This window comes from Cottoperca gobio, chromosome 11, assembly GCF_900634415.1.
Source record: "Cottoperca gobio chromosome 11, fCotGob3.1, whole genome shotgun sequence".
NCBI classification, from domain to species: Eukaryota; Metazoa; Chordata; class Actinopteri; order Perciformes; family Bovichtidae; genus Cottoperca; species Cottoperca gobio.
In genome coordinates, this window is record NC_041365.1 from 15,434,050 (window position 1) to 15,505,715 (window position 71,666).

The window sequence follows — 71,666 nt, forward strand, 5'->3', positions numbered from 1 at the left end:
AATTAGAGAGTGTTAGAGTGTTGGGTCAGGCACAGTGCAGGGTCCCCGGAGCTGTTTAGAAGTTAAGTGGCCATAATGTATTTAGTGTAAAGTGACTGGGATTGGGGGGCTTAGCCGCAGCTCTCCATTCTTAGAAAGTGCTCAGAGGTGCTAATATCAGCCGGATTTATTGCACTCATTCACAAACTGCTCGACTTCTGCAGCAAAGAGTCACTCTCAGTCTCTCAGTCTACCTCTCTGGCCCATTTCTCTCTGCTACTGTCTCCCTCTTCCTGTCGCTGGCATAATTCATGTCTGTCTCTTTCTTCATAACTCTCTTTACTGTCTGTCTCACGTCTACCTTTATCCAGTAAAGTCTCCCTTCACACTTTCATTTCCAGTCTCGTCCTAAAGCTTCTCTGAGACTTCAATCTGGGGTCTCTTTAATATCTCTCTCGACGGCGCCTTACAAAACCAGCCACCCCTCAAAGTTGCGTGCTCGCTGCACTCGCCCTACATTTCTGAATGCACACTTGTCTACGCTGAATGAGCAGTCAGTTTGAGGGAGACAGAGACTGCAGTGCTTCTCTATTAGGGGTGTGGAGGATGTCTGGAGATCCCACTCACTTACATGTGTCTGCGTGTGTTGGTGGTGCACTTTTCACAGATTCATACATGTTGCAGCCATGAAATGTGTAAAGTAAATCTATAAATGCTGAGTTTGTGTGTGTGGGGGTTGAGGGGTTGCCTGTGCATGAATGTCATAATAAACCAGTAATGCATTTTATGTGCAACAGTTCATGTCTGTATGTTTGCATGCTCAAAGAGACAGAGACAGTCTGCACAATACACACAAAAGTGGGCATATGTGTGGATGCACAGGGCTGGGCGCAGTGTGTGTGTGCGTGTGTGTGTGTGTGAGTGTGTGTGCTCCAAGACACGTATATCTTATGTAACACCCAGGCATGTTGTAATTCCACTGCGCCTGCTAGTCTATGTGTGTGTAGGTGCCTGCTTGTATGAGTGCACCCAGTGGTGTGTAACTGTGGCAAGTGTACCCGCTCGCCTGTGTGCGTGCCTGTGTGTGTGTGTGTGTGTATATGTGTGTGTGTGTGTGTGTGTGTGTGTGTCAGGCAGACTGCAATGCCGCAAACAGCCAGCTCTGTATCATCATTGACCAAACGCGCCATCTGTGCCTGTAAGCTATAGAAACAGCGAGTCGCACTGCTACACAACAATCCACACATCATTAGTGTCTTGTAAAGTCGCAGCAGGATGTCACAATGTTACTTGTGTGTGTGTGTGTGTGTGTGTGTGTGTATGTGTGTGTGTGTGTGTGTGTTTGTGTGCGTGCATTCGTGTTGCACAGGCACGTATCCATGTGTAAGTGTGTTTGCATGTATGCACTCATGCATGTTTAACTGTATTTTTCCCCCAAGCCTGTTTGCATGTTGTCTTGTATTCGTCAGTGTATTACAGCCAGTACCTGCTTGTACACATGCACACCTCCCTGCTTGCTGCATACTACTATGTGTGTGTGTGTGTGTGTGTGTGTGTGTGTGTGTGTGTGTGTGTGTGTGTGTGTGTGTGTGTGTGTGTGTGTGTGTGTCAGCCTGCAGGGAGGCCCACAATGTATATGGGTCACTCTCTTAGGAACCATAATCCCACGTTTGGACCAATTTACTCACTGGGGTTTCACTCTTCCTGTTTGGCCAAGCTGATGGCAACAAGCATAATGACCTCACCGCAGCATTCGGTCATTGGCCTGCAGACCCAGGGCCTCTAAGCCAATCACACGTTGCTCTGGTGACGTATACCCTCCAGCGACTGTCCTGATTGGCTTTGGAGGCGGGACTAAAGCATCCTGAGCTCCTCTGATTAGTTGGGAGGGACTGAGAGAGAGTTTGTGAGAGGGGATGGCGATAGAGAGGAAGCATGACAATTTGGGAGTTGGTGTTCTCTTGTGGGTCCTCTGAAACTACACTCAACCTGTGGCTCACATGGATCATAGTGGAGACACTGCATGGTACAGATAAATAAATATCTCACAGAGCGTTAACTATTCTTATTAATGCTGTTTCTATAAGTGTGAGTTGAAGTTTTAATATATGAGACAGCTTGGGACATAACATATTGATTTATATTAAATTTGATAGTCATGTCAGGGTTTTTTAGTCTGCTGAAATAAGTCGTTTCAAAAAGACAGACAACCCCCGCTCTGTCTACACCCGTTTTCACGTTTGCAGACAAATGAAGAGGGGATGAAAAGAAAAAGAAAGAAAGATTTCAACCCCGTCCTGCGTGTCTGTATAAAGTCACAGACATGCCCATAGAGGAGCCCCATTGGCCGCCGCATCCTCGCTCTCCCAACAGCTGTTCTGTGTTTTCCCACACTGTGATTGGCCGCGGCTCGCCGTCCGTCAAATTTACTTTGACGCATGGCTCCGCCCACGCAGCATCCTATTGGCTACTGTACGCGTTCGTGCTCTGCGATTGGCCGCACGGCCTGGTTGTCAAGGCTTTGGGGCTTCATTCACCATTTTGCGACTGTAGTGTAGAATGTACAGGGCAGTAGTTTTTCCTCCTTTTAAGTTGCTTTGCCGGAGAAACATGAACGGCCGCTAATTGGCAGCTGCGGACGACAGGCCACCCTGCCCTATTTTACCCGGCGGACTCAAGAGAAAATCACACTGGGGTACTATATTAGCTCTGGTGAGTATAAGCTGCCCACAAATCTTTCTCCTGCAGCACTGCAGTGGGGCTTGTTGTGCTTTTTGCCGAGCTGCTAACGTTGTTCATGTTTACTGTGGCCATAAACAGTATTAGCAGTTGAGCCGATGAGCATATTTTCCGATATCTGGGTGGCCTACGGAGAGGAATAGTAGAGGGCGGATTGGTATCTTCTGCGAGAAAAAAAAAGGGAGCGGTGCGGATAGTGAGCTCGAAACTTTTCCTCTAGAAATAAATTCAACGCCATAACTGCTGTTGTACTTCCTACAACAACTGTTATTTCTCCTGCGTTGTATCAAAACCTTGAAAACTCGCTTGTCATTCCTCCTCCTCTCTCTTAAATATTTTCTTCCTCTTTTTCATGAATCAACGTGGCTGTTAGAATTCATGTGTTTTTTGAGGGGGCTCGAGGGCCTTCTCCTTGGACTAGTTTGTGGCAACACACATTTACACTTTCTCCTTCTTGTATCTCGGTTGCAGTAATGCAAATGACGACGAGGGTCAATACAAAGTTATCCGGGCAGCTTTAGCTACATTTTCCGACGACTGTCACTTTCGGATGGGCCAAACACACCGACTTTGTCTGCTGTTTGTTTGCCGTTGTGCTGTGTGTGACTGTGGAGTGGATTGACAAAGTTAACGGGTTCATCTGTCTGGGACATTTCACACCGTCGTGCAGCACCGGGAACATGTGCCGTATTACATGGTATTACGGGTTAATATGCCCGCTAAACCGGTTATTTCCCGGTGACAGTGAGTTGAGGATTTCCAAGCGGCCTTGTGTGTAATTGAGGCCTGTGTCGCTGCACGCCACGGCCTGCTGTGTTGTGGAGTAAAACTGGTAGTAATCGCAGTACTACGAGGGCTTGACACATACACGGTACTATCCAGCTAAACCAGATGACGACATCACCTCCTGTAGTTTGCATTTTGTGCTTTGGACCTTGTGTAGATCATTTAGATGTTATCTACTCTGGATTTTGATTATGTATGTCAATATATTTATACACCCTGGTCAGTCGACAATAAAGCACCGTAGTAATTATGTTAGACACTTTGAAAGAGGTGCTCTGCAAATGACAAAACTTTTAAATATCGTGCAGTTTAGTAAGTGTAATAAATATGCCTTTAAAATGATTTCGCAACTATTCAAACATACGACAAGGGACTGGAAGTTATGTCAAAGTTAACCACTAGACACTGTATGCCCAGATGAATTACAGTGTATGTATGGCAAGGTTGATAAAATGTGGCCTATGCAGTTTTTTATGAATTAATTCTATATATTATAGCATAAACATTATGAAGTTAACTGACTGTATACTTGATATTATTATTAAATTGTTATTGTTTGTTGTAGCCCAGTTGCGGTTGAAAAAGTGCTTTAACCGTGACCTAAACCTGGACAATCACTTAGCCAAACTAAATTATGTATTCATAAAAGCAGCAGTTCATGTTTTTGTCACCGCCCATGACTTATATCAGCTGGATGTTGCCTACACACATGTCTAACATATAAATGCGTCAACCAGTTGTAGAAGGTAAAAGCTGTTCTGCAAATAAAATATGACTGAACTTGTTAACCTGCACGTTATGTATACCTAAAGAGCAGAAAGTGCTGTGCTTTGATCACTGAAGATGAAATAAAGGAAGCCTACTATAGCTCCCATATGGACTTCCTTGCTCCATATTTCACAGAGGGAAGCGTGAGTTGCGTCAGTTTGTCTTATAGCTGTCATCATTAGGTCCATGACTCTGACACCAGCTGTTGTACACAGTGCACTACTGAGTAAACACACGTAGCATACCTCTATCGTGACCAAGTAAGGCCGGCTGCCAAATAATTTTATGGCGGCTGCTCTACGGCTGTCTGTCCTAAATAGGGATTTACATAGAGAACATAAATGGTTATTAGCTCTCCAGCTCTCTGTGTGCACTATCAACTATCATCAAATAGAAAAAGATGTTTGCTGTGTGTGTGGCCTTGAGACAGGCGGCACTCATCTCTGAAAATGGATTTCTCTCTCGCCGATATGATGTGGCAGATATTAAAAGGACCTGAATGAATGCGGGCCCTCACAGACAAACAGGAAGTCCGCAGAAAGGAAAAGAGACAGGCAGACAGAGAGAAAGAGACTGGTGGGAGGATGGATGTAGAAACAGGGACAGACAGGCAGACATGGAAGTTAACAGACAGACAAACAGTCTGGATGATAGACATCAATCCAAAACATTTTGACAGTGAATATCACAGTTGGAGGGAGAAGTTTGTGTAAAAAAACTCACTCAGGTACAGAAAACATAGTAACATACATCTAGGTTTCCTGTTGGCTTCATGTATTCTTTTATTTATTGTGTTTTTTGTACCTGAGTGGGTCCCTGTGCCTATTTGTGTGTTCTTATGTTTTACCTGGCCGCAAGATGAATTTCCCCTCTGAAACAATAAAGTAGAGATTTCGTAAAGAAGTCAGAGCATATAGTCGGGTGTTTTGTTTCTCCCTCTTGTTGTCAACATCTTTCTGGCACTTGTAGCTCTGTGGAGACTCTTGTATTGGAAGAAATGAGGCAGAGCACACAGCAGCTAGGACCTGAGGCAAGTCCCGCGCGTATCAGCCACACAGCAAACAAACCAGTTAAATGACAACAGCCTCCCGTTCAACAAGTCAGCCAAATCAATCTGTTTTACTTTCTAAGCGGAGGCAGAACTGTGAATGAGTCCGGTGTGGAGATATTCTGAATGACTCTGGCATGGCTAAGAGCGATACCAAATGACTCTGGTGTGGAATAACAATTATTCGGAACAACTCTGCTTTTCTGGATGACTGCAGCACAAAATGAGGATAGAGACTAAGTGGAAGGAAAGGAGAGAAAACAATATAGATGAGAGGTAGAAATCAACATCAGAGAGAGAAAAGAGAAGGCAGGAAGGGGATAAGAATGAAAGTGTAATAGTAGCAAAGAGAGAAAGAGGGAGGAATAAAATAACGGGAAGTTAGGTAATGGTCTTCCACAGGAAATGGAGTTTGTAGGGGCGGATTGACTCTGCTTTGAAATACATAGATAAAGGTCGCCACAGAGAGAGAGAGAGAGAGAGAGAGAGAGAGAGAAGGGAGGGTTTCAGTATGCGAGCGAAGAAGGAATTCCCCCGCCTCTACTGCCCCGGCCAAGAAGTAGTGTGTGTGAGAGAGTGTGTGTGCATGCAAAAAGGCTTGTCTGGGCAAATAGCTAAGTGCTCCTCACTATTTCCATGCTGTGTTGTAAGCCTACATTGTGTTTACCCTACAATATGGCCTCCCGTTTTCAATATGTACCTGGTATGGATGCAGGCCGTGTGTAATGTGAGTAGAAACTGTTATGTAAGGAATTAATGTGTAATGAATTTGTAGATGAGTCATTTTCATTACTACTCTAGTATGATGGTGCATGATTTAGCAGGGAATACATTTTTTAGAATGAATGTTTAACTGTTTAATACTCCTATTTTTATGATGTCTGTGATCATAAAGTTCCTCTTGCTTGGCTTTTATTTTGAATTACCTTGATGTCACTTTAATGTTTTCATAGACGTTTGATTTTGATTCAATCAGTCGATTTTCCTCTCATAGCCATGCAGTTAGTAGCTATCTTTGGTGGTGAATGGGCTTTGTGCATGTCTAAATGTGTTTGCCACATGAGTAACCCACACTCCCTGTTGCCTTTCTTTCAGAGTCTCTGGAATAAGGTGGGCAAGTGCCGAAGTCGCACAACCAAGACAAGACAGGATGAGAGAGAGAGGCCCCGGCAGAGGAGAAAAATAGAGAGTAAAGAGAGGAGGGGGAAGAAGAAAAAGAGAGGGACGCCAAAGAGAATCTCTGGGATAAATAAATAAAAAGACTTGTTTGGAGGAAAGGCAAGCTAGATGAAAAGATGAAACCGATAAAAAAGCAGGGCCGACGCTCTCCTCCCTCTACCCGGGCCAAAGGGGGGAAGCGTCGCGGAGTGGGGGATGCCCCAGAAGGAGGGGAGAAGAGAGACTCGGATGAGAACAGAGACAGAAGCAGATCCCCACAAAACCGAACACCCTCCTCTTCGTTTTGTTCACATTCAGAGTTATCCCAGACGGATCCAATCAGAGCGCAGGGCACTTCAGAGAGGGAGGGTCTTCAAAGAGAAGGGCTGTCAGAAACGACAGTATCACTTGTGATGGATTCTGGGAAGTTTTTGACATCCTCGGATGATAGATCAGGGAGGTCAGTTGTGAGCGGCAACAGCCACAGTGACGGTGGTAGCAGTTGTAGTAACAGTAGTACACCAAGCGCCAACAACAGCCCAAACCCCGCCTCCAGCCGAAAAACTGCCACCTTCAAGGCCCGCGTTCCCAAGAAGAAGTACACCTCTGAACACTGCTTGTCTGCTACTGGTAACCATAGCAGTCCTTCCTCCAGCACGCCCCCTCCTCTTCCTCTTAGTGGTGGGGTCATCAACCACGGGTCAACAGGTTCAGGAAGTGACATCTGTGTCTCGCACCCTGATGGCAACAGTCATAGCCAGAGCCTGATGGATGACTTCCACAGCAGAACCACTGGCAGGGAGGGGCCTCAGGGTGGCTCCCCAGGACCCCCTACCCTGACACTTGGAGGGGACAGGGAAAGGCCTGGAGGAGGTGAAGAAGTGAGGGATGCAGAGCGAGTTTTGCCCAGCCCCTTGCCCCGCTGTTCCTCAACAGACACAGCCAGCGAGCACTCAGCTGACCTCGAGGTAGTCGGTGACTCACACACCCTCACACAGATGTCAACACATGCTCCACCCAGTCTCCCTGATGCTCTGTCTGATGCCCTTGCCAAAGGGCTGAAGAATCAGCGTGTCCTTGCCCGCCAGCTCAGGAGAAGAATAGACGAGGAGGAAGGAGGGGAAAGAAGGGATGAAGGGGGGATTTCAGACTTGGTGTTCCGGGCTGGAGTCGTCCGTAAGGTCAGCGGTGAATATGGAAGCCTAGAGGTGCAGCTGAATGGTGAGAAGACGCTGTGCCGTTATCCGTATCGACATGACAGCCCTCCAGGGGTGGTGGACATTATTCTAGATGCCCCGCCGCCTGGTGTCCATCCAATAGCTATTGGCATCCGTGTATGTGTGCCATTTGGCAATGAGGAGGGCAGCGAGGGCCAGTGGCAGTGGTACAGAGAAGGTGTTGTGACACAGGTGGACACTCATCCTGCAGTCGCCAACCGCTACCGTGTCCTGCTGTCTGAGGAAAGAACTGACTCTGTGGACCAGGAAGAGGGTGGCAGAGGGACAGCTAGTGGTACCCAGGCAGTGTGGGTGTCCCGACAAACACTTCGGCTCCTGGTGCCACCTTGGGACCTGGATCTGCCGCCTGGAGGAGGACGAGATGGAGAAGATGAGGTTAGAGACCAGGAAAGGGAGCGGGAGGACAGGGAGGAGATAGATGTGGAGCAGGAGGTGTGTCGTTTGAGCCGGGGGATGACACCCAGCGTGGGGTCAGTGTTGGGGAGAGGAATCCCCTACCCAGGCACAGTCCCTGTTTCCTCCACACCGGGCCACAACATTACCTCCCCAGTGACCCCGGCATCAGTCCTGAGCCTGGCTCCAGGCCGAGAGTGGGAAATTGAGAAAGACTTAGAGAGGGAGAGGGACCTCCAGAGAAAACAGGAAAGAGAGATGGAAAGAGAGCGAGAAAGAGAGAACAGTACAATGCAGCAGCACCAACAGCAGCAGCAACACCACCCATATATGCCACTCACCCCTGAAGAAGACATGGAGGTGTCCCACTTTAACATGCTCCCAATAGGGGCAATCATACCTGGGGCCAAACCAATGGCAATTCCCCAACACCGCCACATCGTCTCTAAGCCCCCGCCTGGCTACCTCAATCCCCACTTGTCTGTGGTGCGGGGTATCGGGATCCCCCCTGCTCACCTGACCTTGAATTCCCACCCCCCTCCTTCACCTGTCCTATTAGGCCTTGACCCAGCGACCGCAGCAGCTGCAGCAGCTGGTGCTATCATTACCACCCCTCAGCTCCCTCCTCTCCCTCCCATCTCATCTTCCACCCCATCCTCCAGAGTAGAGAAGGCCTCAGTAGGAGGTTCTTCCAGTGGAGGAGCAGGCGGTGGATCCGCATCAGGTTCAACCTCCTCCTCCTCACGTTCCCGCACCCCACTGACAGCTGCCCAGCAAAAGTACAAGAAGGGCGATGTTGTGTGCACGCCAACTGGCATCCGTAAGAAGTTCAATGGGAAGCAGTGGAGGAGGCTGTGCTCCAGGGAGGGCTGCTCTAAAGAGTCACAGCGCCGAGGATACTGCTCCAGACATCTTTCAATGAGGACTAAGGAGATGGAGGCCACTGGAGGCAGCCGGGAACGGGGTGGAGCCAGCAGCACAGGGACCCTGACGCCGTCTGACCTCAGAATGAGTGGTGGGAGAGCTAGCTCAGAGTTTGACTGGGATGAGACGTCACGCGAAAGCAGCGAGGCCAGCAGTCGTGGAGGAGACTCCCGCCCCCGCCTGGTCCTTCCCTCTCTGCTCCCCCAGGACCTCTCTCGTTTCGACTTTGACGAGTGTGAGGCAGCAACCATGCTAGTCTCCCTTGGGGGCTCCCGCTCAGGTACGCCCTCATACTCCCCTATCTCCAACCAGTCGCCCTTCTCCCCCACCCCATCACCCTCACCGTCGCCGCTCTTTGGCTTCCGGCCTGCCAATTTCAGCCCCATTACTGCTCCTGCCTCGCTTACTCCACGCCGCCACCGTCAGCTTAGCGGCACTAAAATGGGTACACCAGGTGTTGAGCGAGAGCGCCACCTGTCGGGGATTGTGCCCACTTTTCAGACCAATCTCACTTTCACAGTCCCCATGAGCCCCAGCAAGAGGAAGCTGGACACCCATCCGCCCCCTCCGCTGCCTGCAATCCAGGACTATCAGACCAAACCTGAGCAACAGCAGCTGGTGGGCATAGGGGGATTGGTGATGGGAGACCCAACCCTGGGCCACAGCCCTGCCGCCTTCAGAGTCCTCTCCCCCCAGAGTCAGCCAACAACCCCTTCCTCACTTTCCTTCCCCCGGCCTCGTAGCGCCACCAGCAGGCCACCATCCTCTGCTGCCTCCACGCCTCCACCTATGCTTGTCTCTCCCACTCCTCCCTCGCCGCTTCCCCAGGAACCCTCCCCACGCCGCATTGTGCCCCTCCGTGATTCCCCAGTCATTGTCCGCAACCCAGATGTCCCCCTGGCCAAGTTCTCTGATGGCCCGTTAGGGAGGAGAGAGAGGAGCAGGTCCAGAGAGCACAGCCAGCCCCAACACACAGGTCCCCCAGGCCTGCAGGTCCCCGTCCCCATCAACGGGGCCACCACCAACGGGGCAGTTCTCCTGCGCAACCCCACATCCACACTTGTCCTGGTTACCTCCAGCTCGGTAAGAAAGTCACTACGTTTTTTAAAATGATAATATAATTGTATGATATGTCATAACCACTTGATATAACAATGGTATAACAAGATAGTATTTTTATTAGCTCATGGTATATATTGTCATATCATCCAACCCTAATACAGTTTGTATTAACCCATTTGTGCTCTCAACGGAAATGATCAATTTGCTTTGCTGAAAAGTAATTTTTTCTTATCACACATGGCATATGGGACTGTTTTTCCTAAATATATAATTTGTTATATTTATTTATCAAGAGATAATACATTTCTGACATATTGTAGGAAAAAAACAATAGTCCCATGTGCATGTGTCCGTGTGTAAAAAAAATATGGTTTGTCAAGAAAATGGTTAGCGCTAGCATTTAAAAGAAATCCTGACTTTGAACGTTTGAAAATGTCTCCTAGTCTACATTTTTTAGTATCAAATACTAACTGTGGTAGATCTTAAAGGTTGAGATCAAGTTTTTTTTTAAATAGTTGCTTAAGAATTCAACATTAAAATATGCATTGATGCGGTGTGTGCAAAATTAATTACAATGTCTGTAGATCTGTAGTCAGAGACTTGAAGTTTCAATGTGTAAGATATGCCATAATTTAAACTTAAAACATTAAAACAATGAACTAACATTACCAACAGAATGTGAAGAGGTAACAGTATTGATGTTATGTCAAAGATGTCTATGTGTTGTGTTGCAGAGATATCTACTGAAAACAGTCTGACTAGCTGCGCTCCGTCCAGTCTTGTAATACCACGTGTTCCTCTAGAGGTGATAGTGAGTCACTGTAACTCCAGTCTGCCCTCAGTACAGAGGGAGAAGAAGCAGTTGTCTGACTCGCTTGTAAATATTATAGTCATGTTCTGTGTCGGTTTTATAGTTTGTTTATTGGATTACATTCAAAGTGGCATAAAATAAAAAAACACCTGCGCCACAGCTGCCAGGAGACTGTTTCTCAGAGTCGCGTAGCTTCAGTTAGCAGTTAGCTTGAGTTCAGCCACAGCGCCGGAGACCTGCAGACTCCCTGTTGCTGCCATTACACAGGCCCACCAGCCCGCTGTGACTGCCGGCGCTGGGGCTTGTTCTGGCTGAGCTCAAGTCTCTTCGGCCGCTCTGTTTGACAAGTGTCGGCTCTGCCGACCTCTCTCCTTCTCCGGCGGGCTGCTCTCCTGGCTGTGCCGCCACCGGGAAGAGGAAACAAATTTGCGGGTCGTTTTCTAGTTTCTGCCACTTTGGATTTAGTCCAATAATCAAACTGACGTAACGTTACACGGACTACAGCACCAGTTAACATTAGTGCCCAGTAAACACAGAGGAACAGCCCCACTTGAAGATTATATGACAGCAGAGTTTCCTGGCCGGCTCTCAGAGTTTGGTCGAATTTTGGTTTTCTTGCCCTGACTGGCATTACACAGGAGTAAATGTAATACATATTATAAAGAATGAATTAGAATACAATAAATATGCCAAACTGCTACAACTAACATATGAACTTTAGAGATTCTATGGACCCAGTTTAGAGGTGAAATACTACTTCCTCTTCTTTGGAGCAGGTGGCTCGGATTTACACATTGAACCTTTAACTTAGATTCAGAGCAGTCCAAGAAGGGACGCCACACACAAAATTGCCGGCAGAACCACGAAGCATAAACCTTCTATAAAATTTTCTTTTTTTCACCATAACACACCTAGAAAACTGGGTAATTACACAAATGCAAAGTCTTAGTAACTGCAAGATGTTTTCTTACTCTTCTCTTGGGTATTTTTACCCTGTTCTTAAAGAAGAAAACCAAACAATTATCACCTCCAAAATATTTTTAAATAAAAGTAATGAAGTTTGCAATCTTGTGAATTAGCTCCTTTACGATGTCTCCTCCCAGTCTCTGACTCCAGCCACAGTGGGACACGCTGCTCTGTCTAGCCCCTCTATGATGCCCACTTCATCGGGCACCATCCTGTCCTCTTCTGGCTCTGGAGGCAGGGAGCGGGAGAGGAAACCTGAGGGACACCAGGATGCTTCTGAATGGGGGCTTCCCCAGCCGGTAGCATGCCACCCCACGCCGACTGCCCTGCTGCCGCTCATACTGCCAGCTGAGTCGCCTCACCCTGCTCCACGCAAGCAAATCATCATGGGACGGCCAGGGACTGGTGAGTAAAGCTGGGCGAGGGAATGAGAGATTATCCACATGGCACTGTGGCTTTGACCTTTGTTCATGTCTGATTCAAAGTCTGATGAGCCACACTTTTGCCATAGTGTAAAGCAGGGGTCGGGAACCTTTTTGGCTGGGAGAGCCATAAAAGCCAAATATTTTTTTTATGTATTTCCTTGAGAGCCATATATAAAAATATATAAATTTGAATGCAACTTTATGCGTGCATTTTTTAAGAATAACACGTCTCCGAGTACTAATAGAGGTATCAGTGTTGCATTGAACAGGAGCTCTTTTATTAAATAAACTAAACGCTTACGTTATTTATCTCATTTATGTGCACGTTTCAGTGTCTACTGCACGGGTGTCAAACTCAAGGCAATTATATCCGGCCCGCGAGAAAATGTCATATGTCTGTCATAACTGGCCCGCCAGTTTTGGTAATTAAATCAATGCATGGCACAACTACGGGAAAAGACATTTGAGGAATAATCTAAATATGTGAATGAAATGAAAGTTTTTGGAAAGCAAAGAGAAACACACCACAGATCTCTGGGACGATGTGAGCTGGCCTGTTTGTGCGACATAACGAAGCATCGCACTGTTAAACCTGCAGCTTCAGGGCCGTGTGATGACCCCCCCTCCCCGGTCTACTGCTTGCTTTGCGCAGTCTCGCGACGGGCGGGGCTCCGCCCCCTACACACGCACACGCACACGCACACACACACACACAGCGGAGGAAAGGAGAGGGGAGAACTAAAAACAAATCCGCTGCTAAATGTTTTACTTTAAAATGGCACAGTATAATTATTTATTACTTGTTAAGTTAAAAAATGTCAGCTCAAAATTGTCTGCGAGCCATATCGCGTTATCGAAAGAGCCATATATGGCTCGCGAGCCATAGGTTCCCGACCCCTGGTGTAAAGGAAGGGATGTGCAGGCTGAAGCATATGTACTATAGCCCAGTTATTCTCGCTTTCATTATCTCTCTAGAGTTACAGGAGTGTCATCACAGTGCTATGGCTATGACTCATGTACACTTTGCTATTGTTTGAAAATAGAATAAATGTCAAAGTAAAAGTACATTTTCACTAAGATTTCTTTTAAACTATAACATTTCTTTCTAATTTCTTTTTTAAATCATACCATCAACTAACTCTCTAAAATACAAGGTCTACTGTAAACATCCTCCCTGTTGTTTAAGGGAGGATGAAAAGGGCGTAAAGTTACCCTCTTTAAAAGTATGGATTTGGGCAAACATCTGTTGTGAATATATTTTGTCAGCTTTGTGTGCTCTCTGTTGGATATAAGAAAATTGGCCACTGAGAAAATAGAGGTGTTTGGGTTAATTATATACTGTGTGCTTGTTTCCATGCCAACCATGCGATATTACAGCCCAAACTCAGAAATGTTACTTTGAATATAGGAATAAGGAAGATAGTGAAATGCACAGTTTCTTATCTTGTGTCATTTTAGCACTTTCTTAAATCTGAAAACTATTATATATGTACAGGAATTGGTCTGAGTTTAGGGAGATATTGGCAATTCGTAGCTTTCACAATTCATACGGACATTTGATAGAAACAAAAGGTTGTATTATAAGTCATACAGATGATAAAAAACACACACGCATTTTTCATGTACATTCAGGACACATGGCAGAAGATTTGTGTCAAAAGTAGCAAATTTGTAGAATGAGCATCTTTGAATTCTACATTTTAATATTTAGTATTTCCTAACCCTTTTCTGATTAAATTACAATTTCTTGGGGCAGTAAAGGAGACTTCAGAGTGAAGCCCTTTTCAGGCAGCCACCTTGTTGCTCATGGTGTGTAATTTGTGACTCAGTGTGTGTGTATCTTCAGAGTTATTGAGTGTGCATGTGCAGGGGGGTGTCACCCTTTTCATATCTACGTGTGTGCATGTGTGTGTGAGAGAGATTTAAGGGGTGTTTCACTGAAACCTTAAAAAGGGCGAGAATATTGATATGTCTAGACATGCAAGACTGAGAGCAGGAGTGCAGAGAGCAACAAGGACATTCAGACCTCCTCCTCCTTCCCACACACACACACACAGACACACACACACACACACACACACACACACACACACACACATTCATCTTGCTGCTCTAGACAATCAGCAACCTCAGACCGGGCATCAAGGGCAGGTCCATCGTGATGGGAATGTGTTGCATCACTCTCAGCAGAAAAAAAAGTAATCATTTTGCCGCCGTGTTGTCATGGATACACGGTTTCCACCAGTAGAATTAGCGCAGTAAAGCGCTGAGGCCTGAGCTGATTACCGGAGCACGCTTTTATTCTTCTCTCCCTCTCTCACATCGCTCGCACGTCTGCTTACAGCCACCTGCCTCCGTAGCGGTACATTTTCTCCGCCATACATTTTTAAAAACACCTAGAGCCACAGTGAGCCCAGAAACAAACACAGGCAGAAGGCAGAGGAGGCCCCACGGCTGCCGAGATCTCTCCTAAATATAGCCCAGCTCAAGTGCAGCTGCATTAGCATCACAAGTTTCATTACCACACTCTTTGAGTACATCTGCAGCCTTCAGTGAAGAAGAGATAAGTGCTCAGATGTAGAGGAGGTCCCATCTTATTACACAGCTCAGGAACTGTGTTATTGCTTTTGCACCCACAGGAGAAATGATTTGGGAAAGTGGTTGCAATGTATAGATATAGGACAGGTGGATATCTACAGTTGAGTAGTCTAAGACAGATGTTCACCCCGTCAGGTGTATTTTCTTTCTCACTGCTGTCTCTTGCTAGTCATCACGACTGTCAGCGCGTCAAGTAAACCAACAGAGACAGATGGTTATCTGCACAGTGTCTCTGATATTTTTCACAACTCACCACTGGCGGTGCTTCCCCAGGATATTCATGCCTCGCCTCTTCAGGGTGTCAGCAGGTCCTTTACAAGTTTAAAGAAACTCAAATGAGATTTGTTTGGCTCCTTAAAGGATATATTCTTTATTTTTCTCACAATCTTATGAAAAGTCCAAAACTAACAATGTCTCTCTTTCCGACTTCCCAAGTCTGTGGCCCATTGGTTCATTCTGAAATACACTTTTATAAAACGTTGTCACTAATGCGGTGTGCCGACATGTTTACATTTGACGATATATTTGTGCAGTTGGGTGTGTGGTGTTAAAGCTGGGAGATGAGTTTGAGCGGCGAGGTCGCTACGCTGTACAAGCTCTATTGATGTGAAAATATGACTGCTCTATAGGAGTGTTTCTCTATAGGTGTTTCCCGCTTTTTCTTTCTCTCTCTGCCCGCTGAGCAGCAGCTTTCAGTTTTTCTTCAGATGTGCAACATTTAATTAGCAAAAATCACCCAAAAAAATGGATTGATACATATACTCGTCTCCTTGTGAGTAATTACAGCAGAAGTGTGGTGTATGTAAGATGAATTTAAAGAAAACAGTGGCCATTGTTCATTGCAAGAATGTAAAATGTCGCCCAGTCCAACACTGTTCCTCACTGATGATTTTTAATGTTTTTTTGCCAACAATGGAGCCCTATGGAACTGGGGAATAAGGTAGATAATACTTATCTGTGATCAGTTTATTGTCAGTTGTGGTCTTTTCATGGAACTTGCTGACAATGACAAAACATACTGGAAAAATGTCACAGACTACAGGTTTATTTTTTATTGATTTCCTTTTCATTTCATCCAGTATACAGTGAGATTCGGCTGAGGCAGAGTTGGAAACTAAGGCAGATCAAATAGTAATTATGTATTTGACCACAGCTGTGGGTGGAAGCTGTGAAGAGTGTTAATTTCACACTTCCACTGCGTGACATTCTGACTCTCATGTATCTTCACTGTTACATTAACATGCTGCAGGTTAAATACAGTCTTGAACCTATAAACATTTCCTCTTAGTCCTAGAACCGTCATTTGCTACATTCAGTTGGTTAACTGTCGGTTTGTGACGGCATACTTTCTTTATTTTCATGATGAATTCGGTCTTAAATCCATTTCAGGAAAGCAATAAAATTCATTTTGGATTTGGACTTTGGATTTTTGATTTGCCGTAACCTGATTATTTTTATGATCCTTACTGTAAACTGTTTACTTTATGGCATGTGTTTATTTTTGAATTGCACCAACCAGTTTATATTTATGACCCTTATCAGTAACCGGTTTACATTTCACACATTTGTTCTTTGTACCTTATTGATAATCTTTGTTGTTTATATTTTGTTTTATTTGCACTCTTTCCTACTTTGTACTACAACTGTTGCACAACAATTTCCTTTGGGATAAATATAGTTCTATTTTATCTTATATCTTAAAATGTATTACACATGGCTTAAACCTGTCTATAACCTGCTATTGATTACTAAGTGGCCTAACAGGCCTAACTTTACATCAGTTTTTGTTTCTTGTAGTCTGGCATACTCTCCTGAGAACATTTAGGTTTAATGAGAAGGGAGACACTCGTTTGAACAAAGCATCAGTTCAGTCCCTAAAGTTGTCTGGTCACTGGTCAGAGCCAGAATGACAAATCGGCCAATATTAGCGGATAAATCAGTATCGCTCTATATATCAGCTTATAAGTAACAAGAAATTGCATTACAGAAATGCCAAACAGCATCCAAAGAGCACGGACAAGTTGATTTTTCAACTGCATAAAGTCTCACTTAGTATGTATATTGGTCACCAAAAAAAGAGTTTGTCAGCAGGATTACGGAATAATTACTGTCCCTGTGTGGATCCGAGTCACAGGGCGGATACACACATTAAAAAAACACACAGGTCTGTTCCCTTCGAGTGCCCTTCTAGTTTATGTTATGTGTTTGTGTAAAAAAAAAGAAAAGAATCGTCCAATATATTGTACAAAAACTCCTAAATATCAATATCATTTTATCGGCCTTAAAAATCCAGTATCACTTGGGCTACTGTACTGCTGATGTTCAAACAAGGAGGAAAGCTAATATATATATATACATATATATATATATATATATATATATATATATATATATACCATTTACTATGAAGTAGATCATCATTACTATTACTGGTCTTAAGAAAGCAACCTCTGGTGTGTAAAACATTTGACTAAGCCTCACTTCCTTCGCTGAAGTTCCCCATGCAAACAGCAACATAAACTGCCAGTTAAGTAGTAAGGAGTGCAAAGGTCAGAGCACAATGATAATAGTCATGTGATACCAGAATCTGCATTCAAGAGAGAACATCTTGAACAGTGCGAACAATACATCCAGGATATGTTTACATTTCCTTCGTTGTCTAGCTCACCAGTATCTGGATCTCCATTTTAGATAAGCCATAGCAGGCGAATGGTTAGCTATAAATAACCCTTTTTAATACTTAATAATACAATTATTAATGGAAACGGAAACTGGACATTGCTGCAGCAGAGTTCAAAGCTAGTTTATTTCCACCAGGCTGGACCTGAATGTGGAATAAGGGGAGGAGAAGAGGCTGAATAATATTTTATATATATATATTTACATATATAAATGTACATACACTTATGAACTGAATGAATGAACTGCTGCTGATAAAATCATGAACTATTCTACTGATTCCCAAAGTAGAAAGACATTAGTGATGGCATTAGCAGTAATAGTTATGGTTGTGGTGTTTGTTGAAGTTAGAGTAGTAGCAGTAGTACTGGTACTGGTTGTAGTATTATTAGTAGTAGCAGTAGTACTGGTACTGGTTGTAGTATTATTAGTAGTAGCAGTAGTACTGGTACTGGTTGTAGTATTATTAGTAGTAGCAGTAGTACTGGTACTGGTTGTAGTATTATTAGTAGTAGCAGTAGTACTGGTACTGGTTGTAGTATTATTATTAGTAGTAGTAGTAGTACTGGTTGTAGTATTATTAGTAGTAGCAGTAGTACTGGTACTGGTTGTAGTATTATTATTAGTAGTAGTAGTAGTAGTACTGGTACTGGTTGTAGTATAGTAGTGGCAGTAGTACTGGTACTGGTTGTAGTATTATTATTAGTAGTAGTAGTAGTACTGGTACTGGTTGTAGTATTAGTAGTGGCAGTAGTACTGGTACTGGTTGTAGTATTATTATTATTATTAGTAGTAGTGGCAGTAGTACTGGTTGTAGTATTATTATTATTATTAGTAGTAGTAGTAGTAGTAGTAGTAGTAGTACTGGTACTGGTTGTAGTATTAGTAGTAGTAGTAGTACTGGTACTGGTTGTAGTATTATTATTAGTAGTAGTAGTAGTACTGGTACTGGTTGTAGTATTATTATTAGTAGTAGTAGTAGTAGTAGTAGTAGTAGTAGTAGTAGTAGTAGTAGTAGTACTGGTACTGGTTGTAGTATTATTATTAGTAGTAGTAGTAGTGGTACTGGTACTGGTTGTATTATTATTATTAGTATTAGTAGTAGTAGTAGTAGTACTGGTACTGGTTGTAGTATTATTATTAGTAGTAGTAGTAGTAGTAGTAGTACTGGTACTGGTTGTATTATTATTATTATTATTAGTAGTAGTAGTAGTAGTAGTAGTAGTACTGGTACTGGTTGTAGTATTATTATTAGTAGTAGTAGTAGTACTGGTACTGGTTGTAGTATTATTATTATTAGTAGTAGTAGTAGTAGTAGTACTGGTACTGGTTGTAGTATTATTATTAGTAGTAGTAGTAGTAGTAGTAGTACTGGTACTGGTTGTAGTATTATTATTATTATTAGTAGTAGTAGTAGTACTGGTACTGGTTGTAGTATTAGTAGTGGCATTAGTATTAATAGTAGTAGTGATACTGTAGTAGTGTTAGTATTAGCAGTAGTAGAGCTTTCAGTGGTATACTGTATATGATATGAATATGTGTTGTAATCCAAATGAAGTATACTGAGGAAGTATTCATTCTAAACAAACAGCGTAAGTTACTGCAGGTCTTGTTTTACACATTGTTGCTTTTCTGTGAAATTCCATGTATCTCAAAAAAGTTTTCTGCTTTGTGACATTAAGGTTTTCAAGTAACCCAACAGGTGTTTTAGTGATTTATTTAGCTTGAGAAGATGGAGTATTTCCCTAACATTTAATCCTTCAGTATACCTGATTAAGGCTAAAGGCTTTACAGCCATGCTAGCAGCTCCAAGAGGCTAATATTTAGGCGCAGTGATGATTTTAGCTAAATGCTAAAATTGGCATTCTATCGTGCACACAAAGACCATGCTAACCTTCTGATGTTTAGTTGGTATCTTTGACCATATTCACCATCAAGTTTAGCATGCCAACATTTGCTAATTAGCAAAGTACAGCTGAGGATGATGGGAATGTTAGTACGCCTGCAGGTATTTAGTCATGAACCAAAATTAAAGTTTTGAACTGATGATGGCGCTAGATGAAACATTTAAGGGATTGCCAAAGTCATTAGGATTCATCCTCTAGGGATCCTGAATGTCTGTACAAAATGTCATGGCAGTCTATCCAACAGTGTTTGAGATATTTCAGTCTGGAACACTGTGGTTGACCAACTGCCCCAAGTTGCTCAAGCAAAAAGTGCTTTCCAGATTAAAAGATTTACAGTATAAAAGATAGTAATGTAGCCTCTCTACCACCATACAACATTTAGGAAGATGAGAGCACATATATCAAGCTAAGTCTACACAAAAACAGATGGTGGTGCAAGTACAAATATAAGAATAATAGCACAGCAATAGCAGAATAAAGCAGGTGAAATGTAAGTAAAGGAAGTCCCATATAAGGTGCAAATATAGGAGGTGATCTCATATAAGTGATTAAAAAAGAACAAACTTGTGAATTTAAAACACAGAAAAGTGCAAAATATATGGGAGTGTATATAAAAATGATGATAGTAAACAATTTGAATATATAATAATAATAAAAAAATACATTTGAATAAAATAGTAATGGTAATATAAAGAGGAAAGATGAAGTGACGCAGTAATGTAGAAAGAAAACATTAAGTGTGGGCCATCTTGTAAACATGAGTGTAATAGAGATTTGTGTGTGAATTAAAGTTGTATTGTATATTCGTTCTTGGCTTGAAACGGTCCTCGCTGCAGAGAGAGTTCAGAGTCTGACGCTCGGCAGCAGCGGTCTAGACAGCGAGTAGTCTGCAGTCTGGAATCTCTGTGGATAAAATAACAGGTTCCCTCATCACATCACACCACATGGCCCCTCAACTCTCATAATCCTGAGGGATGGTCTCTGTGTGTGTGTGTTGGAGAGGGGGCCAGAGTAGGTGGCTGAATACACAACTCCATTCATGGTCTTCAGTTTCTACAAAAGTGTAGTGTTTAGTAGCGCTTTAGCTCATCGCTGGCTGAAGATCACGTAGGATTTCACATGCTGCCAGAGGGCAGACCACTACCTTCTGCCTGCAGTCCATGATACTGAAATGATGACCTTTCACTTTCTCTCTCCCTCCCTCTCTCTCTCTCTCTCTCCCTTCGTGTTCCCACAGTTTGGACCAACGTGGAGCCTCGGTCGGTGCCAGTATTCCCTTGGCATTCGCTCGTCCCTTTCCTGGAGCCCAGCCAATCAGGAGCGGCTGCTCAACCTGCTGATGGCCAACAGCTTGTCAATCAGAGCAAAGGTAGAACATTATCCCGCTACTTTTCTATGAATCCAACTGATTGAACCCAAATATATATAACTACATCTTACAAACAAGAATTTTCTTCTATGTAATAATCATACCTTTAAATAGCACGCTGAGCCGTGTTTCTGCCAAAACACTCAAGTACAAACGTTGGTCGGACGTACCAGCAGCCAAGTCAGTGTTTCCCAAAACAGTTGCCACGGAATTGAAAATCAGCACAGTTGGTGTTCACACCAATATAGTTCCAGTAACATTGTTGTTAACACTATTTACTGACTGGAGTGCTAAAATGTATTCACAGACTCATTTTGACTGGTAATCTTCCACAGAGCTTCATTAGGCCTTATTTTAGGTCTTTAAGAGATCTTTCTTTAGCTCTCTTTTCTATCTGTTGTAGGGCTGCAACTATTGATTCATTGTGTAGTCTGGGATGTCAGCAAATACAGCGAATACAATTTCTCAGAGCCCAAGTTCCCATCATCAATCTTAAGTACAAAGATATTCAATTTCTACAATATATGACAAGGAAAAGCAGCAAGCCCTCACATTCCAGAGACCAGAACCAGCGAGTTGCTTACTGCTTGTAAAATGACATGAAAGGAATAATTGGTTATCAAAGTAGTTGGCGATTCATTTTCTGTCAATTGACTAATCATTTTAGCTCTAGACTGTTAAATAAACCAGCTAACTTTTGTTAAATTATAATACTTCATGAGACTTCGTTCATTATCAGTGTCAAAAGAAAGCAGAGAGTTTGCTATTTTATTTGGATAAATGAGCATAAAAGATACTTTATTTTGAGGGATTTTCAGAAATCAGCACACTGTATACAGTCTTCTAAGTATTTTTCCATCTAACTAAATGCTACAAAAATTCTTGGCTAAGTTATAATGGCCTCTAAAGTGGAGGCTCGTCTGTATAAACACAGTAACAGTGGGTAAGGGAGAGAGTGCCTTTGCAGTTGCAGCCTCAAAGCTTTGGATTAGCCTTCCACGTTCTATCAAATGTGTCCCCTACATTGACACTTTTAATACAAACCTCAAGACATACCTATCTTCATTGGCCTTCGTTGCTCTCGGTGGTTTTAAAATGTTAGCATTGTATAATCTTTAAACAAATTGTTTTCTTTCTGTTTTATATTTGTGCCCATGTTATAATATTGTGTTGGATTTTTCTATTGCGATCTTTTGTTGTTTTTGTTCCTTTTGTTGATGACGCTTTAACTTGTACTCCGGTTGTTTATTAAATGTGCTATATAAATAAACTTGACTTGAATGAAAGTAAGAAAGCTCACTGATGCTACAATAACCTTCATTAACAAGATAAATGCTGTTATTATATTTAATGACAAGATACTTCTGTAACATACAGATGTAGACACTAAACCCTTTATATGTTCCCAGTATAGATTATAACATTGACGTAGTCAGAGCTTCTCACCTCCCACAGCCGAAATAAAGCTACCCTTTAACGAGCGGCGTGCAGGGAGTCACTGCGTTTACACATGGCACTGTTACTTCTTACTTTCATGGAATATAAATGGCTTTTACTTTTCAGAGCCTCGTTGCGGTGTGGCCCTGGTGAGCGACGGGCGGACCGGCCCTCCAGACCTAGAGAGGGGATCGACGTCATGTCCTCCCCCGAGCAATGACAATCCTCCTACAGGGAGGGGCGGGGCTGACAGCGAGACAGAGAGCGATACAGATGACCCGTGAGTACAAAGACGCTGATTTTATCCACCTGCCTGGTGTTATCATGCTGTTTTGAATTGTAAAATGTCTGCATATGTGGGGTTTTTGGCACATAAGAGTAACGTTTTTAATGAACATAGCAGAATAAAACAGTGCAGTTGCTTTTTGTGGTGGTTGTCAAAGTCCAGCAACGGCGACAGATGGCAAATCAAGAGAAGAAGAGGAAGACAAACAAGAAAGAAGAGATTTAATTTAAATTCAGGTGTAGAGTAGAGTGGCACAGTGACCACATTGTGAAATGAGGCCAGTCCACCAGGAAACTGCCAGACAACCAGGGATCCAATTTAAGTCTTAAGTGCAGTACTTTAGATCTGTCTGTCATTCACACATAAACTCACTGACTTGATGAAGTGGGCTGTCAGTTTATTTTGTAGCATAGATACCGGTTCATTAAAATTATATTTAGGATTTTTTCCATGTGTAAATTGTCATTATCAAGCACTCCTGATCCGATCCCTACTTTAACTACTCCAATGATTTTTGGGGCCTCCTTGTAAAGTTAGAATGTTCATTTACAAAATTATATGTACCCATTTTTTAAAACAACAAAAAATAAAACTCTGTAGCTATATTTAATTATTTCTTAAACTTTAAATACGGAGAAACAAAAACAAACCTTTTGTCCTTTAAAAACTTTTTGGTGCTGCATTTAAATGTTGAAAACTCATCTTGAGCAAACACATGATACGTGTTTGACACGTGTTTCCTTTCTGCGACTCCGGGTGTGACTCACAGAGAAAACAGATAGTAACTGTACATTATATTATACGCATAGTAACTGTACATTATATTATACGCAGTTTGTCTGTGTAGTCTGACTCCCGGACTTTAAAAAGTCTCATGGACGCTACGCTCAGAACAGGTGCATTGAAATCCACCTCTGACAGCAAAATTCTAAAGAAACAAACAACAACAAACAACCTTTCTACCAGCTGCACCAGTGTGTGTGTGTGTGTGTGTGTGTGTGTGTGTGTGTGTGTGTGTGTGTGTGTGTGTGTGTGTGTGTGTGTGTGTGTGTGTGTGTGTGTGTCTGGCAAGAGTTGTACAGTCTGTGCCTGTTCATTCCACTTCCAGTCTCAGGCTGCGTCTCTGCGTCTGGCTGGGTTATTGCTCTTTCAGAGTGACTCAGACGGGCTGCGTGGCTGTCTGGCTGGTAGTGTGGTTTTGAATGTTTCAGGGTCGCTGTGCTCACAAAAGCCGCCATTACCAAAAGAAGTGCTTCAGAATGCCTCAACTTGTTATCTAGCTACATCTCAATGGAGAGACTAATGGCTTTAATAAAAAGCAAGGTTGACTCATTTAGATGTGAGCTCCATTTATTAGCTGTTTCACCCTGCTTGTACAGATACACCCCCACAATCCAATACAAGCATTATACACATTTATTTTAATTTTATTTGTTTGTTATCTACCACATCTTATCTGTCAGTTTTGGTCAATCTTTTGAGTTTGATCTGATTTGCTTCCATAACATTTCTTCTTTCAGACTAGTGGAAAGAAAACATGCAAAATACACATTTAGGTGTTTTTTTTTTTACTCACTTTGTGTATTTGTTGTAGATTTCTTCTAAATTCACCAAACGATAGCATTAGATAAGGCGTATATTATTTAGATTTATATAACATTTTATTCCCAAAAATGGGTTTCTTTTATGGCTCTAATATTAATGATATTATTACTGCACAAACACGCCCATAAGCTGAGTGCAATTTGCCCCTTTTTGGAGAGGGAAGAATTTATATAATAACCTTTATTTTTCATTAATTTTTTTCTCTTATTAAGTGACATGTAGGGGAGCTTTATTATTTTTTAATTAAGACACAATTGTCTCTGCATTCCAAACTAATGAACTCTCTGAAGCACTGATCTTTATGAATTGAACTGTTTTTACAATGAGGGTCATTTGCATAGAAAGGGCACAATTCTGTACGCATATAAAATTAATTTAAATATGTGCGTTTCGGGATTTGTGCTGGTTTAGCAGCCACAAAAGACGTGCAATCTGTTTATGAATTCACCCCTGTGTGTGTTACTCTGTTGCCCTTTAATCTTTGCTGCATTATGTAACTTGCTGTATATAATAAAAAAGATTTTGTAAAACTAGACAAGAAGGGGAAAAAAAGTGCCATATTCATGCAGTCAAGGATGACATCGAGTTCATTGTCTAACAGCTGAAAAGTTCAGACATTCTGTCTGCCGGTTTCAAAAGACTTTTCTAATAGTCTTAACTGCTGCGCTCACAATTTAAACCGTTTTCTTTCCAGTTGTGCCAAGAAAACATTAATCCAGGTTTATTCAACGTTGTTTCTTCAGCTAGTCTCTTGCTTTATCTCTAATAGTTTGGAAATCTGTGGTGTTTGTTTCATTTTTCACACATCTGTCTTGATTTATGTTTTATTACTCCTGTTCTATTTTGGGTTCTCTGCAAGTGTCATCAATAATATTAAATTATAATAAGAATTTGTTTACCAACTGAACTACAAACACAATAGAAATCCAAACCCAGTTTGTGACAGCATTTTTATTGCCTCTTTTTTTATATTTACTGTGTCTGCTCGCTTTTTCCTTGAAACAATCCAGTGGCTCGCAGGAAGACTGCAATGTATTGTAATTATCCAAATAAATATCCGTAGTTGGCATGCACAGTTAAAACAACCAAGGCTGAACAGATAAAGAAAAGTGCATAAAATGAAAGGGAAAGAAAGCCAGGAAGACAAATGGTTGGCTGACGTGTGGCCTCTGTGCATTAATAAACAAACAGGAGTCTTTGTGGTTTATACAACATAACAATCATACCGGTTAAGTGCTTACTCTACCTTAAATGCTACTTCCCCAACATTAAAAACATTTGATAAACAGATCATACAAGAGTAGCCTCCACACTCTTACACAAGCATCGTCATAAACGGGGACCTTTGTGTCTTGAATACCTCCCTTGCCAAGCCTTGTTGTTTTTCTGAAAGTCTCTCACAACGAGCAATTTCCCTTGTTTTCCCATCTTCTGTTGGACTCACAGTTTTACTTTTATTTGTGTGTGAATGCAGCTTCTCCCCGGGTGTGGCCAACGATGCGGCGCCCTCCACTGGCCCCATGAAGAGACGCACACAGTCCCTCAGCGCCCTGCCCAAGGAGCTAGACAGGAAGGTCAGTCCAACCTGCAGACAGACAATCAATCAGTCGAAAAGGCAAAAAGATACAGAAAACGTTTATGGTCGCCTTAGTGTATGCGCCAAAAGTGACGTCATTGCGTGTTTTTCATAAAGGCTCATCGTGTGCAGGGCTTTTCAGACATACATGTCAGAAATAGCATACTGATAAACGCAAATAACCTGAATTAAGAAGTAACCTTTGTTTATAATACATTTATTCTGACTATTTCTCTACAGGGAAATAAAATGTGAATCCTCCACAGCATTGAGGAGTAGTGTGTTTGGTTTGTGGCATTTTGCCGGTACCATCATTGACTTCTTGCTTCTTTACTGAATATTTAGTCTGTACGCACCCTGGTGTTTTTGGAGAATACTGCAATGAACGTCACGTTAAGCATTAACACATTTGTGCCTGGCTGTCAGAGGGAGAAGGACCACATCCGCCGACCCATGAATGCATTCATGATCTTCAGTAAACGCCACCGGGCCCTGGTGCACCAGCGACATCCCAACCAAGACAATCGGACAGTCAGCAAGATCCTGGGAGAGTGGTGGTATGCCCTGGGGTCCATCGAGAAGCAGCAGTACCACGATCTGGCCTTCCAGGTAAACATACTTTCTTAAATGATTGAATTACATAACTCTTGTTTTTTGTTTGTAGCTTTTTAATTTTGTGAAATCCAGGTTCATCCACAGCAATAGCAGCTTGTCTGGAATTAGGTGATGAAAAACAATCATCACTGCTCAACTGCAGAAACTCAAACTGCATCGACAGAAAATAAAAAACCCACTGCTCCTCATCCTCCAGGTGAAAGAGGCCCACTTCAGAGCCCACCCAGACTGGAAGTGGTGCAACAAGGACCGCAGGAAGTCTCTGTCAGAGGGCCGTGGGATGTCAAAGGAGCCACGGGAGAGGAGCATGTCAGAGAGCATAGGTGTGTGTGTTTGTGTGTGTGTGTGTGTGTCTGTGTGTGTGTGTATTGATTAGCATTGATTAGCCAATGTACAATATGCGGTTTACAAGGAAAACATCTTAGATCAGCGAGTCATCAACTACTATGAATCTTTTGTCAGTTGAAGTTGTAGATCCTGCAATTACCTTAAATACATTCACATACATTAAGTTTTACAAAATATTATAAAGAATACATTATACTGGTTATATTTACACTTTGTAGGCGTTTTGTTGATGCTCTCAGAGCGTTGGTGTGGATTTTATGGAACTGTGTTATAGATCTACTCCACGATGAAACACTGTGATATTTTATCTTTGATCAGAGTCTTTCTCTTCTCCAGATAACAATCCGGAGACTCAGCTGCTGGAGGGGAAGGGAGGAGGCTCGGGCTGGCCAGGGGGATCGGATCGTCGAGGGGGGGTGTTTGTGGGGCAGAACCTCCGTCCCAGAGCCTTTTCCCAGAGTGCCGTGCACACCCTGGAGCAGAAGGAGAGAGAGAGAGACCTGGAGAAGGTAGGCGGTTGTTAATCTGTAGCTCAAAGGCAGCAAACAGACTCTGGAGATTTAAGAATGTGCAGCAGACTGTTCAAGATCAGCAGCTAGTTTAATCTTAAAGCCTGAGAAAGATAAAATCATGTGCTTTCAGTCAAGTCGAGTAGTAATCAAACACTTAAAACTAATTTTTTGCATCAAAGAAACAGTAAATCAAATAGAAATGCAGGAAATAAAAGCAGCACACTGAACTAATTCTTTAAAAAAAACCAGGGCCAATGCTCGTGTGTGAGTGTCTACATACCAACATGAGTGTGTGTATTTATAGACATCAGACGTGTGTCCTTCACACTGCAAAGCGTTTTGTTAGAATTCTTCAACTAAATGGACTCTTTGGATGCTTTGTGTGAGGGCTTGAGTTGTTGCTGCTGAAAGCTCTGGGGGAGCTCAGCCTCCAACTTCAAAGGTTTCACTTTGTACTTTTTTTAGTGCCTCTGAAGACTCTGTGGTGTTTGCTGCTTCGCTCCTAATCACAGAGGGATGGGCCTGCATGCAAGCTCTTTTGTTTTGAAGGCATTCAGTTGATGCTGGTGGCAAAGACGTATGCAGGCTTTGATAATAGCGATATTACTTCTGTCTGAAGTGTTGTGCTGAAGTACTTAAAGGGCAACTTCGGTATTTATCATCCTGGACCCTATTTGCCCATGTTTTGTGTCTAAGTGACTAATGTGGACAAGAATTGTTTTTAATTGATCCAGTATAGCCAGCAGCCGCTAGACAGGCTGCAATGTAATGGCTCGGGGAAATTTTGCACCGCCAATGTACGTCTACTTAAAGTGTTTAACAATATGGGAAGGACCCTATAGAGAAATAACACTTTTCTAACTCGAAACAATTATAATAGCAATCTGATCCTGTCAGAGGCGAAAACAAACACTTTTAGTGGGCGTAGATTAGCAGTTCCAAATTGCCCCGAGCGATTACATTGCAGCGCTCTCACTCAATACTGGACTACTTTCGAAAATTGTTGTTTCTATTTCGTGACTTAGACACAAAAATGTTTGAAAATAAAAAAGTTACCCTTTAAGGTTTTTCTTTTTTAATCTTGACGTAATAATCAGTGTCAAAAAATATAGTGTCTACAACTACTCAAACGTTTCTTGTGAAATGTGCTTTGTCTTTTTCTTTCTTTCAGCAGGACGGGGCGAGTTCATTTCGCCACCGGCCCCTGCCTCAGTCCCTGTACCACGGCGCGGTTAGCGAGGACGTGACCAGCGACGAAGAGCGCATGGTCATCTGTGAGGAAGAGGGGGACGATGATGTCATGGGTGAGTTAGATGAACAGCACGGCAGTCTAGTGGTGGTTAGAGAGACTGTTGCTTAACCACCAAGTCATAGTTTCAGTTCCCACAACGACCAGTGTGTCTTTAAAAAAGACACTGAACTTCAGCTTGAGTCAGAATGACTGTTATTTAGTGAGCCTCAGCCCCGGACTGTTAATGGCTAGTGTTGGAATTTAGCAATAACAATAGCACATAATTGGCTATTTGGTGGCGATACTGGCGGTTTGAAGGCACTGATTGCAAATGAAATCACTTCCAGGGAGCAGTTGAAAATATATTGTCTGTAAGTCCCCTTAGCTGAAATGTATTAACACTAACTTCTGATATCTGTGTCCCACCTTCAGATGATTCCTGTCCTGAAGGCTCAATTGATCTCAAGTGTAAAGAGAGAGTGACGGACAGCGACGAGGACGAACCAGACGGACAGGTAGCTGCAGTGATCATCCAATAACTTGTTACTTTCACAGTAGACTAGTAGACTCCCATCCCTCATGTACTGCATATATATAATATAAAGGAAATGTGTGGGTTTTTTTATTGGTTTATGTATTTTTTGTTCAGTACTTGTTTCTGATGTGTATATATAGTCTCTGCATCAAGGAATGGAGTATAAGTTTCCAGATTTTGTAAAAAGCTGCACTGGAGAAAACATTTGATTTATTAAAGAATGAATCTGGGTCTTCATCAGTCGTGTTAATAGAGCTTTAAAGAGTTCCTTTCTTTATCAGCAGTGTAATTCTGCATGTAAGGCATCATACTGTGATTCCCATCAAACATTACAAACCCACAGATTTGACAGGGTTACTGTAAGTTCTTAAAGGGATAGTTCGGATTGTCTGAAGTAGGGTTGTATGAGGTACTTATTCATTGTCAGTGTATTACCTACAGTAGATGGCAGTTGGAAAAACAGTCAGGAGTTGCGGCACGGGAGTTAAGCAATGTGCTCCTGTGGAAGGGGGCAGCAGCAAAACATAATTTATCCACCTAAAAAAAAGGCCCACCTAAAAAATCGATATCAGTTTAACTGTACGCTATATTTAGAACATATTCACCCTTTTACTTTGCCCTTTCCGACTGACGCCAAATGATCTCTTTAAAGTCACCAGACTTTATTGACACAGGACACGAGACAAGAACACGAGAGTTGCTGGATTGTTTGTGTTATTGTGTGACTTTGGTGTTGTAAATGGTTAGTTAAGACTCCCCAAAGTCACACAATAACACAAACTAACTAAAAGATTGAGGCAGCAGTGAAAATATGCTGCCCCCGTCCACAGCAGTACGTTTCTTAGCTTCCGTGCCGTAACTCCTGTCTGTTCCAACTGCCATCTACTTTAGGTAATACACTGACTATGTATAAGTACCTTATACAACCCCACCTCAAACAATCCAAACTATCTCTTTAAGTAACTGCATGTGTAAGAGAAGAATTCTACTTAGTAACTTTCTAAGCTTTGATCTTTCCGTCTCTCTTCCCTCCAGCATGGCTTCCAGCCAGCGGCTCGCTCCTCTCTCCCTTCTTCCTCTCCCTCCAACCTTCTCTCAGACTCCACCTCAGCTAAAGGGAATGGAGGAGAAGGAGTAGGTGGTGAAGAGGGGTCTGAGAGGAAGAGAAAGAGAGATACAGACGGAGGAGAGGAGGGAAGCGAGGGAAGGTCCAAGAGAGAAGAAACAGCATCAGGTGGAGGAGAAGGATCGATATCCAACACCCAGGCTCCCCTCGCTTTGACCCAGGTCCTTGGCGCCGTCCGCATTGCTCCCACCATGGTGACCAATGTGGTACGACCCATTGCCAGCACGCCCATCCCAATCGCCAGCAAGCCAGTGGAAGGAGCCGTCACCATCAGCTCCCTGCCTCAGGACAAGAAAGCCACTCTCCTGATTGGAGGAGATGGACCTCAGCAGCTGCCAATCACCACAGGGGGTGGGTACCTGTCCTCCCCCTCTTCCCCCAGTCCGGTCAGTGTAACTCCTGTGGGGGGCAGCGGCCTGGTCACTAGTCTAGTTCTGGGAGGGTCCTTTCCCACTGTCCAACCAGTGCACACACAATCCCCCCTATCTGTCCTCCAGGCCCAGCTCCACCCCTCTGCCGCCACCTCCTCTCTCACACCTCCCACTGGCCCCAAGCCACTAGCGCAGGTCCAGTACATCCTGCCTACCGAGAGTCCCTCCTCCCCTCAACTCACCCACCAGCAAATCCTTTCTGTGCCCACCAATGCCGCCCTGGCCAATGGTGTGCACTCAGGGGCGGGAATCAGAGTTGCATCAGTCAGCCCCGGATCCAGAGGTGAGACAGGGAGTAACGATTGGCTGACCAAAAATAACAAATCAGAGTTTCGTCTCAGAGTTTAACCATAGACTGTATATATAGATGGTCTCAACTTTCTGCCACTACACAGTGAAGCCAAACCCGCCTGACCCGAACGCAAGCCAACAGCCACAGCTTGTTAGTGTGAGCCACCCAGCTGCTACGTTAGCACCAACGTCTGATGGCTAGAGAGACACAACAACTAACCATAACATCTCTATAAATACATATATGATCAAATTACACATGTTCTATTATACAGACTCGTGATTTGTGTTTCAGAAACATCTGACACTTATATGAACACGCGCGGCAGGTCTGACTGCGCTGGCTAACCTTACTGTTATTGGAAATGTTGCTAAGCTAGCTGCCAACATTAGTGACTGTATGAACCACAGACTGTATATCAATATCTTTATATATATAGTTAGTCTGTATCTACAGATCTTTGAAACAGACCATCTCAGTTATGGAAAGTTAAAGTTACATCTACTTTCTAACATGCCGCTAACATGGAGGTAGGGATTCATGACATGTACTGCAGCCGGCCACCAGTAGGCGATAGAGATGTTTTGGCTTCACTTCCGGGGAGATGTCTTGTCGTCCATCTTTATATCCATTTTATGGTTTTAACTGGTCCCCTGAAAATTATTATTTTTGGTGTAATTCCCTTGTTAATCATCTCCACGGAAAGCTCTGAAAATAGATTTGATTGGCTTACATAAACGGGAGATAAATGATTGAAAGGAGAAACACTGTTGACATGAGTATGATCGCCCGCCGCCCACCCATGACTTAATCACTCTATTCATACTGAAGCACATTGTTCCACCTTGTTATCAGAGAGGAAATTCATTATTATCAGTAGCTGAAATGTCCTCTCTGTCTCAGTGTGTCTCCACCCACCCGTCGCTCCTGTGCTGTCTTCACCTCCCGTCTTTTGGCTCGATTCCTCCGTTTCTCACGCCGAGTGTTTTAATTCTCTCTTTCCTTCTCACTCATTAGTCCAAACCCAGTCGCCCGTCTTGCAGAGCAAGATGTTGGTTCCCATGGCAACAGCGAGAACAGGGTCTACTCCTCCTCATCCCTCCATTTCCCTCGTCGCTCCGCCTCTTCCTATGCAGAACGGCGGCGCGACAGGAAACAAGGTGAGAATGTCAACACGGTTACTAAAACAGGTGTGAACAGCGTCTAAGATTAATAGACGCCACTCTGTTTGCTGACAGGCGACAAGGTAGTTACATCCACAACAGCATCAGCAGCATTCAAACTAGACGGAGACGCCACATGACAAATGTTCCTGAAGGGAACTAAGTGGATTACAGAAGGTCGCTCTGCTTCATGCTCATGTTTTACTGCTCTGTGCTGCAGTATTTATCTGCTTTTGATTGGTCTGATTTGGATCAAAACTTTGAAAACTGCTGTGTAGTTTCTTTTACAGTTCATTCTTATATAGTTCTTGTATCATTTCTACTCTTATGCAAGTTTTATCTTTACTTACTGCTTTCTTTGTGCTGCTGCAACACCTGCATTTCCCCTCTGGGGCTCAATAAAGACTTTTCATTATTTGTGTTTTCCTTTTCTAATTTAACAATGAATCAATTAATCTAATGAAATGAGATGAGATGTAAATCATTGGTAGTTGCAGTCCTGCTGCTGTGCTGCATTTATATCCGGAGGAACCAGTTGCTTTAACAAAGTGCTAGAATTGTTCTGAGGACCTTAAAACCACATTTGATATTTATAAGTTTGTCTCACTGGATGCATAACAAATGATTAGACATGATTAAATATCAGATTATGTGAAGACTCTGGATCTATTTTTAGATAAGTTGGTGAGAAAACCTTTTGTATGTGTGTCTCCCCCCCCCCCCCTCAAAGATCATCCAGATCGCTCCCATGCCTATGGTCCAGACAAACGTTCACCCTAGCGGCGCAGCAGCAGTACATCCTGGGAGCCCTTTTCCTGTTTCCGTGGCGACGGTGATGGCTCCTGGTGCAGCGCCCCCACAGACGGTTCTTCTGACCTCTCCACCCACCAGGTCGCTAACACACTAAGACAACAACATATACACACTTTCATTTTCCTTAGTTACTGCTTCCAGCTGGTTCAACAGCATTTAAAGACGCTGTAAGACTTCGATCTTTCTCGTTCTTCCCTTGGAGCGATGTTCCTAAAGGTAAAAACTGTCAAAGTTTAGACGGTTAAAATAAAATATAGTTCCTTTTGGCCACATTGTTGAAAGTTAAAATTCTTTAAATCTGAGTTATGACTGCTTCAATTAGGAAGAAAATTAATCAACAACAATTTCTGTAATAAATGCCCAAAATGTTGTTGGTTCCATCTTCAAGAAAATAAAATAAATGTTTTTTATACCAAACTGAATATCTTTAGGTTTTGGATTGAAATCAATCAATTTAAATTCTGCTTTGGAAAATTCTGATGAATATTAACATTATATTAATCAAAAAAATATATAATAATCGTAGTTTTTCATGCATATATTTACTCTCATTCACTTTCTGTTGTATCATCTATAATTCTTCTCATTTAGATATATCAGGATCGGTGTTTTTGTATCAGCATTGTATCTGTCTTGTTTCTTAATGAGCTTTAAGTTAGTAAGCTGCTCGGGTCATTTTATCAGGGTTCCAACAAAGTCTTGAAAGTTTGGAAAATGCTTAATTTTAACCGTTATCTTTTCAAGGTCAAGCATATGCTTGAATTGGAATATACTCCTTGAAAAATTCTTGATTTTCAACATAATCTGATGTTTCATCTACACAATTACTCAAAACAAAAACATTTAACAGGTAAAATAAGCAAAGTGACATTATTCAATGATTAATTTATTTTTCCACATTTGCATTTTTGTTTTACAATTTAGAGGTGATGATAAAGGCTTTAAATGTCTGGAAATGTTTCATTATACTATATATATATATATATATATATATAATTATACGCTATATTCAGCTTTCGCACTCACCACTCTTCTCTCCGTTAGGATCACCTATGTCCAGTCTGGCCAAGGAGTTACCATGGCAATGCCCCAACAGGCCACACCCGCTTCAGGCCCTGCATATCTCCCATCCTCCCTGTCGAGCCTGGGCTTCACCGCCATCGCTGCGGCCGGCCGAACCCTGGTTCAGCCGATCGTTGGTCAACATCCACCGTTATCTCCAGCCCCGCCCCTGAGCTGTCAATCACAGACCCCTCCAGGGCACGCCTCAGGAGCTGCTGGTCGTCAGGTAAAGAGAAGCAGAGAGAGTATGTGTGGTCATGAAGAAAATTATAAAATGATTGTCAAAAAAAGATAATGTGGAAAATTAAATACTATTATTATACTTTATATTTGAGTTTTTCTTGCACATGCGGCTCCAGAGGCAGCGGGATAAAAGGTGCTATATGTAGCCTTCCCGTATCGATAAATCATCGCTACATTACTTTTGAGACATTAAGGAAATGACTGTGAACAAATATATTGGCTGTCACTTTCGGCCTCTACACCACATTTTACATTGTGTGGCACCAATTGTGAAGACTGAGTTTATTTGCATCACAAAGATTAGTTTACCAGGTCTAAGAAAACTGTAAAAGTAATAATTACATTTAATCCCCCTTCCAAATTGTATCACTGCTTCAGCTTACCTTCTCACGACACGTTCACTGTCTGTTATCACTTCTTATCCTTCTTCTTCTTGCTCTTCAAGACAAACACAGAATCTTGTTTACTGACGTGCTTGCCTCCCCATCAGGTACTAACTGCCTTCTACCCTGCACCAACCGTTGCTCTGCCCACTGGCGTGGTCTCTGCTACAACTGTACCGCCTGCAGTGGCCGCCCCGGCCCAGGACGTGATGAGCCCTTCCTCCCCGTTGGCGACGGGGGTGCAGGGTTCAGCGGCGGCGACCCTTCAGCCTTACGTCGCAGAGGAGGTGGAGCTCAAGGTGGAGGTGAAGAGGGAGAACCTGCTGGATGATCCAACTGAGGATGGAAAACAGGGGCTGTCGAGCTCGGCTGCCTGCTCCTCATTTCCCATTAATGTCACAGCAGGTAATGTTTCATAAGTTATGTCTGGTTCGGTTTTTCAGTGTTGGTATCTTGTAAAAAGCTATGTATATAAGCTAAGCTGTGTGGAGCTATAAAATCTAAATGTTAACATCAACATAAACCAGGGCTGCACCGACTCTTTCTGTCCCGATCCCTGAGCTTTGGATATCGGCCGATTCCGAGTATTAAGTTTTAGGGCTGGGCTTAATATCTATATTATATCAATGTCGTGATATGGGACTAGATATCGTCTTAGATTTAGGATATGTGACTCGACCTTAACATTGCTTTCTTAACTTCGTAAAACAAAATGTTACATATAAATACATAGGTAAACATTTAGTGAATTGTTATTTATTATTAAAATAATAAATAATGGTAAAAAAGTAGGAATTACAATTCAAGTGTAAACTAATTTTTCAAAACTTAAACACAAATTAAAATTCCAGTAGATAATGTATGTAGTATATAAAGAATTGAATTGAATAGATCGACCCCATTGTAACCAATACCTGAGTCAGTATCGGCCCGATATCCTTGGCCATCATTCGTCTTTTTGTCTTCATGATTGAAAGTCCTGTTGCAGAATCATCAGATAGTTTCTAAATCATCCACCGTGGGAATCAGTTTGTCTTTTCACTGAAGGCATGAAAAGGGGCCATATTGTTGCAGACTCGTTCTGTTTTTTTAGTGAATGTTTTCCCAAATGAAAATCTTGTAGTGAAACTGAGCTTGCAGGATTAAGAATTACGCCGTAAGACTATTGGAAAGTTGCGCATGTGCAACTTTTAAACAAATGTTATGAATGAGGTGAGTATTTTAACATTAAAGTCTGAAATGATCCGTTCCAGTTAAGAAAGAGGAAGACATCGGTCTGTCCATTAAAGAGGAAAACCTCCGAGATGGACACAGCCGAGAGAAACGAAGCGACATGTACAGAGAGCAAGAGAGAGGGATGAAGGAGAACAGTGAAAAAAAGGGAGACCGCAGCAAAGAGGTGAGAAGATATATGATTCTGTCCCTTCTCTCATCAAACATGTCTTTGCTTAAAGATCTTCAGAGGCCGATTGACACGTTTCTTAATCTCTTCTTCTTTACAAACTTCTCTAAGGAAGTCAGATCATATCTGTGAATTGTACAATTGCACAACTGTACAAGAATACACCAGAATGTATTTTCCTTGGTGGTTTTCAACAGTTTTCCCCCACAGCAAACCAGACTGTTCAATCCTTTAGAACCTTTAGAGCTGGAAACGATATTACAGCTGACACGGTAACAAACAGTTCTCCGTACCCTGATAAACAAAGATATTGTCCAGGGAAAATGTGACTAGTAATAGAGACAGAAATACCCTCCTGTCGTCTATTTCAACACAGGTCACGTGATAGACTTTGACTCTTTGATGAAGGGATTGTACAGCAGGGCTGCGGTGGGACCAGTTTCACCCGTCTCTTTCTCAAACTCTTGCTCTCTTGCCAGGCTGGACCTCGCACCCCTCCTCCACCACCCCCAGGTTTGGACCCCCCTCCCCCTCCCCCTGCGGAAAGAGATCCCCCCTCTTCCTCAAAGAAGACCAAGTTCAGACCCCCACCGCTCAAAAAGACACCTGACTCTCTCGAAAAGTAAGTGGGACAATTTTGGCAGTAGAAGGGCACGAGTCATTAGCTGTGGGAATTAATTCCTTTTTTATTGAATCAAATATATCCGAGCAGGTTTGGTATCTAAAGGAACCTCAGGGTTTCAGAATTTTCAAAGTGACACGGAAGGTGTTAGTGCCCGTAAATGAGGAATTGAATGTAAGACATTAAGTGCTTTGTTATGATTTAAGCCCAGTCTCGTCTTTGCCTGCCAGATAAGCTTTTATTAAAGTCCGGAGCCATCCTCGCTGATCAGACTTTAGTTATGGCTCTCGTATACTCCGTGCCAAAAGCAAAGTAAAACAAGTCTGCCTGGTCCTTCTGTCTTTCTGGTCGTTTGTAAGACAATGTTCTGTCTATTTTAACAGTTTGCATTCTCTCAAGCTGAGAGAGCTCATATAACAGTAGCTTATCTTCTGTTGTTATTGCATGAAGCAGCTTGAAGATGAGATGCAGCGCCCTGGACAGGACTCTGATTTTCGCACATTGTGGCATCTAGTATCTGTCTTTAGTTTGTGACCAAACCTCCAACTCCATAAAATGATGGTGGAATCTCTTTGTTTACTGAATGTGAGTGGGCAGAGTGCTCACCCTTTATATTCTTTATTTAGACAGTGAGAGAGTGGTGGCCACAGAGAAGAGAAAGCCCTGGCAGAACTCAGCCCTAAGGCATGAGGAATGTGCATTACTGGGCTGGGGACTGACACGAGCGCTGTGTTCTCTGTGTGCAGGGTCTTGTCGGAGACGTACTTCGAGGAGCGTTTTGCTGAGCTTCCAGAGTTTAACCCAGAGGAGGTCCTTCCTTCGCCCACTCTGCAGAGTCTGGCCACCTCACCGAGAGCCATCCTGGGAAGCTACCGCAGGAAGAGACGTAACTCCACCGGTGAGATGCAGAGAGATACTAACTATGATCCAGTGGTGGAGGAAGTACACAGATCCTTTACTTCAGTGAAAGTACTAATACCACACAGTTAAAATACTCCAGTACAAGCATTCAAAACCTGTCCTGTGAGAAACACGTGTCTCTAAAAAGTCAACTTTTCATAAGTGTCTCAGACAAACAGTTTTCATCTTTGTGAAGAAGCATTCTCCAGCTGATCCAAGAGGCTTTTAAAGACTTTATTTAGCTGAAGAAGGAGAATTCTTCTCAACACATAAAGGAACACTTCATCCTTCAGTTTATCACAAACATCAACATTCAAAATCACCACATTTGAGGATAAATGTATAATCTGAAAAGTAAGTAAAGCTTTCAGACAAATGTAGTGGAGTAAAGGTATTGAGCATCATCAAATGGAAATACTCAAGTAAAGTAGAAGGACCTTGAATTTGCACTGAAATACAGTAAGTAAATGTACTTAGTTACATTTCACCACTTATTTGATTCAAATAAATAATTGTAGTGCAATTTAATAAATATTGTCAAACAAATGACATTTTAATAGCCTTTTTGTTATTTGGATATCTTATTTGGAGTTTAAGACTTTTTGTCTTATTACATTCTTCGTTGTTTTATTACACTGCCCTATTCTAATTCCTCCTTTTCTTCTTTTGCTCTTTCTCCTCTCACCACCCCATTGTCCTCTCCAAATCCCCCTTACATTTCATCACTCTCTACCCTTCCAACAATGTCCTCACTTCCTATGTGTCCCCCCTCTCTCTTCATACTCTGTTATCCCCCTTTTCATCCCTGTTCCCCTTCTTCATCCTCCACATGTCATGTGTTTAGATCTGGAGCTGACCGCAGAAGACCCCAGCTCCCCGAAGAGGAAGACCCGACGTCTCTCCAGCTGCAGCTCGGAGCCCAACACACCCAAGAGCGCCGCCAAGTGTGAGGGAGAAATCTTCACCTTCGACAGAGCAGGTATGGCAGTTACATCAGAGGCAGCAGCTGCAGAAATGCTCAAAAGGTGCCTTGACAGTGACACGATGTTCCCCCTCGTTCAACCAGGTACAGAAGGAGAGGATCTTCTTGGAGATTTAGACCGGGTACCCTACTCGTCTCTGCGTAGAACTCTGGATCAGCGCCGGGCCCTGGTCATGCAGCTGTTTCAGGAACATGGATTCTTTCCCTCAGGTAAACCACCAGTAGATAGTACACAGTGTCACGGTAAGATTAAATAGTGGACTTTTATTAAACTGCACAAGCAAACCTTACTTCAGTTCAAAAGGTCTGTTCCTTTATTTCAGCTAAAACGGTAATACTACGCACTGAAACTACTTTCTCTGCCTCACATTTCAAAACAAACTCTCACTTTAATATCATTTCAAAACTCCAAAACTAATTTGAAGGTTGAAATAGGAAGACAATCCACAATCATTCACACCTTTGTAATATTTCACAATATCATACAAATATGATTATTAAATTAAGCAACAACTGAATTATGGTTATCTGTATGCGACGCAAACTGCTGAATAAACACAAACAAATGCACAAGCAATTGCAGCCTGAAGGAGTGTCACACAGGATATATGTTTATACAAGTACAAGTTATTTATTTATTATTTGCACAACAATTACATAGAAGCAGTCGTTGGCAATGAAACACCAACAATGAAAATTAAATATGTATAAAATAAAGAAAAAGAAGATCATGGAAGTAGAAAGAAATGACACTCTAACATAAAATAGTGCACGTTAAAGTAAGGGATAAAATATACAATAAAGTAATATAAATTAGGGAGTTATTGCAAATGAATACACTGGATGTAACCAGGAATGTAGTAAGTGTATATGCATCTATACGTATAAATATGTTTACCATTATGCAATACTTGATATCATACAGTTTTTATAGCTACCTCTCTATCTTCTTCCAGCTCAGGCCACAGCTGCCTTCCAGGCACGCTACTCGGACACCTTCCCCACCAAGGTGTGTCTGCAGCTGAAGATCCGCGAAGTTCGTCAGAAGATCATGCAGACGGCCACGCCTGGAACCCTCGAGCTTGGAGTGTTAGGAGGGTTAGCTGAAGTCAACCCTGCTCCGACCCACAGCTCCTCTTACAATCAATCAGCCCGGGAGGACGGAGGGGCAGAGCAGCAAGGAGACAAAGGCCGTGGCCCCGAGGAGCCGAAAAGCGAAGGATCATAAGCTGACGAGGATAACAAAGTGGAAAAATCAAGGAAAAGAAGAAAGAGAGAGAGGAGTGTGTCATCCCCGCAGAATGTTCTTGTATGTGTTGAACCAGTACTGTGAATGGCTCCAGCGGGATCCGTTTCTTCTGGCACTAATCTCCACCAGACCTGGGCACAAATACATTTTAATGTGGTCACAAATATTCAAACTACTCAAGGTGCGCTTCTTTCGTCTAATCAGACTTTCATTTTTAAAAAAGCCTCAAAAGTAGACGAATCACTTGCAAATCCTAACGAGTCAAGCGCTTCTTGTAGTATTGTTTTCGCTTTTTTCCCCAAGTATCCAGAATATTTTCAGTTAACACTTTGCCCGGGTCTGCTCTCAGCACATTTGTACAGTAGTTTGTAGTTTGACACACAAACTCTCTGGCACACACACAAACTGGTGCATATGTAATCTTCAGCATGCACATGATCCCACATAAACACACATGCACACACACCCTTACCAAATCAGACTGTTACTCTTGGTTGGCAGTCCCCAGGAGCAGCCACCAAGGACCATGACACACAAAGGCACTTTGTCACTTATTGTGCAGATGCAGTTTGCTGTTGCCAGCCAGCCAGCCCTCAGATGCCATTGACTTGACCTCCTTCTCGCCCTTCCACTCCTCAGCACAGTGGTCGGGACGCAAACACAACCCCAACGACCTCCACTGATATTCCACAGCCCCTCGATGCTGCAAGACAGACAGCACACACACACACACACATATACAGTACACACACACACAAACACACGCAGTGCATGGACACATCTGTGCAGTGTGAGCACTCGTACACAAACATAGTCAACCCTGGTCTGACCAAGCCATTGGCCTGCACAGTTTTTAGTGATTGTAGTGAGAAGAGAAACTGAAAGCATGAAATCTATTCGCTCCTGAAAAAACAAAAAGAAGGCAGGAGTTGGGATGTAGTGTGACCAATCTTTGCACCTTCAGTTATTGCCATTATGAAAGACAGAGTCCTCATTGGCGGGAGCTGATTATATATATATACATATATATATATGTCTGTATGTCTGTTGGGGTCCCCTCCCCACAGCCTGTGTGAACAGGCACCGTAAAGAGATTATGTAAAGAGACTATTGGTTGTGAGGCTTTGAAGAATCAACGTTAAGTTCGACGCTGACCGGCTCCCGACAGAGCGCAGAGACAAGGCAGAAGAAGAACCTGGACGATGCTCATTAGATGGAAGATTCATATTCCAACTATAGGAAGACAGATAATAATAGTGAATAAGGACTACAACATGACAAGCTTACCAACAGAGAGAAAAAGTAGAATTTTAACCAAACTTCTCTGAATCTCCCAGTGGATATAATGTTGCTTTCTCTCGTTATCGTTGCCGTGGAAATAACCAGTTTTACCGTGGCCTGTTTTTCTCTTGTGGCTCTATTGTGTTTCTTCTCCAGCATAAAAAAAATCACAAAAAAAAAAAAACTCTGGACAAAGAAGGGGACAAATCAGTCTGTGACCCCCACTTTTAATTGTACCTGGGGCGATTCTCTCCCCCCTTCTCCCCCATTCCCTCCTCTTCGATTTCTCAGCAGACACAGAAGTGGGGGAGCAGGGGCGTTTGTCGTTTTGTAAAAACGTTGAAATCAGGTGTTTGCACAATTTGTGTGGCCCTTCTCGCCGCAAGTAAAATCAGGAAAGTATTGTTTTTAGAGATTGTTTTAGTAGAAAAAATAATAACCTTGTTCCGTATGTTATCAACCACCTTATTCCTCCCCTTGTCCTCCCTGCTTTTCCCCTTATTTCAACTCATTTCTCCTCTCCTCCCTTCTTTACCTCCCTCGACCCCTCAAGTGTTGTTAGAAAGTGCCCTTAAGCACTGGTCCCGGGTCAAGCGCTATGTAGCTCAGGATGGTTCTGGTTAGGGTTAGTTCAGGGAAAGCAGATCCTAGACCAGCCCTGGAGGGCAGTCTCTGGAGCCCTCCCCTCTTCCCTCTCTTCTCGACACTTTATCCTTTCCCGTCAAATGGTGCAATAGGACATTTATTTTTTTGGAAATGGGTGGGTTATTTTGTTTTCGGGGGATGGCTCTGTGCCACAGATATTAAATCCAGTGCAGTCAGTCAGTGAGAGGAATGAGCTGTTGTGATACTGTCTTTAACTATGGTATAAAACAAAACAAAAAAGAATCACACAATTATTGTTATTGTCGAAGAGATAGAGAGTATAACTTACTAAAAGTCAAAGACAATTTTTGAATAGCACTTTTTGGCTCTTTGCTTCTTTGGTGAAGAGTGGGGTTAGTTATTGTTATGGGTATCTCTCTTTTTTCTCTGTATACAGTTGGATGTGTGAAAAAATATATATACTGGTATTTCCATATATGTGCATTTAGGTCTGTGTTTGGGTGTGTGTGTGTATGTTTTGGCACATGTGGGTAGTGTGTTAACACAACCAACCTCTTGTTCTTTCTCCACACGGCAACATCATTAATAGTATATTTTTCATTGTATTCTACATTCTATATTCTACTCTAGAGACAGTATTTTTATAGTCACCATGACTATTTTGTCTGCCATCTTGACTGTTATCAAACCCAGTTGATTCAGGATATATATAAAATATATATTCAGGATATAAAATATATAAATATATATGAATACACACAGGTAATAGAGGACTATCAATTCACATCTCTTTGGGGGTTAGGGCTGTAAAGTGTCCATCTGTATGCATGTGCAATCCCATGCACGCATGCACACACCCACACAGACATTTGTGCATACACACACATGTATGTGTGTACACTGTATGATTGTGCTTAAAAATAAACTGTCCTTACTTTGGAGAAGGAATTTTAGGATGAGCGAGGTGAGTGTTATCTCATAAGCAGGCATGTTGACCATGTGCAATATTTCTAAACAACAACAAAAAAACCTAAATATTGAAAATATTAAAGATCTAACACAATGTCTTGTGTCCTCGAATTTATTTCACATCCTTGAATTTCTCTAGTGTTTTATAAAGTTTTTAATGTTTCACCAAATTGTATGTCTTATATACCAATCCACATACAGAAATTATCACTTTGATAGTACTCCCTGATTTATTGCAATCTCTACTTTGACTTTGCTCTTTCCAAGTGGACAGTGGAGACAAGCGAGAATAGCTGATGCAAATTCCTCACTCTAACAAATGTGAATATAGACAAATGAGCAGGATCTACAGATGCAGCCACGTAAACCCACCAGGCAAGTCCCCCAAATCCCTGGAACATACAATGTGTACTTCTCCAACTGGCCTTTACCAAGAATCTCAGTGTTAAAAGTGCTAATTGGATTAAAACCTTTTAGATTAGGGTCATATTGGGTGAGAGGTAGGTTAAGATAAGGGGAACTGGTCCAAGAGCTTTCCATATCTGCAAAAACAATGTGGGAAACTGGAAGTTACAACAACCCTGCCGACCTCAAAACAAATAAGCCAAGAGGCCTTTACCAGTCAATACTTAAGTATGTTTAACCCGAGCAAAACAAGTCATCACAACTCTGATTATATTGAAATATGTTAACAGAAAAATCCCTTCATTTAAAGTAATTCTAGTTGAAGATTTAAACAACATCACAATGATTAACCTCCCGAGTGTGTCATTCATGGAATTTTTGAAAAAGTATTTTCTCTCCATTAATATTTTTTGTTTACTATATTTCTACAAGCAGTAAGCCTGCTTATTAGCATAATTCATAATGAGGATACAAAGTGATTATTGGCCAGCTGCTCTAATCTATGGTGTAAAAATAATCTCTGTACTGTTAGGATAAAGTGCAGGGCAATTTGCAACAAACAGGCTAAATAAATCAGTGATTTATCTGAGATTTTTATCTAAACACTAAAATGTTTAGCCTTTAATTTTTGTGGTTTTATATATATATATATATATATATTTATATATATATATATATATATATATATATATATATATATATATATATATATATTTATATATATATATATATATATATATATATATATATTTATATATATATATATATATATATATATATATATATATATGTATATGTATATATATGTATATATGTATAAATATATACACACACACACTGTGAGTATATATGTATATATATGTATATATGTATAAATATATACACACACACACTGTGAGTATTGCTCTTTCCTTGGCCTACATCCACTGTTAAGTCATTTTAAATTTGTAGTTGTTTTAATTTGTGAAAGCCTTTTCATCAAACCTGAGCAACAGCTACATCGAACTACATTTCCCAGGTGGCAATGCGAGCGTTCTGTTTCTAGGTGTCTAGCAACAGCTATCAGCCCAGACAGCCGGCGGCAACGGGAGCGGTATTTCTCGGTGTGTCTTTCCACGATTATTCGCTGCCGGGTATTTATAATTAATAGTCGCCAGGCGGAAAATAGTGAAAAAACAACCCTGACCCCTGCACAGAGATATGAGCGGCAGCGGGCGGCCCAGGACCAGCTCGTTTGCTGAGCCGCCAGGTGTTCCAGGAACCGCCGCTGCGTCCACCGGATCAGCCGCTGCCGTGGGGAGCAGCACAGGAAAGTCCGGGGTCCCGCAGGCCTCCGGCAGCAGCTCGTCGGGATGTTCGAACCTTAAGCTTGCCAGTAAGTTCTAATTAGTCACCAGCTTTTTATTAGAGTATGTCTATCCAATAAATTACATTATATGCTTTTACCTCAAAAACCCATGCCAGTGTTTTTCGTCACAACACGGAGTAAAGTCGTTATTGCTGTTGTGTAGTGGTAACCAACCTGCTAGCATGCTAACTAGTTAGCCTGCTATGGTTAGCCACTTGTTTTGTATGTTACTAGTTCCCCTACTGATGTCAAACTAAGCAGCTAGCTGGTCAGTACTACAACCCAGTGCTACGTCAGTCCATATTAACGAATAATCTGATGTACTTATAAATAAATTACAAACTGAGGATCATTTGATTTCACTGTGGTCAATGTGAGTGAGCACTAAAACGAGGCTCTGTTGTTCTTTGTGGCTAAGCTAGACTCAAATACCCGAGCTTGAGTGCTGCATTCAGTGATCTTTGTGTGGGTGTTCTTTGAGATTGCGGCATCAGCTATCAACCTGGCTCGCCTGGAGAAGGGTCAGGGCGGAAAGTTGCCTGTTCACCAAGGTCACCTGTGGGGCAAAGGCTTAGCAGCAGGTGGCAGACGCCTGGAGGATGCAAGTGATGCATATCTAGTACAAGAGCTGGCTGTCTACTGGGATGCCAATGAGTAGGTTTCCTCTGTCTGAGATGGAGTTATAGTACGCCTCTTTATCACCATAGTGACAGGTGTAAGCAGAGATCTGTATGTGTGTGTGCATGTTTTAATCCAAACCTTATCATCCATTAGCAGGCAGCGCTGTGTGACTTTGATATTAAAGCCCAAATGGGAGGTCATCTCCAGTTCTAAGCAGGGTGAGCCTTGTTTTTGTCGCTCTCCCTTAGCAACACTGCCTGAGGCCCTTAAAGCCCTTGATGTTGCCTTCAGCTGGTAAAGATGATTGATGGATAGGTTGTCAGGTTGGGGAGACCTCGAGGCTATTTCAAGAGGAAGGATTAACCTAGTTACTCAGATATTTGTGAGAGAATGATGCGATTTTTATATTTTTAATTAGTGGTAAAATTTGACTTGGTCATGGAGCATCAAGGATGTTGTGTTGCCATACCAACTAGCGACCTGTCATTATTAAAAATAGTGGAGTATGTAAGATAAAGGGATGTTAAGGGTTTTCATTACTGTTTTATATAATACTCCTCATACTGCATGTTAAGAATGTGGTATGGTATTTTTCAGTTTGAAATTGAACTTTGGGGATCAAGCTTGTTTTGGTTACACAATGTGAACCTAAACAAAATGAAACTACTAATCTGCCACTTTATGGGTTAGAAATGGCAGGTAGATTAAGTAATATGATTGTTACCCACCTGCTTACTTATTCAAGTAGTTTGTAGCATAGAGTATCTGACACATTATAGCAGCTGGTGCAAATGTCCCTCTGAGAAACTGACAAGCCCAGACCTGTCTTGTCAGCATGATGAAAGAGATGACACTTGTACTTGAATGACACATAAACTATTTCAATGTGATGGCATTTTTCCTGATATAGATACATTTCCACAGATTTATTCCGCTGCAATATTTACTAATTTCATATCAACTAGGGAAATGATGATTTCCTTAGCTGACCTTTTGTTAAAGGGTTTTTGTATATTGTTGAGATATAACACCCTAGGGGATTTATAAATAGGGCTCACGGTAGTAAATCAGAAAACTTCCCCACATTTCAGTATAATTACCATGGCTGCTGTGACAGCATCCAAGCAGTTGTTCCATTATTCACTGTCTGTGGAGCAGCTCCAGGATTTGTCTCTGGGTGACATCATCACCACAGTCTGTGTCTCTTCGCTGTGCAGGCTAAATAATTATTTCAGCGCTGAAACAATGGTAATTTCATAAAACTGGGCTGTCTATTTGGTAGAAAGTCGCAAATATTTTTGAAATCCAGAATCCAAATGACCATAGAAAACAGAGAAAAAGTGCTGTGGTATTCCCTTTTGCTCAAAAGGTAGAAAACCGACAACAAACGACCTCTTCCTCCTCCATACGCCAAAATTCCTCCACAACAAAGTCTGGCTCATGTGTCGCCCAGAATGTCCGAATCTAGCATTAAACTATTAAAATCGGCAGGCATACAAAAAATAGTACAATCAGTAGTTTAAACAGCCCTGGAGCCGTCAAAATTAGCTGACAACGGGAAGGGAAATTAAATTAAGCTGTAAAAAATTGCGGAAAAACATTGTTACTATAGGATGGATTTTCCCTTTAACAGCATCATCATTGTTATCTCCTTGGGAAACACTACAAAGACAGTTATGATTTCATTTTTTGATCATACGACCAACACAGTTACATACAGAACATACGGTGGTATCAAGATTGTTTTTGTCCACAATTGCTTAATGTACATTTGATTAAGTTTACTGAAAGACATAGTCATGATCCACTGCAAAGTGGACAATGTGTTGATTCTGTTTTTGTGGTAGACTGTCACATGGGCATAATAACTCTAAAACAATAGATACTTGATAAAAACCTCAAGCTTACACCAGAGGTTCTCCCTATAGAGTAGATGGCCTGGTTTGATTTTTGGAAGATCTTGCTGCATTGAACTGCATATTAATAAGGTAAACTTAACTCTCTTGAAGCTACTTGGCTTTAAGTTTGTTTTCTGTATATGAAGACAATACATTAAAATAAAAAAATCTGCTGGTTTATAAGGAATAGTTTGTGTAGATTCTCATATTTCATGTTGTATTGTCATTATGGTGGGGCAGTGTGTATTCCATGCGCTTCTTGCAACATTTGCTGTTTTCAGTGTTTTTAAAATACAGACTTTGTAGTGTCAAAACTTGACTGGAAATTGTCCACTAAAGAATGGGTGTAGATGTAACGGTTTGAAAAATAGCATGTTTTGTAGGGGATTATTTCCTCATGGAGACTTGAGTTTCCTTCTGTGAATGTCAGGTGAAAGACAGGAAGCAGTGTGACACAAACGCTGAACTTGGACACAATGAGACAATAATAAAATGGACACACCATGGACACACCGACGATTCCAGAGTAAGACACCGTCTTTATTGTGATATATTATTAACCTCAGGGAAGTTTCAAGCCTGACGAAGTTGTTTTTCATGCTGTAAGAAATAAATAGCAGCAGGAAAAGTGCCATGCTATCTCGCTGGCTGTACTGACTGCTGATGCATCAGCAAGAAAAACGTAAGAGGAGGAGCAACATTGACAGTTGGCATAAACGTATCCTTTAACCATCTGTCCTACTTTTAACCTGGAGCCCCCGTGTGAGTGCATATTATGAACCCAGTCATTGAGTTAAGGGAACCCAGTGACCCGGTCGCTCTGCAGGCCTCACAGTTTCAGCTGTAACAGATATCGCCACCGTGCCTATTGGATGACCAGCATACTTTTATGGCTGAGGACAGTTTACTGTGTGTGCGTGGATATGGATGCACAAGAACACCAGGACATGCAGTTCTGGCTGCAATAGGTTCATATCAATAAGCGCATTGTCTTGTTTGGTAAACAAAGCATTAAGTATGTAGACATGTTCAGGGTGACAGTGATACGGCACAATGATAGCTAGATGGCAAAAGGCTCCTCTATTATTTAAGTAGTAGCAGAGGAAAACAAATATCCATCAATTGGCTATAAATATAAATTTTTCTACTACTGTGTCTAAATGACTGAAATACATATATAACTTGTAGTGGTTGATGTGTAAAGTAGAGTAGATGGACTTGAATTAACCAGAATGTCTGTGCTTTCATCTCTTATTATAAGTCAACTGACATTTCGACACCATTCATCTCTTTCTCTTTGCACTTTGAAACCTTCACAGCTCAGCAACCAAAAAAAACTTTTAAGCTCCTCTAATTCCCACAACTTCCACTGTTCATACAATTTACTGTCTATTCTAGCTGGAATTTTATCTTTAGGACATTTCATGGATTTTAAACATGCAACTAAAGTCCAAGGCCAGACTGGAATTGGGGATGTTGCTGATCATGGTCTGCACCTTAAACTCCTAGGTCACCTGTATCCTGTACAAACCTTTTTTATTCGATGTATGTTTCATGTGTGTTTAGTTAGCCCAAGAAGGTATTGGTAAAAACAACAAAACACAATGACTTTAAATGTAGCTTTTAGGGTAAAGTATAGGATTGTTGTGGGGATTTGGAGTCCCCTTGGAGGTATACAAAGTGTTGTATCAGTATAATAGTGTTTGCAGGCAGTCATCAGCCTATGTTGCTGTTGAAGAACCTTTTTATTACTATACACAGTTTTGTGCTACAGAGAATACCACTGAATATTATGCTATGTGTAGAATAAGATTTCAGTGGTGGCTGCTCAGGGTTGTTTTCGGCTCATATGATCCAAACATTTCCAATAACTCCAGTGCCTTTTTAAAGTCCAACGGTCAAAATGTATTGATAAAAAAAGATAGATGTAATCATTTCCAAGATTCACAACATGTTTTTATCTAACCAAATATTCAGCTTCAATCCATATTTGTTGGCGTTTAACAACATTTTCATTGCTGTCAAATAATGGTCGGTCGAGCAGCAATCTAACAGCAACGTAAACTACATTTATATAACAAAAATACCAGAAACTCTAGGGTAAGACAATTGTAGCTTCACTTGAATACCTCAATAGAAGCTTTGAAGTAAAAACAAAATGACATTCAGTACATCCCTAGACCACAGAAAGTTTTGACCACACTTGAGATGAATACATATCAACCATGAAGTCTGTTTCAAACAACCAAGACACAATACAAGAGGATTTTTCAAAATGTGAAAGCTTTCGTGGCATACATTTTCCTTTTTGTCTCTGAGGTAAAAGAAAAATCTTACAAAGGTACACGTTGCAAGGTATTCTACCGGATATCTGCTCTTATGATATAACAAAAATAATCCTTGTATGGAAGGCTGTTATCCCTTAAAACAGTTTACTAGGACAGAGAAAGTGGCTATTTATGTGTTCATTCTGTTTAATTAGTCACACTGTCTTGAATATGAACTCTGCCATTCCTTTCTACTTCCTTGGGGGCTTCGTAAAGTTAACATCCATTCACCAGGCTGTCATTAACCTACATATTCAGACGGCCCAGATTTTAAGGCTGGCTGCAACAAGGGTTCCTGGGTTGAATGTCAGGGGATATTGCTTTGGTTACGTTGTGAGGCCGTTTCATAACATTACCTCTTGTAGAAAGGAGCCAGAGGAACCACAGCCCACTATAACCCTTTTTATATCTTTACAAGTTTTGGCACAATAAAGCAATAAACAGATTACCTGCTATCACGAGTTCTGACTCATGCCATTTTATTCATATATCCCCTGGCCTCATAATAACCTTGTTTCCTGCTTGTTTCCTAGGAGACAGTGGGAAGGTGACGACAGTCGTAGCCACACCAGGTCAGGGACCGGACCGCCCACAGGAGGTCTCTTACACTGACATCAAGGTGAGCAAGGAAGTAAAACCAAGACCTCACAGTTTGATCAGAAGAAGCTCTGTCCTTTTTAGATATGGAATTACAACTTTATCACATCATCTGCTACTGTAACTTAAGACTTTTATCACCTCATTACACAACAAGACAGCAATATATCTGGCTGAATTTGATAAGATTGTTGATCAATGCTCGTGGCTCCATAATTACATTGCCAGGTGCTGAGATTTATGGCATTTCAAGGCTGACTTTGTAGCCTACTTTCTGTTAGCTATCGTGTCTCTGATCTGAAAATGTGACATAATTGTGTCAGTAATGAAATGACATGGGATAAGATTAGTGTCTTCTGGTGGTTTCATTTTAAGTTTTTTCTCAAAGTTAATATTTTTAATATACTGGCTTTTTATAAATATTCACACTTTTCCAATGACTGCTGCAGTCGAAGGTTCTCAAGATGTCATAAAACTAAAAATATTTATTTGTAATGTGTTAGGTTTTTAATAATCTTGATCCCAATCATTGCATTGACATTTATTGTTATAATTTCACAGCTTTACTACAGGATGAAATAACTAATATACATATTCTCATTTATGTATAAATTAAAGCTGCCACATATGATTATTTTCATTGTCAAACTGCCAATTCATTTCTGGCGAGAAAATATTTTAATGTAATGCATTTGATCAATATGTCTCTGAAGTACAACCAAAGTAATACAAAAGTAACCGTTGCTGTCAGACACAGTATTCATTAATGCAAATCTAGTGTTGGGGGGAAAATAAGTTAGTAATACTTCTTCAAAATGAAGATATTTATCCTCCTTGCTGTGTTTTTTTTTTATGTACATATAAGGGGGCTTTAGCATAAACCTGCCTGTGCTGTGCACTGGTGAACACGGCTCTTTGTAAAAACACAGGAGGGACAGACTCTTCCCCCAAAACCAATATCACAAATGTACTGATGTCCTACTTTTAAAGAGGTTGCACCATTTTAGACACTGACAATAAACAAACTGTAAAGCTGTGACAGAGGTTATTTGGAAGTGCAAACTCCATTTTAACTCTCTGTTGTAGCTGGACTGACACAGATAAGCTCAAATTGTATAAGTGCAAAGCAGTCAGGAACAACAGCCCTATAAATCATATCTGTATGTCACCTGATGAGCTGTCATTGATTTCTTCAGTCCTGACTTTCCACTTTTGTGAAAACCTAACAGGTAATTGGCAATGGGTCGTTTGGTGTGGTGTACCAAGCTCGCCTCATCGACAGCCAAGAGATGGTGGCCATTAAGAAGGTGCTGCAGGATAAGAGGTTCAAGGTAATATACTGATTTCTCCACACATTCTCTTATCCGTTGTGATCTAACCTTTTATTCCTTTCATCTGCTCTTGGGTCAGATGTTGTCTCCCACATGTTTTGTTTAATTTTTACAATCATTCTTAAATATTAAGGTTGATATAAACGTGTTTGGCATTTGTTCCATGTACGTAAGCTTTCTCTTTCTTTATAGTTCTTCTCATGCTTGGTCTGTTTTCTTGATTTCCCACCTTCACTCATTGGTTTTCTTGTCTTTGCAGAATCGGGAACTACAGATCATGAGGAAGCTGGATCACTGCAACATTGTCAGACTACGTTACTTCTTCTACTCCAGTGGAGAGAAGGTACAGCTCATGTTTTTTGTTTTCTTCTCAATTGTTTTTGCAAGTGTATGGCATGTTCATATACCATTGGACCAAGAGTGTGCACATGCAAACAAATGTACCCAGGTGCGAGACAAAACAGAATTACCAGCAGGGCATAAAGAAGGTCTGCACACTATTAAGGGCCGTCCACAACAAGAACGTTGACTACAAAGATTACTCTAAATATTTTTGTTTTCAAAATCTTTCTAACTCAAGTGGATTGGCAGAGTTCACAGCACAACTATAACAACAGTGACGCTGTGGTCACTTACAGTGTGATTTGATGAACGGTTCAAACGCTGACAGCCAATCAAAATGCATCCCAATACAAAGGTGACTTTGTTCCACACTGGAGAGTGGATTATAAATATGTTCTTTGAAAATATTTTGGGTATCCGCAATAAAGTGTATTTAATCATACAAACGGCATCTCTCTCTCTCTCCTCAACTTTGTGGTGTTGAAAGATGCACACAGCACCACAGTGAGGACTACTTTTTAACTGTTTCCGTGCTTTACAGAACAGAGCGCTATCGTACATCAATGTGGATTCTCACATCGTTATATTTATAGTTATCGTTCTTGTTGTGGACGGCCCCTTAAGGCTCCATATAAGTGGTCATTTCTCTTTTCAAGGCAACGTTTCAATCTACAAGATCTTCCTCAGGCAGACATGAAGATATTCACTCTGATCTCACAGTACTGTAGTTTCAGTAGATTACAGTAAAACAGAAGAAATTATATCTGATAATAAAATACAGAATTACTCGGATGCAGCAGAAAGCAAATAACAGCAACCCTAAAAATAATAAAAAGAGAAGCTATCCATTTCTTTGACTGATTATTATAGAAACACTTCTGAGTTTAAAGTTGGAGAAGTAAATTACTGGAAACGTTTCATGTATTAAAACAAAAAGATCTTACTTGTAAATCATCAGTCAGGCAGTTTGTCTGTGCTTGTGGTATAGTTCAGTACGAGGTGTTAATGTCCCCAATGCTTTGAATTAGCATTGCCTCTAACATTATGAAATGGTTGTGAACCTATAACAATAGGCAGAGCTTTGAAACTTCTAATAAATCACACATCTTTGACACGATGATCTCTCTCTGCCCTGTGCTGTACAGAAAGATGAAGTGTATCTCAACCTGGTGCTGGACTTTGTACCTGAGACGGTCTACAGGGTTGCCAGGCATTTTAACAAGGCCAAGAGCATCATTCCTATCATATATGTGAAGGTAATTTTCTGCTTTTACCTTCCAGGACATTTCCGTGTTTAAGTAATATAATGTTTGTACAAGTCTTAGAATTAGTTGTTCTTAAACCTCTCACAAGAGGGCATCTTTACTCCACCAATTTGAAACTAACACAGTAATACAAAGCACCATATTGTTGTTATTTTATTGACCTGTTATTATTTTAGTTTGTTTCTATTTTAACAGTGTGGTGTTCTTGTGTTTTGGCCTCTTCAGGTGTACATGTACCAGTTGTTTCGCAGTCTGGCTTATATCCATTCCCAGGGCGTGTGTCACAGAGACATCAAGCCCCAAAACTTGCTTGTCGACCCAGAAACTGCCATCCTCAAGCTGTGTGACTTTGGCAGGTGAGCTGCATGAACAGATGGAAAATGGATTTTAACGGCTAAATGAAGAGATGTAGCATGTCTGTGTGTGCAAAAGAACAGAATTAAACAGCTCTGTATCTGTTCTCCGATGGGGTATTCAGCCGGTTTGAGGGTTTAGGGAAGAATTAACCGTTTTAAATGCATCTTGGGACTGTTCAATATGACAAACCTACTTCTTAAGAAGGGTGCTCCGATAATGATTTGTGTGGCTGATCACTGGAAGTAGTATCAGCTGATACCGATCACAGGGTCTATTTGTGGCCTTGTATTTATCGTGTATCAATATTTGTTGACCAAGTTTGTTTTGCGTTGTGGACCATTTCACACTGTTAAGTTAAAAACAATAGTTCAGTTTTCATCCTCTTGGACCTTGCCATTCTTTCCTTTACCGTTAATTTGATTTCTTGTGTTTTCCCCCAGCGCCAAGCAGCTGATCCGCGGTGAACCCAACGTGTCGTATATCTGTTCGCGGTATTATCGCGCACCTGAGCTCATTTTTGGTGCCACCGACTACACGGCAAACATTGACATCTGGTCAGCAGGCTGCGTACTGGCCGAGCTGCTGCTCGGACAGCCCATATTCCCCGGTGACAGTGGGGTGGACCAGCTTGTAGAGATTATCAAGGTGAGTGTGTGCCAGTTGTAATAAAGTTTTCAGTGGAGATCATCACAGTAGGATGTTACCTTGGTTTTTATTTTGTATTGATGTATTGGTATCATAAAAGACTGCTAGAATAATCACAGCCAATCACACAGCTGTATGTGTCTACAGAACACTGCTCATACTACTCCTACATCTATTCTCAGGTGCTAGGAACCCCGACAAGGGAACAAATCCGAGAGATGAACCCGAACTACACAGAATTCAAGTTTCCTCAGATCAAAGCTCATCCATGGACCAAGGTAAGTAAATCCCAGAGGACAAACACCAGCAGGACAGTCTCTGTCTTCACCAGTCCTGTACTGTCTGGCATGTAGAATTAGTCCATGTGTGGAATCTCAATCTCAATCTCAAAACTTTTGAGAGGTATAATTATTTATTTATCGAGGTATTTGTATGACATTGAAGAGACATATTTTGTTAATTTTTCTGTATACGTACCAAAGGTATTTGTTCCAAACATGTATCACACACCAGTGTATCAGAACAAAAGGAGAGAATACCTGTGGACGTGTTGTTGCCCACGCAGTCTATTTAAATCTGCGAGTTGAAGTGCTTTAGTGCCCTCTCTCTCTGAAAGTCGATTAACCCTGTGACACCTCAAGAGTACAGAAACAACGTAAAACCAAGAGAAGTGGCCCTTTAACATTTACTACAACACAGATAGTTTTTTACTCTAAAAACCGCATGCAATTGCTTCATTTTGCTTCTGTAAGGTGTTTTCTTTCTGAGGTTTTACATTTACCAAATGTTTGCTAAAAGAAATACTGTAAATGGAACATCGAAAAAAATAATCATATTAACAGTTTTACAATTTGGAGTTGAGGTTATTAATCTGCCACCTCTGTTAACCAATGTTCTTATGTCGGTGCTTCATATCAATGATACTTTGTGTTTTTGATTATTTATACATTTGACTTTAGCTACAGAGAGACATTGATGCTAGATGTTGCTTAGTGTGGATGTCATTTTTGGCAGAAATTTGGACTTAAACTCTTCTTGTTCCTCAGGTGTTTAAACCTCGCACCCCTCCAGAGGCCATCGCTCTTTGCTCCCGGCTGCTGGAGTACACGCCGGCCTCGCGTTTCTCTCCACTAGAGGCATGTTCGCACGCCTTCTTCGACGAGCTGCGCCAGCCGAACACACGACTGCCCAGCAGCCGAGAACTGCCGATGCTCTTCAACTTCAGCACCACAGGTACAGATTCAAGTACACTAATTAAAGCGTTTATTTCAATTTCAGCACTATGTTGATTTATTTTGTCTGTCCAAATTGTCACCATCTGTTAAGCTAAATACAATCAGGTGGTGTTTCTTGGTTTGTTTTGGGCCAACGCTGCGACCTCAGAGGACGTATAAATAATGCAGTGTACACTACCCTATTGTTGTGTGATGCTGTCCTCTTGATATATGACTCATCATTAAATACAAACTCTTAATTTTCTGCAGAGCTGTCCATCCAGCCCCAGCTGAACTCAACCCTCATTCCTCCTCACGCTCGCTCTCATACAGCTGCTTCCGCCCACGGTGGGAAACTCTTATGTTAATGTTATTAGAATTTTATTGTAATGTTAATGTCATGGTTATGTAATGAATAGAAAGTGTTAACATTTGGTGTAAAATGAATACTATTACAAAAAAATCCAGACCTGACTAGTGACAATGTGTAATTAAATTGATTTAACACGTTTATTTTAGATGTTGTTATTATGTACTCTCTTTTAGTTAGCTAGTGTGAAAGTTAGTCCATTTTATGTATTTGATTGTGTAGTGTGTCAAAAGCACTATTGTCCATTAGTCCAAAGAAAAGATGGTTCCCATATTTGAAGACTTTTCTCTCATAAAAGTGAAAAATGAAATACTTTCATTAAAGAGTAACTTAAATACCACATTTGTGTATCTTGTCTAAGTATGTTTTCAGCTACATCTAATATTGTATTAGATGAAGGCTTTCATGTAAAAAACATTGCTGTCAGGTCCTTTGTGTACTGGGCTGGGAATTTGGTACTGACTCTTTTGTCTCCTCTTGTGTCCTTCAGATGGTACCGGCTCAGATTCATCTCAACACAGTTCAGTACCAGGATCTCTTAACAGCATCTGAAGCAGCTGCTCACCTGCCTGCCTGCCAGCCTCACCCTTATCTCAGACGCACACGCACACACGCACGCACTACTGCTTTCTTCCATGCTGCTTGCTCTCCTCTTAGATGATCTGTTTTTGTACAGTAAATGCATTAAACAAACAAACATTAGTTCTTTAGCTGCCAGGGTCGAAACTAAGGCAGGTGATTGTTACACACACACACACACACACACACACACACACACACACACAGTTGTCTCGCTGCTGCTCGGGTGGTCTGTGAAGGTTCAATAGTGGGGGCTGGTCCTCTGTAATATAAACTTTTTTTTTTTTTTTTTTTTATCAACATTCTTTTCCTTTTTTTCTTTATATTTGTGTTTTATTTATTTGACTAATTGAAAGCATCAAGTGGTCACAAAACATTTAGTCTCTTTAGAGTTTAGTTTTTTCCACTTCAGATTATTTTTTTAATATTCTCCAGTGTTTTTGCATCTGAACTGTACACTGCCTGACCAAGATCAGAACTGGCCCCTAATAGGTCATCAGGGTAAAGGATGTTTTATTCAACTCAGGGCGGGAGAGTGGATGCAGGCAATGATAAATTCCTCAATCCTCCAGCCACATTATTTTACCAATCCAGCCTGATGTTCAGGTTTAGAGTAAACCTCCATGTCTTGTTAATTTACCCGCTTAAGTGGCAGGTAGAGTAGGAAACCTCATCGGTAGCAGGTAGCAGTTATCAGTGTTTGGTTGGAGGTGAGTCATGCTCAGTTGCTGCATTACTTTATACAAACTGGACTGGAAGCTGACTCACCTGTCACCGCGTCTCGTATCCATCTGTTTGTTTCCTGTTGTAAAGAGTTTTGTCTGTTAAGAGTAGGGACGGCTTAATACCACTTTCACATGTCCGATACCGCAACCTTGAGTATCTGCCGATACCGTCTTTGTCCCCTCTCCGAATCAACTATAAGCTGTTAATAATACATTTGTGTGGATGCACTTTGCTTTATCTAGCCATCTAAAAAACATCACGCTGTGAAACAAATATTCTACTCCTCTTAAGAAATTCATCAGCCTACAACATGACTCAGTTATGCTGCTTCTTTTCATCCAAAGCTTTTCACAGAGAGCTGCATGTTTGATTTGTCAGCACCATTCAAAAATAATACAAATTTAAAGTGTAATTTAGTGCAACATTTTAAATCCAATTACAAGTTTAAATCTCTCAAACAAACTATCTTAGACTTGTACAGTTGTGAAGAAAGTGTGAATGTGCTGCTCTGCAGAAGCAGATCTAGAAAATGAGCCTTTTGAAACCGAGCAAACAAGTTGAAACCATAGAGTGCAAGTAATCGTTACTAAACATTACTAGATGCTGCTCAGTGCTCTGCTTGTTCCGTGTCCGACCAACTAGTTAGTTGTGTTCACTTGATGATTAGATGAAAACCAGCAGCGCTCTGAATGCCACTTTCCTAGATCATTGCAGCAATACAAAACGTAAACGGATATTAAAGCTTGTGTAATAGAGTAGAGATTCTGTGTCACGCGATCAGTGCTTCTTAAAGAAATAGTTTACAGAATTTACTTGCGGAAGAAAAAAAACCACAGTTACGCCCCTTCTAACCTCCCTAAAGAAATTGTGGTCACGATGTGGTTAATGTTAAGAAGTCAAAACTTGGAATCAGGGCAACTGTTGCTGCTTTTAAAGGTCTGATTGTTTTAAGATAAATTAAACATTTTAAAGCGTTGAAAGGTATTTAAATGTGGTAAATATAGTTACTTGATGGCTCCCCTTCAATTACGACTCTGTACTAAATGTTGACATGTATTCATACAGATAAAACAATAGACTGGTTTTAATTTAACCATACTACTGTATAAAGGTGTCTCTAAAAGAACCTGTAAGATTTCTCAAAAACAATTGGCAAACTAAACACAAGTGTGATCTGATCAAAGGTCACTTTTGGTGGAATTCCCCTTTTAGCTAAAAGATCGTTCTCATCTTGATGTTAGTGTGGGGAAAAAATGCTTTTGTTTTATTAAAACCCGATGGGGGGGGGGGGGTTTACTTCATGTCAATTAATTTTTTGTGTTGAAAGTTGAATGTCAGTTGAAATTATGTCACTTCTTAAGCAAACTACTTCCATCACTTGAATTATGTGAACATTTATTTTCAGTTTTTACAAGGGAAAAAAAGCTTTGTCGAAACAAATATAACATGAACACTGAAGCAAAGCGTAGAGAAGATGAATGGAAGGCTTAATGTGAATAGTAGTTAAACATGTTCGACAATTTCAAGCAGGGAGTTCCTGTTAGGTGACTGTGTTTGTTTGCTCCTTGTACTTCTGTCTTTGTGAGGACCTAATTGAATTTCACCCCCTATGAGTGAGCAAATAGAGCTGTTAGAGGTCAAGGTTAAGGAGAATGTATTATCAAGGTCGGCCTCCTCTCAAGTATAGAAGTACAAATATGTGTGTGTAACCATATTCCAACCTGCAGTCTGAACAGCCAGTGTTTTAGGGATTAGAGCAGTCAACAATACAGATCTTTAGTAAGCCGTGACGACCACTTGAAAGTTTGTAGTATAGTATATTTGATACTATTGTTCCATGCCTCCACCTGCTTTTAAAAAAAAACTGCAGCCATGTTTGTTTTGAACCTTTTTTATATATATATATATATATATATATATATATATATATATATATATATATATATATATATATATATATATATATATATATATATATATATATATATATATATATATATATATATTTAAAAACTGCAGCCATGTTTGTTTTGAACCTTTTTTATATATATATATATATATATATATATATATATATATATATATATATATATTTATTTTAAAAAAGTACAAATGCTTTTTTTTATTCCACCACATTCGGCACATTCACATTGATTTTGTACGAGGAGAGTGGAGAGCATTTTTCATTCTCTTTCCCACCGAGGGTTTCCTCCCAGCTAACCTGCTTTATTTGCTGTGAAGAGTCCAACCAGCATGTTTAACTCTGCAGGGCGCGTCACACTCAGAGCTGTCAGACTTCCTGTGGCTATGAAAAGGTGTGACCCAGCCCAGAGGAATCAAACATGGCTGATTCGTCTCTTCCTCCGATCTCAGAAGCCATTTTTCCCCTTCACTCTCCTTCTCTTATCGCACGTGTAAATATCACTGATTTTTATTTTCCTCTTTTTACTTTTTATTACAGAGTTGTTTATATCTCTCCCCCCCCCCCCCCTCATCCTGTCGATGAAGCAGTCTTAGTTTGTGCATTTTTGTAAATAAGTTTCTTTTTTTCACAATTCAAAATGTAAATACTGCAAAGAAGAAAAAAAGAATCAGCCTACTCCATGTTTGTTGATGATCTTTCTCTCTCTCTCTTGTAGTCCAGTGAAAATTGTAACGTAGCTGCTAACATCGTGACTCAGCTCCCCTCCCTGTTCGGCCCTCTGTGGGAGCACCTGGCTGTTGAATGAACATGTCAAGGGTTCTGTTCCAAAATGCTCTCTTTCTGTTCACTTTGTGTAGGAAAATACAATCGCCTCAAACATTATGTGACCTCTTAACATCTAAAAGACTGAGGCATGTCATGTTAGCAGCATCTCTCCAACCATCTAAACCTACTGTTGATCCATACAGGATAATAAATGCAAAATGTATGAAACGATGTTTGTTTTACTGTTTTATGATTACATTTAAAAGAAGCTGTTTTGTTTAGTAAAGCGCTTTAATGGAAGTGGCTTTTAACTGAAAAAAGAAAATCACATTTTGCAGGCTGCAGATTCTCCACAAGAGGGAGATGTTCAGTCATTAATGCAAATTATAGTGAAACATATATTCAAGACACATTTCCAATTATTTTATTATTAACTTTTGGCCTTGGTAACCATCTACCCTTTTATTGTACAATTATAGTAGCTCCTTCCGTCCCTCCACAGTAAAGAGATGCACACACACACAGTCAGAGCAACGTGAACCTTGTTGCTGAAAATATGTTCCAGCTGACAAAAGATTTCAAATGAAACATTTAAAGCTCAAAAACATCTCAAAACAGCGGCTATAAAAAAGAAAAAGCCTCAAAATGCTGAAGTCTCCTTGTTGATTTTTCTCATTTTGGAACAGAACTTTGTGTGTTGTGACAGATTGCAATATATTATTACTGTGCAGTATTGAGAAAAACATGTTTTAGCTAACAGGTGACTGGCATTTTCAGAGAAAGTGCTGTATCATGTCTGACTTGACTTTTAAAGTGTTTAGTTGGACGAGAAATTTACAGTTTGATGTCCAGCTTGAACTCGGGCATTTTCATTTTGTATTATGTGCTATAAGGCATTCAGAACTGAGCTGCTAATGATTTCAAGACGGCAGAAATAGTCATTTGTGTTGTGACTGCAGACAGAGCCGTGTGTGTGTGTGTGTGTGTTGCCAGGAAACATGCAGAAATGTTTGGCCCGACAGTTTTAAGTAAACCGAATCTCAGTAACTTTTTCTTTGTGTTTTCAGATTCTCTGAAAACTCAGTTGTGTGTTAATGTCACTTGTAGGTAATACTTTTTACTCCAATGCTGTTAACTTTGCTGTCATTCTGCCCTGGTGGACTGTTGGAGCGTTGGAGGGATAGATGAGAAAGAGAGAAAGAAACACAAACCTGTCCGTCTCTGTTCTGTGTATGTATGATATGGACTCATTTACTGTAATAAAGTGATGAAACTGTGTTGAGAGTGTGTGCACTGTTTGTCTCTCAAAGCCACTTCATATTATGAGGTTAAGAACTGGATTTAAATTTAGTTTCATACGGACAAACACACCGAACGATCCTCTGTTGAATGAGGTAACACCATGGTGATGAGGCTTACAGCCCAAAGCACATTTGTGTCTGTGGTGACATTCCCGGGAAGATCACGAGCTGCGACACTTTTTCTCTTGGAAGTGTGAAATCCAAAAACAACCTGCAATCACGGCTTATTACCATACGTGAACAAAATGGAGATATTCAAAATTGTAACTTAAAGTTAGCAGCTAAAAATGCCTAAATTCTCTAGTGAGTCCAGAACATTTTTACAGATTTTAAACCGTACAATACGCTGCGCAGATCTTACGAAACAAACTCCATTATTTCTTCAGTTGGTGATCAGTGGTGAAAAGTAACTAAGTACACTATTTCCATTCTTTGCCACTTTATACTTCACTCCATCCTAGTGATGAAAATAGTCATTTCTACCCTACTACATTTATCTGACAGTTTTAGTTACTTTAGAAATTAAGATTTTTGCATACAAAACATACGAAGAGCTTATGAAAGCAAAATGTATTGGCAACTATTTTGATAACTATTTGAATAATTTATAATATTTTTTGATAGTTTTGTGCTATTGGTTGGACAAAACAAACATTGTGAAGGTGACACTTTGGGTAACTTATCAATCATTTCTGAAATTCTTACAAATCAAACAATCGATATCCTGCTTTTACATTAATGCATGAGTAATAAAAATATAATATATAAGAGTACAGTCACAGTGGACCTTTTACAGCTTTGAATACTTTCACTTTAATACTTTCATACTTTTACTTTTCAATGCAGAATCTGTTACTTGTAGCATTACCTAGTCCAAGTTGAAAGTTGATAACAATAACACAGAAAATTAATATTTTACACATGTTCTTCCAAGGCTATGACTCGCCGTTTAAAAAAACCCAATGCTAAATAATAAAGTTTTGATAATCCAATTAAAGAATAAAGTTTATCAGTGTGGGATTACTCATTTTGAAGGGTTTCTGTCTTTACTGCGTTTGACAGTAATTCATTATGTCTGTTTTACAGGATTATGTTTTGCACTGATTGGACTGTTTCTTTTTCCCAGGATTGTAGCAATAATGAAGACAATGACAAATGTGTTGTGATGAAGGGACCAGGTACAGTAATGCTGTGTGATAACCTGCTCACTTATGAAATCAACTCACAGGAAAACTGTAACTTCTAAAATACTGAAATGTCTTGTCTGCCTCTTAAATGAACACCTCTGGAGGGATGTGAACTGTGAGCTGAGGCTTCCATTCGTCTGTAAAATAGGACCAGTTTAAATAGTAAGAATTTAGGAAACCCTAATGCTGCCGTTGATGGAAAATAACATAATATTTTACTCTAGTTTGGATGGAAGGTGCACAAGACACAATCTTGTCACACAATAAAAAATGTATACTACCCATCAACAGCAGCCATGTTCAGTTTGTCAAGTTTTTGGAAGACCGGCCTTGATCAGAATGAAAATAATCAATGAAATGTATTTACCATAATAAAATATAATTCCATCCATCCATCCATCGTCTACCGCTAATCCAGGGTCGGGTTGCGGGGGCAGCAGGTCCAGTAAGGAACCCCAAACTTCCCTTTTCCGGGTCACATCCGCCAGCTCCGACTAGGGGATCCTGAGGCGTTCCCAGGCCAGTGAGGAGATATAATGTCTCCACCAAGACCTGGGTCCTCCCAGCTGGACATGCCTGGAACACCTCCCTAGGGAGGCGCCCAGCTGGCATCCTTACTTGATGACCGAACCACCTCAACTTTCAACACAAAGGAGCAGCGGCTCTACTCCAAGTCTCTCACGGATGGCTGAGCTTCTCACCCTATCTCCAGCCACCCATCTGAGAAAACTAATTTTGGCTGCTTGTACCTGCGATCTCGTTCTTTCGGTCATGACCCAGCCTTCATGACCATAGGTGAGGGTAGGAACGAAGATCGACCGGTAGATCGAGAGCTTCGCCTTCTGGCTCAGCTCTATTTTCGTCACAACGGTGCGGTAAAGCGGATACAATACCGCCTCCGCTGCTCCGATTCTCTGGCCAATCTCTTGCTCCATCGCCCCCTCACTCGCGAACAAGACCCCGAGGTACTTGAACTCCTTCACTTGGGGTAATGGCTCATTCCCTACCAGGAGTAGGCAATCCACCGGTTTCCTGCTGAGAGCCATGGCCTCAGATTTCGAGGTGCTGATCCTCATCCCAACCGCTTCACACTCGGCTGCGTACCGATCCAGTGACTGCTGAAGATCACAGACCGATGATGCCATCAGGACCACATCATCTGCAAAGAGCTCCTCAGGCCACCGAACTGCAACCCCTCTCCTCCTACGACTACGCCTCCATATCCTGTCCATGAAAATCACGAACAGGATTGGTGATAAAGTGCAGCCCTGGCGGACGCCAACACCCACTGGGAACGAGTCCGACTTACTGCCGAGTATTCGGACACAACTCTCGCTTTGGGCGTATAGGGATTGGATGAAAATGACCCCCCTCCGTCCCCCGTCCCCCGTCCCCCACCCCATACTCCCGCAGCACCTCCCACAGTATCACCCGGGGTACCAGGTCTTACGCCTTCTCCAGATCCACAAAACACACGTAGACCATTTGGGTGTACTCCCAGGCCCCCTCCAGGATCCTTGCGAGAGTGAAGAGTTGGTCCGTTGGTCCGTTGTTCCACGGCCAGGACAGAATCTGTATTGTTCCTCTTCAATCCGAGGTTCGACTATCCCCTACTGGAGCCCTATGCAGGACTCCATTCAGGGTCTCCAAGAAGGCCAAATACTCTGAGCTGCTGTTCAGTGCATAAGCACAGACAACAGTCAGAGTTTCTCCCCCCATAACCCGTAGGCGTAGGGAGGACGACCCTCTCGTCCACCGGGGTAAACATCTATCTTTCATGAGATCGTTTTTTAACCATACTTAGTCTGGCCCTTCACCTGAGACCAATTTGCCTTGGGAGACCCTACAGGAGCACCAGGCTCCAGACAACACAGCTCTCAGGTTCATAGGGACACACAAACCTCTCCACCACGGTAAGGTGATGATTCCTGGAGAGGAATATAATTCCAGTGAAGGCTTATTGTTATAATACAGTGACAAAGTAAATCTTTCTCAGAGTGGGGGTAAGAGTGAGATGTCTTTCCATCTTTGTCTTTAGTTCAGGGAACACAAAATTATGTTCTATAGTGTTCTCACAAACCTCACAGTGAAAGCTCATTCTTTATGTTGAGGAAAAAGGGATGAAATAGGGTGACATTTTTAGATTATGAACACTTCATTACTGACCCTTATAACCCCCACAGATGCATGTGTTTACTTGTTGATTCAGTTATGTGTACTGGTGTGACAATGGATGTAATAAAAAGTGAAGGGGGCCCACTGAGGCAGCCATATGTGCGGGTTGCAGATTTTTGTGCTCCGCTATTATTTTTTTCTAATTATACATCATTATATCAGCTTGATTTTTAACCTTCTAAAATAGTTAAACGTTTATTTAAATACACCTTTATGTGGACGTCTTTGTCAGAGTTAAAGGCCAGCTTCAACAATTTCATAATAATAAAAATGTTCCATATCTGCTCTACTCTACTGCATGTAAACCGTGGTTCCATTCGAGGACTAATCTTTTAAGATGTAAAAGGACTCATTTAACTTGTGAAACCTGGGACTTCCTTTACATTGACAACAGCTTTTGTGCATATGACAATAAAGCCTTTTAATCCGGAAACAGCTGCAACTGCAGTTCAGCTCTAGGCCTGCTGGCGGCGCTGCTCATTACTTTGGCAGGTTTAAACTTGATGAGAGGGTTGAAAAGCCTGCTTTGAAGTTTCCTCTGGCATTCAAAAAAAGAGACCGACAAAAGAGCTAAGAGAGAGTCAAATCCCGAAGAGAGAGTCAAATCCCGAAGGTAAATCCGCCTGAAAAACAATACTTGTATTGTTGTTCAACAGTCATAGCTTATTTTGGTGTTATCTAAAAGTGATTTATATTCTTAACAGTTTTCTTTATACTCCGACAACATTGTATTGCGTCTTAACACGGAGTCACATGCCAGCGTAGCTTCTCTAGCTAGCTTTGCTAACAGTGCTAGCAAGGCGGCGCCGGTTGAAAGGCCTGTTTGGACGATGCGTTGCTAACAAGACAAACTAGTTGTTTGTGCTTTTTTTAAAGGAAAGTTATTTTTAGAAACTACGTCCGAAGAAATCTAGACTAACAAATACAAATAAGACATTGCTTGGGTAGTTTGATAACTTAAGGGAAATATTAACAGTGTTTTTAGCTTGATCCTGAACTGTAGTTTAGCTCGTTAAATGATGATGATCGAAAACTTAACGTTAACGGCGTCACATCGGCGTCAACAACCTTACAAGCAGCATTTACATTTGATTACTTTTGTAAATGAGCAAACGTCCATCAGTTTAGCTAAAGTCAACTTGGTTAAATGTTCTCTTTAGCTCATGCATGGGTTGGCATTGGATGAACAACATGGCCTTATGCTAAAATACAATGTTTTAATGAAACGCAGGTCTCTGAGCTACATTGGTGCACGAATAAAATAAATCGCATACTGTTTCATATGCAGCCTACCAGATAACACGTGATTGTAATAATAGAATAACAAATTGAGCTATGAGATGCACTAAAATTTCCAGTTTATTAGGTAACCTGGCTAAAACTACTTCAGTGTAATACAACTATCCAATCATCAAATCAAAGCAAAACTTTATTACAGACTCAGGGTCCAGATAAAAAGCAAGACACAGTAAGAAATGATGGTTTAAAAAGCATATAAAGCAGTGTTCTACACAAACCTTTGTTTGATAAGCCCAAAATGATTTAATTTCAAAACCATTAAACTGGCAATTCAATTTATACATGAAACTTCTTAGTAAAGTATTGACTCCTGCAGCCACACACATTTCACTTGGACTACACAATCTAAATAATAATCTCACATTGTTATAAATTTCTACTTGAAGTCTCTGTAAGATTGATTTTCTGTAGTCTAGAAATGTGTGACGTATGCGTGCGGCGCCATGTTGGTTGGTATACAAATCAACAATGGCGTCTACAGCCAACAACAACAACAACAACAATACAACTCCGACTTCTTCAAAGTATTGTGACTCTCTGGAGTCCTCTGCAAAGGCAAGATTCAGAGAAAAAGTCCAGATTTGCGGCCTTGACCCGTACACGCTAAAGCCGTCGGATTATATTGAGGATTTAGATCTATACAGTGGTGTACAATATGATCTGAACACCGTTTACTCCATATAATCCCACCTCTCATGAAGTTTTTGTTGATACAGTTTTTGAGAGGTGTTGATTAAACGTTATGATTATAATTCAGTTTGGTACTTTTGGTCTGTAAATATTTGACACAGTTTTAACACTGTAGTCTACTCTCATTAATATAAATGGGGTGCACAAACTCAAACTGTTGGTCAGACAAAACATGGGATTTAAAGACTGCTTTAGTAAACTGTGATTGTGAGAAATTCTTATTTTTCATTATATCTTGACATATTATAGACCAAACGATTAATTGATAAAGAAAATAATTAGTTTCACCCCCAAACGGCACCACAAATCATCAACACTTCAGCAAATAATATTCTCAGGATATATAACCTTTACTCAGGTAGGCTTTATTACATGGATTAGACTGCGGTAGATTTAATTAACTGTAAACGAAGGGAATAGGCGTACCTGTTATATTTGATATAATCTGGATTTGTGATTTTTCTTTTCTTGATATGTTATATAATCTGTTGAACCCTTTTAAAATGCTTTTGTTTAATGAACAGTTTGTACTGAACCATAAACAAAATCTACATTATGTGGACATTTGAACATTACATTATGTGATTGTTGACCATCTCAACCCAAAACCACAGGCATTAATTTGCTGCTTTAACAGCCTCCAGTCGTCACTGAGGGCTTGCCTCCAGATAGTAGAACCTGGCTGCAGGTATTTGCTCTGATTCAGACACGAGCGATGGTGAAGTCAAACACTAAAGTTGGCGTTCCAGTTCATCACAAAGGTGTTGGATGGTGTTGAGTTCAGAGCTCTGTGCAGGCCAGTCCAGTTCTTCGTCTTCACCAAACTGGGAAAAGTATTTATTTATGGCGATTTCATTGCTCACAGGCGTTGACGTGTTGAAACAGGAAAGAGTCTTCCACAAAGCTGGACTCACTCGTCACACCCTAAATGTATCCACTGCCGGTGATTTTCCACCCTCCATTTAGGCTGAAACATTTTTATCTTGTTGTGTGAGCAAACAAACGCTAAAAACTACGATCTGGGCCTTTTAAAGTAATCTGTGGTCTATTTTTTTTTTTTCCCGTATATCAGTCATGGCTCGTGGGCAGCAAAAGGTACAGTCTCAGCAAAAGAACGCCAAGAAGGCGGCAGAGAAGAAGAAAGGGCAGGCCGCTGACCAGAAGACTGCAGCGAAGGCCGCACTGATCCACACCTGCCCCGTCTGCCGGGTGAGTACACTACCTGCAGCTGACTGCTGATCAGATTTAGTTGTAGCTTGGAGGTTTTTTCCTTTGTCAGCCAATCAGTCTTGTATATCAGATTTTTGCCACACACACGCGCAATATGCACGTCGGTGTGTGCGGTCTCTGGCGTGAGTGAAGAAGGCCTTAAACTCCAGTAACCTGGAGAGAAGATTCTGTAACTTTTGGAGTTATTTAATAGTCTATGCTTAATTTATGAATATACAATTGAATTTCAATTTTCCATGAAAGAAAAGTTACAAAAGTGTTTGTCTATAGCTGTCAATTATAGTTCAGAATGTGCAGATCTACTTTCGGTGCATCTGTGTTTTTAATGTGATATTTTGCATGTTGTTTAAATACTACATTATGGTGTGCTACAGTTTAAAAAAAAAACATCAACATTATGTTGTGACATGAAAGAAATGTTGTCAAACCGTTTGAAAACTGCTTAAATAAACGAGAAAAAAATATCTATCTTTTGTTAACGTGGCTGAAGTTAGAAATCCAAAGTACTGTCACAGTAGACGATAGGTCATTTGCTTTTGGGCTGCAACAGTTGTTTTCATTATCTACAGATTATTGTCTTTATTTTATTTATAAAATATCAGAATATTGGAACATTTTGCAGTACACAAGGTGGCTTCTGCAAATTCCATGTTTAATGTCACAGTGCAGGACCCAAAGACATTGAGTTTATTTTCATATGACAAAGATTAATTTTCTTTTGATTCTCTTTTGTTTTTTTACAGACACAGATGCCCGACCCTAAGACCTTCAAGCAGCACTTTGAGAGCAAACACCCAAAGTCCCCCATGCCTCCTGAGCTGGTGGACGTTCAGGCATGAATAAATAACTGCTGACTGGACCTGAACCCGGTAAGAAAGAGTAGTAAAGTTTCCTTGTAGATTTGGTGTCATCAAGGTGCAACCAAAAGATCAGAACGGCTTTTTAATTTCAACAAAGCTACAAAATAGGGCTGTACTGACTAGTTTAAAGCTTCATTCATAAGGTTGACATTTGACTTCTAGATCAACGTTTGAATGCTTTGCCGCTTTTTGTCTAACTATTCTGTTTAAAGCCTGTATTTCTGCACAGTTATACACTAATATAAGTATCACTGTTTATGAAATTAGATTCCAGTGCTGGCTGCGTAGGATTGTTTGATCCAGAGCGTTTTAAAGTCAAAAAGTCCAACTTTGTTGAAAAAAGATGGATGTAATCATTAAAAAAATTCCCAATATGTTTTTGATGGATGTAATCATTAAAAAAATTCCCAATATGTTTTTTATCTAATGAAATATTCTGCTTCAATCCATACTTGTTGGTGGCAGAGGCTTCCATACAAGATGCAACTTGCTCATCAGAATAAACATTCACACGGACACCATAGGCTAAGCAATCAGGAGCAATTTGGGGTTCAGTGTCTTTCCCAAGGACACTTGGACATGTTGACCGCAGGGGCCGGGGATGGAACCCCCGACCTTCTGACCGGTGGAGGACCTCCTGAGCCACAGACGCCCCGGGGAAAACATTTTCACTGCGGCAAACACACTGTTTGCTCTCCCGCTTGCCGGCACCTGTATTAATGATGCCATCTAGCAGCAATCTAACAGCACCATAAATTACATTTATATAACCACAATAAAAAAAATATGAGGATGTCATAAAATATGATGACAGACATTTAAAGCTTTATTTGAAAACCTCAATAGAAGCTTTGAATGCTCGAGGGAACAAAAATACTTTTGGTACAGCCCTGGTACAAAGCGTAGAAAACTTGACTGAACAAAACAATATTTTCTTTACGGGTGGTTTTCGCAGTTTGAATACTCCGAAACTTGCCAATACTAAAATAAACTGTTGCTTACAGATACACGATGACCACGGACTAAACATTGAATCACTGCACCTGAAGGATGTTGATGAGGAACACTGGGACCTATCAGTATTCACGGACAACATTTCGGGATGGAGGGCGGGCATTGATGTGTGGATGTGCTGTGTACGTACATGTATGTTTTGTAAGAGAAAACAATAATGACGGGGCAGAAGTACACCAGCACCCCACTTTTATATTTATTATGTACCTTGCTATTCCACATGGGGGAGGGGCCCTGCAAGATTGCCTGCTAATACTAAATAAAAATGATCTTGTGACTAATTATGGGAGATGTGATGAGTCTAAAAAAGCTATAATGGGAAATGAAAAGAAAACATATTTTTGAATATGTGGCTCGCTAGAAATAGAAGACACATTTAAGACCCCAACTATATATTTAATCACTCATCTACAACGGACGTGGCACTGCTGTTGAGTTTAAACCTTGTAACTAAACATAGAAGATACAAATTAGTTTTTATGACCATTGGCTTCTTAAAGTGACTAAAATATAATTTGTGTAATTTCAAAATGTATGTTTGTTGATGGTAAAATGCTGAATATTAGTGAGAGCCATGATTTTTGTCTCATCTGTGCTTCGCTCCACAGGTGTCCTCACACTCGGTTACTCCTTACAACAGTACCTCACTTTTAACCACACAGCAGATCTCATAGTATGTTGTTTTTTTTCTCTCCCAAATTCATCTACTTGTTCTCATGTTTCCCAACATAATCTTGGCAATAACACCATCTTTGTCCCACTTCAGTTAAACCCGGACAAGATTTTCTCTGTACTCATTTATGCTTTCAGCTGTTGGCAGTTTGGTTGCTAATTGTTTAAAGAAACTGTAATTTGCCCAAAGGTTTGAGAGTTAAATACATTTGTTCAATAACTGCCTAAATGATTAATCCTGTTCTTTTTGTGCTTCATATATTCACCAGCAGTCAAAACTGCACTAATTTGCTTTCACTGTCCATTTTTTTTTTTTTTTTTACCCTTTTTCAATAAATTGAACAATGTATTTAATGTGACTGATCTTCTCAGCTGATTCTGTCCATGATAATATGAAATATGTGATTCATCACATTACAGTGTACAACATACCTGTCAACATTGGAATTTCAAAATAAGGGAAATCTTTTGGCCCATATTTTCACAGCTCTCAGACCCCCAGCCCCCACCCATGTAATGTAAATGTAACGGGTATATATATATTCAGGAAATACATGTTTATGTAAAGTATGTATTACTTGTACAGACATGTTTATAAAATGTATGTATTTTATTTATTAGTTAATATCATCAATGTATTTGATGATGGATGAGTTGTGTGGCTTTTGTTTCCCCGACGAGTAGCCTACTTCCTTGCGATGGCAGAGTCGGGAAACATGTCCGACTGAAATCATCGCAGAAGCTAAAGGCTACATTATTTTTGGCGCAAAGCATCGACATCTTTCCCTCAGCTTTGGTCACTTGGTTTGCCTCTGAAACAGTTCTTGTCACACATGAAGTCATTGACGGTGTATGTGTTTGTGCCGTGTGCTTGGACGATTTTTCATGCTGACGAACATCGCTTATTCCGGCGTGTGCGATGCTAACATCTGAATGGCATATTTTACAAAAAGCATGATTTTGCCCGACTCTACTTTTTATTAAATAAGAGAATGTCTCCTCTCATTTGTTCAGGTACTTGCATACAGTTTTAACTTGTTTGGCAGGTACAACTGAGTCTCCATCTATCTCCCGTTCACTGTAACTCATCCATACGTTTTCGTCTGTGTTATTGTTCCTGTTTTCTTCTTCTGTGTGTTTACTGGCGGATAACGTTTTTCAGCTCATGTTAAACATCCTGCCATCTGCGGTACTGCGGTACTACGGCACTGGTTTAGCGGTTCAGGAAACTCACAGACCAATTACATGCGAGTTAAGCCATCCCACGTGATGCTACTCAGCCAATCAAATCTGTGCATTCAATCAGCATTGCGACTATGAATCCAGACAGATGAGAGGCGCGTGACATGAGTTAGCGATACAGAGAGAGAAGACGGAGAAAGGGAGAGAAACACTGACGAAGAGACGAGTGAGCGGCAGACAGGCAGAGAACAATAACTACTCATGGCGCTCTCCAAGAAGAGAAAAGTCAACAGAGCTTTCAACCCAGAATGGACTCATTCATGTTCATCCTTCCCACTGGAGCACAACACCAGCGTCTCATATGCTCAGAGACCGTGGTGCTCATTAACAATGGTGATGTGAAACACCACTATGAGGCAAAGCACAACGACTTTGACCAAACATACCCTCTTAAGTCTGAGCTGAGGGCACAGAAAATAAGCACTGATTTGTGACAAAATAGAGCAAATAGGCCACCTGTCAGCTAGTGATGTGTGTAATCGCGGAAGATTTTTGTGACGCTCGTATCGAGGCTTGTGTTGAAGACGTATGTGATGACGTTCGAAGCCTCGCGAACCTGCCGTACCACGTGACCGATTCAGGAACAGGTTCGCGGGTTTGGCGTGCGATTCGAAATATAGACGGAATCGGAGTTTCGGGCTTCCGGTGGAATCGCAATGCATGCTGGGGTGGCAAGCCTAGAAAAGTGAGCACCAACTCTACAAGGGCCGCCATATTGGATTTCTTCTCTACGTGTTTACATTGTATATATCTTATTCTTCTC

General features: G+C 41.2%; 3 protein-coding genes across 8 annotated transcripts; all 3 read left to right on the top strand.

Annotated features, from left to right (window-relative positions):
* The first annotated feature begins 2,532 nt into the window (after positions 1–2,532).
* On the top strand, positions 2,533–42,614 carry cica (capicua transcriptional repressor a). Of its 5 annotated transcripts, XM_029442606.1 has the most exons (23): positions 2,533–2,691; positions 6,416–10,116; positions 12,010–12,277; positions 20,719–20,850; positions 22,414–22,567; positions 25,653–25,752; positions 26,181–26,363; positions 26,566–26,692; positions 27,054–27,226; positions 28,401–28,533; positions 28,893–28,975; positions 30,031–30,507; positions 30,619–30,835; positions 31,862–32,004; positions 32,738–32,898; positions 33,865–34,108; positions 34,616–34,913; positions 35,762–35,907; positions 36,390–36,532; positions 37,279–37,430; positions 38,277–38,411; positions 38,499–38,624; positions 39,371–42,614. In XM_029442606.1, exons 2-23 carry the CDS (start codon positions 6,616–6,618, stop codon positions 39,640–39,642), a joined length of 7,368 nt encoding a protein of 2,455 aa, XP_029298466.1. In that variant the 5' UTR covers positions 2,533–2,691; positions 6,416–6,615; the 3' UTR covers positions 39,643–42,614. The 5 variants fall into 5 exon arrangements, with proteins under 5 accessions (XP_029298466.1, XP_029298463.1, XP_029298467.1 ...); XM_029442603.1 differs by having other exon boundaries at positions 30,031–30,835; XM_029442607.1 differs by lacking the exon at positions 30,619–30,835 and having other exon boundaries at positions 30,031–30,472.
* Positions 42,615–43,935: 1,321 nt separating this feature from the next.
* On the top strand, positions 43,936–58,444 carry gsk3aa (glycogen synthase kinase 3 alpha a). Its single transcript, XM_029442994.1, has 11 exons — positions 43,936–44,299; positions 49,652–49,737; positions 50,945–51,046; positions 51,306–51,389; positions 52,534–52,644; positions 52,879–53,009; positions 53,451–53,655; positions 53,838–53,933; positions 54,702–54,888; positions 55,140–55,217; positions 55,730–58,444. Exons 1-11 carry the CDS (start codon positions 44,125–44,127, stop codon positions 55,789–55,791), a joined length of 1,317 nt encoding a protein of 438 aa, XP_029298854.1. The 5' UTR covers positions 43,936–44,124; the 3' UTR covers positions 55,792–58,444.
* A 5,917-nt stretch (positions 58,445–64,361) lies between these two features.
* On the top strand, positions 64,362–70,020 carry zgc:91910 (Zinc finger protein 706-like). 2 transcript variants are annotated; one of them, XR_003833074.1, is made up of 5 exons: positions 64,362–64,509; positions 66,958–67,094; positions 67,859–67,984; positions 68,980–69,111; positions 69,598–70,020. XR_003833074.1 is itself a non-coding variant. In XM_029443812.1 (4 exons), exons 2-3 carry the CDS (start codon positions 66,960–66,962, stop codon positions 67,952–67,954), a joined length of 231 nt encoding a protein of 76 aa, XP_029299672.1. In that variant the 5' UTR covers positions 64,362–64,509; positions 66,958–66,959; the 3' UTR covers positions 67,955–67,984; positions 68,980–69,973. The 2 variants fall into 2 exon arrangements, 1 of the variants encoding a protein (XP_029299672.1); XM_029443812.1 differs by having other exon boundaries at positions 68,980–69,973.
* Positions 70,021–71,666: the final 1,646 nt, after the last annotated feature.

What these genes read in the sequence shown, in the direction of transcription:
- cica (XM_029442603.1), top strand. Translation starts at nt 6,616, where the DNA reads ATGAAACCGATAAAAAAGCAGGGCCGACGCTCTCCTCCCTCTACCCGG. An exon ending in GAGAGCGATACAGATGACCC is followed by an intron (nt 22,568 to 25,652) that starts GTGAGTACAAAG and finishes GTGTGAATGCAG; the next exon opens with CTTCTCCCCGGGTGTGGCCA. An exon ending in CTTCACCTTCGACAGAGCAG is followed by an intron (nt 38,412 to 38,498) that starts GTATGGCAGTTA and finishes TCGTTCAACCAG; the next exon opens with GTACAGAAGGAGAGGATCTT.
- gsk3aa (XM_029442994.1), top strand. Translation starts at nt 44,125, where the DNA reads ATGAGCGGCAGCGGGCGGCCCAGGACCAGCTCGTTTGCTGAGCCGCCA. An exon ending in TTCGAACCTTAAGCTTGCCA is followed by an intron (nt 44,300 to 49,651) that starts GTAAGTTCTAAT and finishes CTTGTTTCCTAG; the next exon opens with GAGACAGTGGGAAGGTGACG. An exon ending in TGCAGGATAAGAGGTTCAAG is followed by an intron (nt 51,047 to 51,305) that starts GTAATATACTGA and finishes TTGTCTTTGCAG; the next exon opens with AATCGGGAACTACAGATCAT.
- zgc:91910 (XM_029443812.1), top strand. Translation starts at nt 66,960, where the DNA reads ATGGCTCGTGGGCAGCAAAAGGTACAGTCTCAGCAAAAGAACGCCAAG. An exon ending in ACACCTGCCCCGTCTGCCGG is followed by an intron (nt 67,095 to 67,858) that starts GTGAGTACACTA and finishes GTTTTTTTACAG; the next exon opens with ACACAGATGCCCGACCCTAA.